The 72089-nt window shown below is 41.4% G+C and overlaps 1 protein-coding gene across 1 annotated transcript; it reads right to left on the reverse strand.

Annotated features, from left to right (window-relative positions):
* Nucleotides 1-18631: 18631 nt before the first annotated feature.
* On the reverse strand, nucleotides 18632-48001 carry DNAJC15 (DnaJ heat shock protein family (Hsp40) member C15). Its single transcript, XM_070943191.1, has 6 exons — nucleotides 47828-48001; nucleotides 37616-37667; nucleotides 35319-35392; nucleotides 27502-27578; nucleotides 24070-24140; nucleotides 18632-20297 (listed from the first exon to the last, which is right to left on the reverse strand). Exons 1-6 carry the CDS (start codon nucleotides 47936-47938, stop codon nucleotides 20227-20229), a joined length of 456 nt encoding a protein of 151 aa, XP_070799292.1. The 5' UTR covers nucleotides 47939-48001; the 3' UTR covers nucleotides 18632-20226.
* Nucleotides 48002-72089: the final 24088 nt, after the last annotated feature.

Raw genomic sequence — 72089 nt, forward strand, 5'->3', positions numbered from 1 at the left:
GATTTTATAGAATGAGGTATTTGATTATTGCTGGAAGCCTTATTACAGTTGAATAGGTTTTGCAAAAAGAAAAAGAAGAAGAAGAAGAGTTATCTCTGATTTCAACCTGGTTTTAAATGAGATCCGTTCAATTATTCTCTTATAAGCTTCCACCATCTTATCAATTTCAATTATTAACAATGGTTGAACAAATACTGCATATTTATTTCATTGAAAACGAGGAGATTTTAATCAGTGCTATTTAAAACTCCTGTACCAAACACCACAGATATATTTGAAAAATTTCAAAGAAAAACTGAGGGATTTCTCAGTGACTTGGAATTCTATTTAAATATATTCCAGAAAATTATCAGGAATGTATAGAGAGAATCTCTTCTATTCCAACTGCTAGGTGGCTCTCTCCTTGATAAATTTCCATCTGTTACTGGGGAAAATAAATTTAAACGCCATTTCTCAGTGACAGACCCTTAAACTTTGGAAGAATGCTATTATATCAGTCCTTCCCTTTTTTAGACTAGACATACCTCATTCCCTCAATCATTCATCATTCATAATGGTTAAGAAGCTGGACTAAGACTGGAAGATTCAGATTCTAGTTAAATGAAAACTGAAGTCTTTTTCAAGTTATGCTCAAATCCTGATGGTTATATGGATACATTTAGGTAGTTTTTGGGGCACCAATACAAAAACAGCTAGTTTTGGCTTTTCTCTGCTTAAAAAAAAATGCATCTTGCCCACAAAACTAGTATTTTGTAGATAAATCATACCTACTATTAACAAAGTTTGATCCATCTTTAGCTCATGAGTTCGGATAAAGTTGACCAGGTCCTTTGAAAGGTTGTGTCAACTCTTAAATAGCTTAATGGGATTATATCCATATAAGCAAAAAAGAGATTATAATATAAGGTTTTACACCTAGGCAGGAAAAAAACAAAGGTACAAAGTCCAGATTAGGTGAAACCTGGCTCAAAAACAGCCACTGTGAGAGGGACCTTGGAGTCCTAATGGACAATCCCTTAAACGGGAGCCAGCCATGTGCAGCTGCAGCCATAAAAGCTAGTACAATCCTGGCTTGTCTAAACAGAGGCATGGAATCAAGATCATATGAAGTAGATCCGCTTTATAAACCCTTAGTAAGGCCACACCTGGAATACTGCATCCAGTTTTGGTCACCACATTACAGAAAAGACGTTGAGACTTTGGATAAAGTGCAAAGAAGAGCAACTAAGATGATTAAAGGCTTAGAGACTAAAACATATGAAGAACGGTTGCAGGAATTGGGTAGGTATAGCTAGTCTAGAGAAAAGAAGGACTAGGGTGGATATGACAGCAGTATTCCAGTATTTGAGGGGCTGCCACAAGGAAGCTGATGCTATTTTCCAAAGGCATCAGAAGGCAAGACAAGAAACAATGGATGGAAACTCATCAAGGAGGGAAGCAACTTGGAATAAAGGAGAAACTTCCTAACAGTGAGAACAATTAACCAGTGGAACAGCTTGCCACCAGAAGTTGTGGGTGCTCCAGACCATCACTGGAGGTTTTCAAGAAGAGACTTTACAGCCACTTGTTGAAATGGTAGAGGGTCTCCTGTTTAAGCAGGGGGCTGGACTAGAAGACCTCCAAGGTCCCTTCCAGCTCTATTCTGATGAAATATTAAATAGACTGATAGAAGCAAGACATGCCAAATATCAGCTTCGGCCTGAGATAAAATTTAACCTAGGGAACCTCATGGCTTTCATTCTTAGGCTTAATTGGTTTGCCCTATCTACTCACTTTCATAATTGTATCTTGGAGAGCTCACAATACAAGTCAATTAACAATAAAAATATAAGAGCATCATAAAAATGGAATTAGAACAATAAAATAATTCCGCAGCGGACTAGATAGCCCAGCAACAGGTTTTTAACAGTCTTACCTGGCTATTTCCTTCCGTTAAAATACTTGAAAGAACTAATGTCACTTAGTGGCGCCCCCAAGAGATCATGAAGTAGCATTGCAGAAATTTCCGTGCCAATGGTGTAAGGGGTGCCACAGATTATAAACATCCTTCTTGGTCATCGTTTTTTTTTTTTTTTTTTTTAATTTGATTTATATGCCGCCCTTCTCCGGAGACTCAGGGCGGCTTACAATGCGTTAAGCAATAGCCTTCATACTTTTGTATATTTATACAAAGTCAGCTTATTGCCCCCACAAACTGGGTCCTCAATTTGCCCACCTTAGAAAGGATGGAAGGCTGAGTCGACCTTGAGCCTGGTAAGAATTGAACTCGCAGTAATTGCAGGCAGCTGGATGTTAAATGCTGCCTTAGGAGGCATTAGCCTCCTATGCCACTCAGGCTCCTATCGTTGACTTCGTTTCTGAAGATGGATCCCACAAAGAATTGTAATGGCCAGACAGGTCTTTATGGGAAGAGGAGCAACCCTTACAAAACCCATGGAAAGTTTAATTCCAGCATTTGAACTCATCTTGGAACGAAATGTCATGTTGCCTATGGCATTTTATAAGATTTTGTCCAACCTGGTTAAAATCCATATTTTGAGTTTAAATTAAGCTGTGATGACCCGGGGTGTGGCACGAAGGCAACACAACCAGAGAACCAGTATGAGTCCCTTTATTGGTGCCAACTTTGCCCCCAATGTCCCATTTACTCTCCAGCCTGGAGAAAAGTTCTCCCACAAACCTGCAGCAGCTTCTGGCTGCAGTTACTCCAGTCCAAATGCTATAAGCAGACTGACTGCAATCAATCACTCCAGCAGGGCAAGATAAGGAGTCCCAGAAGCAAAGAATAATTCCAGCAAGACAAGATAAGCACATAGAAGCACGGCACAAATTCAAACAGCCAGGAAGAATGGCCTAAATCTTCTCCTTTTTAAAATTTTTAAACTTAAATTTTAAACACTAATTTTAATTTGTTTAATTATGGGATATTTTAAAATTGAGCCAAATTGTTTAATCTGTTTTAATCTGTTTTAAATTTTGTATTTCTGTGTTTTATCTTTTGGCTGTTCACCGCCCTGAGTCCTTCGGGAGAAGGGCGGTATAGAAATCTAAAAAAAAAAAAAAAAAAAAGAATGCCAGGAATGCAGGCCACAACTTTCAACACTACATGAATTCACATTTGTTCCCATCAAATGACCCTCCCAACTGCCTCTCCTTTAAACTCCATCCCCAGGTGTGCCTTGTGAAAGGAATCAGGGCCCTTTCCTTCCTTGTAAGCCACGCAATCCACATTGCTCTCTTCTATGTTCTTCCCTGAGTGGCCTAGGATGAGGAGCGGGTGGGCCTTGGTCTTCATCTGAACCCTCTCTCCCTTGTTCTACCTCTCCCTGCTCTTCCCAGCCTGACTTTGCCCTTCCCCAGTTTCCTCCACAGCCAATGGAGGCACTCTCCCACTCTCTGTCACCTGTTCGTCTTCTATCTCAGATTCAGACTCCGACAGGGGCATGACAGAAGCATTTAAAAAAAAAAAAAAAAAAAACCTTTTTCTCTATTTTTGATTTATTGCAATCATACCAGCCAAAGCAGGGGAAAAAATAAATTCTGTGCTTTCTCTATCCTTTTGTCTCCTTTAAGGATCTTCTCCCAATTGGTAGAGCTGGCTGAGGAACTCTGGGAGTTGAAGTCCACAAGTCTTAAAGTTGCCAAGGTTGGAGACCCCTGACCTGGAGGAAAGAGGTGATATTCATCCGGTTCAGGCCAGTTCGCCCACTTGCCCTGGCTCTTAGCTGTCCTATTTAGGCATGTTTTTGAGGCCAGGTGCATGCACGGATGGTGCATGCTGTGTGAAGTGAGCATCTGTGCGCACGGCACACTGGTTGTAAAAGGAAGTGAAACCCACCCCTGCTGGAGGACTGAGAATCTCCATAGACACAGAGAAGGAAAGCTTGTGGAGGATTGTAAAAAGTATTTTGGGGGGAATAATTTGGGGACAAGGTACCAATTTAAAGACCGTGTTGTGATGGAGTTGGAGAGCGATGAAGCTGAGGAAGAACAGGGGCCAGTCCTGGAGGCTGGGGTAGGCCTGGATGAGGGCTCTGCATCGGAGGCAGAGATGGGGCCAGGGCCATCGGGAAGTGATGTGCAGACTCCGGAGCCTCCAGAGGGTGACAGCAGAGAGGCAGAGGAACAGGAGGAGCCTGTTCCTAGTGCACGTATGAGAAGAGCTGTCAGAAGGCAAGAGCAGCTAAAGCAGAGAGGACGACTCGGGAGTAAGGCCAAGAGATGATTGGGCCCTCCCATGAGGCTTAAAAGACCAGCAACGACTCTTGGCCTCTTTGCCGGAAAACAACCGTTGAGAGATTTGCTTCGTGTTTGGATGTATTTCTTTTTTGTCGGCGTCTTCTGTTCCTGAACTGTTGCCAAGAAAAGCCTTTGGCAGTTTGCCTAATTATCCCAAGGTCAGAGATAAACTGAAGAATGGTGTTTTGAGGACTTTGCTTTCATTTAATTTGGAATACGCTGAGAATGAGTTAATTCTCAGCTTTTTTAATAAAATCTGTTTGTTTTTTGGAACTGTTTTGCATTTAATATTAACTCTGTGGGCCTGGGTCACAACAGACCGTTTGGGACGTGCATAAAGCTGACGTAACTTTTTTTTTTTTTTTTTGACATGCAGATACACACTCAGTCACTCTGCGGATGTTCTGGTGGTCCATAGATTTTAAAAAACTTTGGTGGTCTGAGTGAGATCCCATTGACCTACAACCCAGTCTGATCTTCAAAAGCAAAACCTACTCCTTTATTTTCCTGCTGAAAAAGTGCACAAGTTAAACCATCCGCAAAGCTCGCCAGCCAGCCAGCTACGATAAATGAAGACGTCTCTATTTCCATGTTTTTCAGCCAAGATAAAATCATGCAATTGAGACATCGATAGGCGCAAGCAAAACTATCATCGAGATGATCGGGGGCACACGGTCCCCGTCTTCTGGATAGAGGGTGGCAGAAAACTTCCTCACCATGGCAACGGGAGGGGGGGCAATCCGTCAAAAGAAACATTAATGCCTCCATTAGCAATTTCATCTCCTTAAGAATAAAAAGGCAGTTAGGTGACTTTCGGCTTCATTATATGTTTTCATTTTTCGCAAGGCGCGTTTGCTGGGGGGTTTTCGCCCCCCTTCTTCACCACTGTTTCTCATGAAAAGTCGAAGCAAAATAATGATTCATTCTGTGCCTTTAGCATGAGAAGCGGGAAGGAGGAATTCTTGTTCTCCTACATTCAACCTTTAAAAGGCTGCTAAAACAGCTTGTGAGTCAGAAGAGGGAGAAAGGTAGAAGAAGGGTAAAAAATTCCCAAGGGCAAAAGAAATTTGCAGAATTTTGCCCTGGTTTTATTTTCATTTGTTTAGCATATGGCATCTATAAGTACAGTCCTTAGCTCTCGCCTCACAATCAGGAGGCTGTGAGTTCGGTCCTAGGTAGAGGCAGATATTTCTCTCTCTCTCTGGGCACACTGAGAATATATCTGCCGAACAAAACTCCGTACTGGTGACGGGAAGGGCATCCGGCCATTAAAACACTCTGCTAGCTCCATTCAGTTGCCCAGACTCCACCCTGCAAGGGATTATGGGGTCATTAAAAGATGATGATGATGATGATCTATAAGTATAGTCCTTAATTTATGACCATAATGCAGCCTAGAATTTCAGAGCAAAACTCAGGTCGATTGTTAAGCAGGTCACGATGTGTCTAACTCGGTTTTACAACTATTTTTTTTTTTTTTTTTTGGCAGCGGTTGTTAAGCAAGTCGTTAAGCAAACCCTTTGGCTGCAAACGGGCGTTTCTTGCTGAAAATCAGAAATAAACCTCAGTGGTCAGCAAAAAAAATCAAAACAAAAACAAAAGAAAGAAACCTCAGGATGCTGAAAACCGTCATAAATGTGAATCGGTTGCCAATTGCCAAAAACATGATTATGTGACCAGGGAGTTGGCCATTGGATCTGGGTTTTAAGTTCCTTTCTTTGGGTCTGTTGTAACTTCAAACAGTCACTAAGTGAGCATTCATAAATATGACGACTACCTGTGGGTACATGCATACATCTATTTATACGTTTATAAATATATACGTGTATTTATATAGAGAGGGGCAAGGGCTTCCATCTTGATATTTTGAGCTCCCAGTGGGGAGAACTTTATTCATCCCTTGGCTTGTTAGAAGGAGTCGAGGACAATTCAGCGTGGGCAATTTGGCGTGGAACAACTTGCCACAGGACAAGCATTACAGTAATACCGAAGAAATGGTGGAATAGACACACTAAAGAAAGTATGCAAAGGAAGTACGCAAAAATGAAACGTGAACGACAAAAATTAAAATATGTTTTAAAAATCATTTTAAATATTTAAACTGAATTGTTGAATTGTCCCTCTGCGAGTCAGCCGTGGAGAGTTGGCCATGACACATGACGAGTTGGTCGCACCAAATTGTTCCATTCCGGGTTAAGGAGATGCTAGATCAGGGATCAGCAACCTGCGGCTCTGGAGCCACATGTGGCCCTTTCACCCCTCTGCTGTGGCTCCCTGTCACTCAAAATATGCGTCACAACCGCCAATGTGTGATACCTGTCAGCATGTGATGTATTGAGCTTTTCAACCCCCGGTAGGCCAACCCTGGATAAATCCAAGAAAAGAAAAGTTTCAGAAGAAAACAGAATGTTTCATTCAACTATATATGCTAGTTTTGTGGCCGCTCAAGAAATAGTCAGGCACGGGAAGGGTTTTGTGGCTCCCGGTGTTTTCTTTTCTGTGGGAAACGGGTCCAAAGGGCTCTTTTGAGTGTTTAAGGTTGCAGACCCCTGTTCTAGATAATCCAGGTTTTATGGTAATGTTTTAAAAAGTCAACAGGTTTTGCTTCTGTTTTTCTGACCACTTTTGGTGGTGGAATTTATTCCGTTCAATCAGTCGGAAGAACGTTGTGAGTTCTCCCAGGTGGCAACTTATAATTTAACACAGGAATGAACAGGGGTTTGCTTTGTGCCAATCCTGAGTGGTTTACCGCCGCTGAAAATTATAGGCCGCAGTTTTGTACCATTATTAAACATTTTCTGAGGAATACCAATGACCAGATGCAGATGGATAAAGTTTGCTTAGGGCTGTTGGCTTTTGTGGTTAAATTCTTAGGCTAAAACCTGTCAGCCCTCAGTTAGGGAAGCTCACGGTCTGAATTTGAAGCCATCACTGTCTCTCAGCCCAACCTACCTCTCAGGACTGATGTGGGGGAATTTGAGAGAGGAGGACAGGCTAAATATGCTGTTTTTGTAGGCCCTGGAAGGAAAGGGTTTAAATCTGACGGACAGAATAAGTTAGGAATATTCACGCTGAAAATACAGGTGAAAGATTTTTTCATCTTAACAGCCAAGTGCATTTGCAATAATCATTAACTGACTACTTAACTATTATTTTATCTTTATTATGGCCTTATTAGTAAAAAGAAAGAAAAAAGAACGAAGGAAGGAAGGAAGGAAGGAAGGAAGGAAGGAAGGAAGGAGAGAAAGAAAGAAAGAAAGAAAGAAAGAAAGAAAGAAAGAAAGAAAGAAAGAAAGAAAGAAAGAAGGGAGGGAGGGAGGGAGGGAGGGAGGGAGGGAGGGAGGGAGGGAGGGAGGGAGGGAAGGAAGGAAGGAAGGAGAGAGGAGGGATGAAAAGAAGGAAGGAAGGAGGGAGGGAGGGGGAGAAAGAAAGAAAGAAAGAAAGAAAGAAAGAAAGAAAGAAAGAAAGAAAGAAAGAAAGAAAGAAAGGAGGGAGGGAAAGAAGGAAGGAGGGAGGGAGAGAGAGAGAGAAAGAAAGAATGGAGGGAGGAAAGGAAGAATGGGAGAGAGAGAGAGAGGAGGAAGGAGGGAGGGAGGGAAAGAAAGAAAAAGAAAGAAAGGAGGGAGGGAGGGAGGGAAAGAAGGAAAAAAGGAAAAAAGGAAAGAAAGAAGGGAGGGAGGGAGGGAGGGAAAGAAGGAAAGGAAGAAAGAAAGGAAGGAAGGAAGGAAGGAAGAAGGAAGGAGGAAGGAAGGAAGTAACAAATGGAAAGAGATAGAGAGAAGGAAGGAAGGAGGGTGAAAGAAAGGAAGGAAGGAAGGAGGAAGGAAGGAAGGAAGGAAGGAAGGAAGGAAGGAAGGAAGATGATAGATAGATAGATAGATAGATAGATAGATAGATAGATAGATAGACAGACTGACTAATGAATCCCTAGTAAGAGAATTATGGTCTGTTTTCCAAACCATTAGGAAACCTAGCTTGCCATACTGAAGAGTTACAGCTTTTATTCTGGATCCTTTTTGGCTGTTGTTTGTTTGTTTTAAAATTGATTTTCACTTTGTGCCCATATTTCAACCCTCCAACTCAAGGGGCTTTACTGCAAAATATCGCCAATCAATGAAAACGCCTGTGAAATCCTCTTCAATAAAAAAAAAAGGGGGGGGGGACCATTACATTTGTCACGGGTGAGAATCGAATAAAATAACTGACTTTTAACAGCCTGCAAAAGGACATCTCCGAGGGTAACAACACCCCAAAATGATACAGGTAGTCCTCAGATTACAACAGTTCGTTTAGTGACCGTTCGAAGTTACAACGGTCCTGAGAAAAGTGACTTAGGAACGAATTTCACACTTGACCGTTGCAGCATTCCCATGATCGCGTGATCAAAACCCAGTCGCTTGACAACTGGCTCGTATTTGTGATGGTCGCAGTGTCCTGGGGTCACGTCAGGGGTGAAATCCAGCAGGTTCTGACAGGTTCTGGAGAACTGGTAGCGGAAATTTCGAGTAGTTCGGAGAACCAGCAAATATCACCTCTGGCTGGTCCCAGAGTGGGGTGAGAATGGAGATTTTGCAATATCCTTCCCCCAGGAGTAGGGAGAGAATGGGGATTTTGCAATATCCTTCCCCTGGAGTGGGGTGGGAATGGGGATTTTGCAGTATCCTTCCCCCAGGAGTGGGGCGGGAATGGGGATTTGGCAATATCCTTCCCCCAGGAATGGGGAGGGAATGGGGATTTTGCAGTATCCTTCCCCCGCCATGCCTACCAAGCCACGCCCACCAAGCCACACCACGCCCAAGCCACGCCCACAGAACCGGTAGTAAAAAAACAATTGAATTTCACCACTGGGTTACGTAATTCCCTTTTACGACCTTCCGACTTGCCAAGTCAGTGGGGGAAGCCAGCTTCACTTAACAACCGGGTTACTAACTGAACAACTGCAGTGTGTGTTTCACTTAACGCCCATGGCAAGCAAGGTCATAAAACGGGGCAAAACCCCGCTTCACTGTCTTGCTTAGCCATGGAAATTTGGGGCTTGGTTGCGATCGTAAGTCGAGGACCTCCTGTATATCCGATCCTCTTATCTAAGATTATAAACAGGGAACAGGCCGTACTGTACCCAAAAACCTGCGACTTCCACGCAAAACACGCAATATTTAATCACAAGGGATCACAAACCAGGGAAATCTGTTGGCCCTGAATTGCAGGCGAGCCGGTTCTTCACGGCCAGACGAGCTCCTTAATTGCAAATATTATTTGCGTTACTTTCCTGGTTGTGAGCAAAATCATCTTAATCACAGTTCTGGGGTTGCCAGATTCTTCTTGTGCCAGTGGGAAGCAGCCCAACACAATCACGATGTGCTTGGCGTTAACTTGATTTTAAACAAGTCATCTAGAGCAGTCTTTTCTTGTCTGACAATCAGCAGGCTGTGAGTTCGATCCTAGGTAGAGGCAGATATTTCTCTCTCTGGGCACCAGTGGTGGGTTGCCCCCGGTTCAGACCAGTTCTATAGAACCGGTAGTAAAACTGGCAGGAGGCTCCACCTACCGACCAGGACATCATCAGGAAGCTTCTGCACATGTGCGTGTGCGGTCCCGTTTCAAACCAGTAGTAAAGATAAGTAGAACCCACCCCTGCTGGGCACAATGAGAATATATCTGCTGGACAAAACTCTGCATTGGTGACAGGAAGGGCATCCGGCCAGTAAACACCAGCTCCATTCAGTTTCCCAGACTCCACCCCGCAAGGGATTATGGGGCCATTAAAAGATGATGATGTAATGCAATCTTTCCCCCAATACTTATTATCAGTTCTGCTTCCAAAGCTGAAACTGATTTAATTTTTTTTATTCTTCAAAACTTTCTTTCAAATTTGTCTTAGAGTGGCAGAGTTTGAGTCAAGAGCCTGGTGGCGCAGCAAACTAATAGCCTGTTATTATCATTCAGCTGCCTGCAATTACTGCTAGTTCGAATCTCGCCAGGCTCAAGGTCGACTCAGCCTTCCATCCTTTCTAAGGTAGGTGAAATGAGGACCCAGTTTGTGGGGGCAATAAGCTGACTTTGTATAAATATACAAAAGTATGAAGGCTATTGCTTAATGCATTGTAAGCCGCCCTGAGTCTCTGGAGAAGGGCGGCATATAAATCAAATTTAAAAAAAAAAAAGAGTCAGGACAGAGTTTGTCCTTAAAAACAGCCTGTGAACAGATCACAGGTGGGTTCTACTTACCTTTACTACCTGTTTGCAACGGGGCTGCGCATGCGCAGAAGCGTTTTGATGACGTCAGGGTCAGTTTTACTACCGGTTCTATAGAACCGGTGCGAACTGGAGACAAACCACCACTTGAACAGATTGCTCATCCAAGAAGTTTCTTCAGCTCTGACTGGATGGCGGGGAATGGAAGTCCCAATCAGAGCTGAAGAAGCTTCTTGGACGAGAAGCAAAACGTCTTCAAAGAAAACCAAGAAAGTCCAGTTGCCTCTTGAAAAAAGCGCCTTCGGGACAACCATGACCTAGAGGACTGAGAATCTCCATAGAAACTTTAAACAAGCTATGCTGGCTGGGGAATTCTGGGAGTTAAAATCCATGCGTCTTTAAAGTCACCAGTCAGAGCCATCTCCCTGCCCCCAGCAGATATTTTGTGTCCATGAAGAGAGACTGGGCCAGCTTATCTACAAAACAAAAGACCTCCAACTTCAGGGTGATAGGAATAAGATATGACCCTCCAGGACATAATAGGATTAACCCACTAGCAGCAGAGCTCACTACATTGCACAATCTCCTAAGGAAATTGCATCACCCGGCAAACTTCAACCAAACTTGGCTCAGACAAACATGACCCCACATGGCACCATGGGAGTCTGACAACAGCCAAAAGAATACATACTCTTGCACAGGAACAGGAAGTTCAAATGCAAAGCCCAAGAGAAGGTATACATACTCTTAACTCTCACCTCCATGAGGTCAGCTGCACCAGAGAACCATGTGCTTGGTGGTTCCGCTTCATCATTAAACCTCTTCTTTTAAAAAAAAAAAAAAACACCATGTTTTATTTGCAGTTTTCTTTTCACACCATACATATTTTGTGGACAAGTGTATTGACTGGGCCAAATCTTTTTTAAACAACGCTAACAATAATAATACAAATAAGTATGTATAATCCTAATCTTCCAAATTCAACAATACTATTCTCTCTTCATAATTCTTTATTATTTTCCCCATTAATTCATGTAAACATAGATAACATTTCTTTGTGCCATGTATTTGTTATCCCCTACTAAATTACTAATATTTAATATTTTAAGAATTACTCATTATTCCACCATAACTTCAATATTCCAAATGTGTAGGACTACTAATAAAGTCAAATTAAATCAATATTTAATTAGACCCCAGGAGTGTATCTCAAAATCCCCGCAATTTCTAATCCTTAATATTTTATAGGCAACTATCAGCAGCCCAGTGGTGGATTCAAATTTTTTTACTACTGGTTCTGTGGGGTGGGCGTGGCAGGGGAAGGATACTGTAAAATATTCATTCCCTCCCCACTCCAGGGGAAGGTTACTGCAAAATCCCCATTTCCTCCCGATCAGCTGGGACTCGGAAGGCAGAGAATAGATGGGGGTGGGGCCGTCAGAGATGGTATTTACCAGTTCTCCGAACTACTCAAAATTTCCACTACCGGTTCTCCAGAACTGGTCAGAACCTGTTGAAACCCACCTCTGCTATGACCCCATAGCATCTCCCGACAGCGGTTACCAGCTGGATTTCGCAAGGCTCGGCAGGGCCAGCTATTTTCCAGCCGTTCTCAGCGCAACGTCAACCGGTTATTCCATTAAACCGTCTTTCCAATCAGCCTCCATGTTTCCAGTGTTTTTCCTCCCGGCTTGGAACTGAACCAGATGGATATTTTTCCCAATGCATCCCAAGGAGCTTCTTCAGTTCTGCATCATAGTGTTGTGGCCCGTCAGCGGCCTGTGCGGATTGTAGCTGACTCTGACAGCGAGGAGGCTGGTGTGGTGTTGTGCCAGCAGCCTGTGCAGCTGGCACTCGAGTCAGACAATGAGGAGGCTGGAGAAGAAGTGGTGCCAGAGGCAGGGACTCAGCCAGGGCCTTCAGAAACTCCTGTAAGTGAAGAGGAAGAAGAGGAGGAGCCTCTTCTCAATGCACGGGCATGCAGAGCAGCCAAAAGGCAGGAGTGGCTTCTCAGGAGGAGGTCTCCTTGAGAGTAAGGCTTGGGGCTAATTGGCCACTCCCTTAGCCTATTTAAGGAGGAACACCAACTGAAGCAATTTGTAGGGAACAACTTTAGTTCATTCTCCTTCACGTCTGGATTCTCTGCAAATTGCTTCTGGGCTTTCTGCCAACCATAGTAAGATTGTGATTACTTTATCTTTGGTTTCTTGTAGGCTGTTAAGAAAGTTTATTAACAGCCTTTGTTTTGAAAAAGACTGAGCTATTTTAGTAAATTAAGTTTTGTACAAATTTTGTGTGCGCTGTGTTCTTTGGGGTCTGTAGCTGAGGGAGAGCACCTACCCTTTCCTGCACAGATGGGAATGGACCTTACAAGCAAAGGACCATGTTTCTGGACGTTTTGTTTTGCAAACCCAATTCAGCCATAAGACAAGATGGGAGCTGTGGAAACATCTGTAGCCCACTACACCTTACCAAGAAGCGCATGGGATCTGAACCAACACGATACAGAAGACGCAAAGCTTCACTGCACATCCTCAGCAAATGCAGGTCACAATTGAGCATGAAAACAACTTCCAGCTGTCCTGTTTTGCAGCTGATGTGCAGCCTGTAATTCCCAGGGCCTTTTTCACGTGTCGATGTACTCTCCTGTTCCTAAGTTGGGGGGGAACAAAATTGGGGTTTGGTCTCCCAGCCGAGATGTTTTGGAGAAAATCTCACTTTTTATATTTAAAGATGGCATCAGAAGAATATTTTGTTGTTGTTGTTTTCCACTGGGGTCTTGCTTACCATATGTAGGGGCTGTTTAGGCTTCCCAAGGCACGATGCGATGGGGATTTATATCCTTGTGCTTATTTATACAGAGCGAGAAGCAGATGTGGAGATGTGTGCAGTTGTTTCCAGGGAAATAACGTTTCACTGCCATGGAAAGATCACAGCGGGCAAATTTAAAGCATTGCTGTTGTTCCTGCTGCTTTATGTCTCAAATTGGACTCACGTTGGACGTCTTAACGGCAATAACAGAATGACAGACATGGAAGGGACCTTGAAGGTCTTCTAGTCCAGCCCCCTGCTCAAGCAGGAGACTCTCTACTATTTCAGTGGGTGTCCAGTCTCTTCTTTAAAACCTCCAGTGATGGTGCAACCACAACTTCTGAAGGCAACTTCTGTTCTACTGTTTAATTGTCCTCACTGTTAGGAAGTTTCTCCTTAGTTCTAGGTTGATTAGTTTCTATCTCCTTATTTCTAGATTAAATCTCCTCTTGATCAGGTTCCATCTGTTGTTCCTTGTCTTGCCTTCTGGTGCTTTGGAGAATAGATTGGCCCCCTCTTCTTTGGGGCAGCCCCTCAAATATTAGAAGACTGATATCATGTCACTCTTAGTCCTCCTCTTCTCTTCGCTAGACTAGACATACCCAATTCCCGCAACCGTTCTTCATATGTTTTATCCTTCAGCAGTGGTGGGATTCAAATAATTTAACAACCAGCTCTCTGCCCTAATGACCAGCTGGGTAGGCGTGGCTCGGTGATCATGTGACCGTGTGGGCGTGGCCAACTCAAAATCACTCATGTCGATGCGTGCTTCGCCTTAGCTGTTACAATGTAATAAGGGTTAACCAGAGAGGCAGTTTCTGTAAGCAAGACAATAAAGATTAGGCTAGAAATAACACCAGAATGTTTCCTTCCTGCCTTCCTTACAGGATTAGCCCTGTAAAGTGGGAAAAAAACAAAATAAGATTTCTTCCAACAACCGGTTCTCCTAACTGCTTAGAAAGTTAACAACCGGTTCTCCCGAAAAGGTGCAAACTGACTGAATCCCACCACTGTCCTTCAGTCCCCTAATTATCTTTGTTGCTCTTCTCGGCACTCTTTCCAGAGCCTCCACATCTTTTTTTTTTATATCATGGTGACCAAAACTGGATTCAGTTTTCCAACTGTTTGTGAAGAAGTGGACAGATTTCTACCAGAGCCTGTTTACAGGGATTCACTCATCTTCCTCTCTTTCCTTTTACCCAAATCTAGAATTCTCAACTTTACTAACTTGTCCACCAGATAAATTAAGCCACAGAGAAGGCAAAATTGTTAAGATGTGTGCAAATGGCCCTGGAGTGTGAACTCTGGATATCCATTGGAAATCTGTAACTAAACAAACTATCCCTAAAAATAAAAGCAGGAGGGGAGGAAAAAGGGGGGGAGAGAAAAAAGAGACACATTTCCTATTGTCCTGCCGTAGTGTCTATTTTTGCTAATTCAAGAGTCATCCAAGGTTGGAACTTTGCAAAAGATTTTAAGCAGTGTTCATACATATATACAGATTACATACATGGTGTCTCTTAAATTACTTATTCCTTTTAGTAGTTGCACCATCCCTTATTCCTTCTTTTATTTTATCTTCCATCCACTTATACCACCCTTCCTACACCGTATAGTATTCCGAATTTTCATCATCATTTATCTCATATGTTAGTTTACTCATCTCAGCACATTCAAATACTTTTCTGATTATATGCTCTTCCGGTGGTAGTCCCTTTTCTTTCCAATATTGTGCATATATTATTCTGGCAGCTGTAATAATATGTATAATTAGGTACCTCTTTTTTTTTTTCATATGTCCTTTTTAGTATTGCCAGGAGAAATGTTTCAGGCGCCAAATCAATGTTTTCCTCAATTATTTCTTGTGTCCATTTTCGAATTTTTTTCCCAATATTTCATCGCTTCAGGGCATGTCCACCACATATGGAAGAAGATACCCTGATGGTGGCCGCATTTCCAACAATTTGGATTTGTATTTGGGTAAATTTTTGCTAACCTTGTAGGGGCTAAATGCCACCTGTATAACATTTTGTATTGATTTTCTTTGTACGCTACTGCTCTCGTCAATTTGTAGTTCTTGTTTCAAATTATTTCCCAATCATTCAAATTTATACTATGCCCGATGATTTTTGCCCACACAATCATTTGATCTTTAACCACCTCCTCTGCCCTATCGTATTCTATTCTTGGTTTGTTTTTTTCATTTGAAAACATTTCGCTTCTCATCCAAGAAGTTTCTTTAGTTAGGTGTGAAGGGTACTTGGTCACACATCTGCTGTTTTCCCTTTCAGTATAAAACCACAGTGAAAATTGTGGTGTTTTTGAATCTTCACAGTCGGGATAGTGGTGGCTCTTAAGCTACCCAAAAATTTCTGGCAACCGGTGAATCACTTGATATTTAAAAATAGGCAACCTGAATCTGGACGTGAGAAAACTTGAAAAGTGCCTGCTCCGTTGGCTTATTAAGCTGCATTTGGCAGAGCTTAGGCAGTTGTGTCATCTCTTTTCCAGGTGACCTGGGAAATCAAGATTAGTTACTTTCTGCTTAGGAAATTAACTAGGATAACAGATTTCACAACACTTCTGGGAAAATTGTTCCTTGTTTTCACTCCTGGGAGCAACCCATAAATCTTGGCTGCTCAAAATCATGTATAAAATGTGAATGTCAAATGCAGGTTGGAAATATTGCCATCTTAGAATAGAATAACAGACTTGTAAGGGATCTTGTAGGTCATCTAATCCAACTCCCCCACTCTGCCCAAGCAAGAGACCTTACACCATTTCTGACAGATGGCAGTCCAGTCTCTTCTTGCCTTGGAAATAAATAAAAATTCGTATCAGAGAAAGAAAGAAAAAAGGAAGGAAGGAAGGGAGGGAGGGAGGGAGGGAGGGAGGGAGGGAAGGAGGGAGGGAGGGAGGGAGGAAGGAAAGAAGAAGGAAGGAAGGAAGGAAGGAAGGAAGGAAGGAAGGAAGGAAGGAAGGAAGGAAGGAAGGAAGGAAGGAAGGAAGGGAACCTTATGTTGTCCAAAGACAGAAATTAAATTTAACCCAATTTAGGATGCTTGGGTATTCATAAAGTGGCTTATTGGCTCGTTCTGGATTTTGGGATATGGTTGGTCAGTCTGGTAGATCCTCGATTGATTGGCATTGCCGGTAGGTAAGATGGGATGCATCCCAATTTGTACCCAGGAAACTAAGGAAATCAATAGAAACATGTTCACTAATTAAGTCATCTTTTTCTGTAAGAAATGTCTGTAGAACAAATTCATCGCGAATTCTGCCTGAAGGACAAACACAGTATTCCATCATTTAACTGAAGGGATGTGAACCGCGGTCTATAACCTTAAGACTCAAATTTTTCACACCTCACTTACTGGATCAATTTGTCCCCCAAAGCAATTTACACCAACCAGCAGTTTACTGATCAACCAGCAGAATTCTGTTGTGTATCTCACTCCCAGACAAACAGTTGAATGGTTTTTCTTCACTTTGCAAAATTATTGAGAAATAACTATAGCTGGGCCGTTCTCTCGTGGGAAATGGGTTTCGGTAATCGCCTCTTTTCAGTCTCTATCCACAAAGCTCTCTTTCAACTGCTGGGGTTCCCTTCAAAGGCCAGCCAGAGATGATTGCTATGCTAGGTCAAGGGGTCTCCAAAATTGGCAACTTTTTAAGTTGTGTGGACTTCAGCACCCAGAATTCTTCAGCCGGCTGGGGAATTCTGGGAGTTGAAGTCCACACAACTTAAAAAGTTGCCAGGTTTGGAGACCTGTGTTTTAGATTTTTAAAGGATTAATTTGCAAGGCTGGAGGTAAAGCACATCTGGCTGCTTATTTATTCCATTTCCATTCCACACTGCTCGAGGGCAATATTCAGACTGGGTAAGAAGGAAATTTCGGACGTTTTGAGTGGGGTAATTCTGGATTTGAAGGATTTTTGATGTGGTGGGAGGACTCCGTGGCCACGATGATCCTGAAATAAGAAGAGCTCAGAGGACCATCTTCATTGTGAAGGTCAGAAGTTATTATCAGGCATAAAAGAATCTATCCCAGTCTCTCTCCCCGGTTTCCCTAAAAATAAGACCCAACCAGAAAATAAGCCCTAGCATTTTTCAGGATGCTCATAATATAAGCCCTACCCCCAAAAATAAGCCCATTAAGATCATCAGCACACGGAGGCATTTAATAACTCTATTTCCCCCCAAAATAAGACCTAACCGGAAAATAAGCCATAATGCGTCTTTTGGAACAAAAATTAATATAAGACCCGGTCTTATTTGGGGGGAAATACGGTATGTATGTATGTATGTATGTATGTATGTATGTATGTATGTATCTGTCTGTTTATCTATCTATCTATTTGTCTATCTAACTTCATCATCTCTCTCTCTCTCTCTCCCTCTTGCAGTAATTAAAGAAAGAAAAAACCCATTTCCAGGCATCTTTTGATTTTATTTGCCAAGTGAAGACACTTTGAGGACTCAGCTGTATTTTACCAGACACCAAAGCTTGTGACCAGGAGTTCTTTTGCAGTTCATCAACTGCAGGCCCAGATATGGCAACACCACCATAATCACAACTCCAATAGCACACCGTAAGCACCCCCTGTCAAAATGCTGTGTTTCCGGAGTAGTCCAACTATCAGAAATATGGGGAACTGCCACCCCCGTTGCTAGCAACACGACGGCTTCCCAGATGTAAGTTCAGGGTGTCACCTTGACGGCGTGAACTCAAAGCAACGCACGTTTGCCTTGTCAGGTAATTGAGGCCTCTCGAACATTACCACTCTAAGCCAGCTCTATAATTTTAATATTTTGCCTTCTGCAAAGAAAGGAATTTTGACTCCGCTTGACGGCCGTTAAAAGGAATTGCAAATTTTGTTCGGTTTCAACCGACTCGCTTTTATTTCAGTAGAAAATTTGCATTTAATTTTCCTTTTTTTTTTTTTTTGTCCTTGACTGTTAGCAAACAACCTTGGTCATCAATTGTAGTGGAAAGGCTGAATATAGTTTTAATAAATCAGGTGTCTTTCTGTCGTAAAATGACATGAACGCTCTAAATCAGTGATGGCTAACCTTTTTGCCGTTGTGTGCCAAAAGCGGGGGGAGCGTGCGTGTGTAAACCCATAATTCAATTTTCCCCACCCCCGCGCATGCACGCACAACCTCCCCCCCCGCGCTTCCCCTGCTTTTGGCACATGATGGCACAGTGGGCCCTCCCCAGGCTCCAGAGGCTTTCTAGGAGCCTGGGGAGGGTGAAAACAGCCTTCCCACCGCCCCGGAGGCCCTCTGGAGGCCCGAAACAGCCTATTTCCTGACTTCCAGTGGGCCTGGAAGGCCCGAAAAGCAGTTGGCTGGCGCGCGTATGCCCGCTGGAGCTGAGCAACGCTCGCATTCCCAAAGATACGGCTCTGCATGCCACCTGTGGCACATGTGCCATCAGTTCGCCATCACGGCTCTAAATTAATGCCACCATTCCTTGCTTTGCTTTGGCCGTTTCTTATTTTCAAAACCTCGTACAAAAATGCGCCTTCGCTTTTAGGGTTGGGACTCCTTCTCACAACTCGTGTTGGGAGAGGTTAAAACTAATTAAATCAACCTTTGGAGAATAACTGGACAGCCTTTAAAGCTTATCCTAATTTAAACAGGGACCTAATTCATAAACTAAGCAGGGCTGAAAAACACAAGGTTTTACGGCAACCTTGAGGCGGAAGAATGAAATATGCCTTGCACAAATAGGCATAATAAATTCAGTTGGAAACAAAGAGGCAAATATATATATATATATTCACGTGTAACAGAAGGTCATTTAGATCACAAAGTGGAATGTCGGAAGGGCAACAATTTTTATATACATTTGTTTCCATTTTTACCTCAGCTTTTGACATACCGTTTCCCTCAACAGGAGCAAGGATTCAACGGGGGAATTTGCAGCTCGCGTCGTCTCGCACAATCGAGCGAAAATAAATATTTTCATGGCTTACTAGAGCAATTTTGCTTTGGGGGAAAGGAAGGCAGATCACACGGAGATAACGGAACGGTTTTTTTCCCCCGTTACACCTGCCTCATTAGTGAAAGTCAATCAAACCTTTTCATTGAACATGTCAAATTTGTACCCTTCGCTGAAGGGAGGACACCTTTTTATCCAAGTTGAGACCTCGGGACCGAGACCAAAAATGTGCCACCAGAAAAAAGTCACTGGAGAGCGAAAACATCTAACGAATAGAAATATCTTTAAAATATTTAAAATTTAATAATAAGACAGGTAGCTTAGGTAAAAGAGGAGTTGCTCACTTCTCTGAGATGGGGTAAATTCACATGTCTAAAGCATCCATTTCTTAATTTTCAAGGTGGACTAGGAGTTCAAATTTGGACACTATAATCATTATAATCTACAGAGTGGTGCGGTGGCCTAGAGGTGGAGTTCTCGCCTCACAATCCGGAGGTTGTGAGTTCGATCCTAGGTAGAGGCAGATATTTCTCTCTCTGGGCACACTGAGAATATATCTGCTGAACAAAACTCCACATTGACGACAGGAAGGGCATCCGGCCAGTAAAAACTCAGCTCCATTCAGTTGCCCATACTCTACCTCGCACAGGATTATGGGTTATTAAAAGATGATGAATCATTATAATCTACAACGCTTCTGGTTTTTCAAAGGAAACAAAAGCCTTTTTTTTTTTGGCTGCCAAAAAACTGAAAACCTGGATTTGACATATTAAAAGAGGATATCAATCCTAACTTTTTCTGCATTGCGGTTTTACACTTCCAGGATAATATTCCCCCTGAGGCCCTCATTTATGATGAGTTTTGAAGCGTGGAGCCTGGATTTGAGTATGAACTCCCTGAAACGCCGTCTTCAAATCTGCTGAAACTTTATTAAACAAGCCCAAAGTTTGGTTTCTGTGCTGTGGTTCCCCTACAAATGGGAAAGGAAGAAGTTTTTGTGTGGCCTCTAAAAAGTTTCTGAGGTGAAAATCTCTTAATTTTTCCTGCTTGATTCCAGCAGATCCTTGGCTTCGTTGATTTTGGTTGCCAGATATGGAGATCCACCTTAGAAGGACAAAAACGAGAGAAATCAGAGAAGAAATCAGACGCTGGAACCTAACCTAATAATACTATGGTTATTAGTTGTGGCAAAGAGATTTTATATACAGGTAGTCCTCGACTTATGGCCACAATTGAGCCCAGAATTTCATGTTGCTAAGTGAGACACTTGTCAAGGGAGTTTGGTCCCGTTTTACGACTTCTTTGCCACATTTCTTAAGCGAATCACTGCCATTGTTAATTTAGTCACATGGTCATTAAGCGATTGCAGTGTCCTGGGGTCACGTGATCCCCTTTTATGACCTTCTGACAAGCAATGCCAATGGGGAAGGCAAGATTCACTGAACGACCGGGTCACACACACACACACACACACACACACACACAGATGGTGCGGTGGCCTAGAGGTGGAGCTCTTGCCTCACAATCAGGAGGCTGTGAGTTCGATCCTAGATAGAGGCAGATATTTCTCTCTCTGGGCACAATGAGAATATATCTGCCGAACAAAACTCCACACTGGTGACAGGAAGGGCATCTGGCCAGTAAAACACTCTGCTAGCTCCATTCAGTTGCCCAGACTCCATCCCACATGGGATTATGGGGTCATTAATAGATGATGATACACACATACACAGAGAGAGAGAGAGAGACAGACAGACAGACAGACAGACAGACAGACATATACAGATATACATACCTACCTAAATACACACACACACACACATATTCAGAATTTGTCCTGCCACACCAGTTTATCGCCGTTCAGGTAAGAGCAGACCAACGTCCAACCACAGGCAAGGTGAGACCTCTTGACCTTCCTTATTTATTTTCTGACAGCACCGAAAACCCCACCTGGGGGGCGGGGGGAGGGGAGATTCTGTTTGAATATCCTTTTGTCTGAGGAAAAAAAGGATGTGCACGGAGGGCTTGCGTCTTGCATGAACCAGCCAGGAACGTCAGACAAAAACTCCCTAAGTCTCCAACGCCGTAGCTTCCTTCCAGTCCATCTAACCATTTGATTACAATTCAGTAGTCTGGAATCTGGAGTTTTTCTTTTTTCCTGTTTTTTAACTTCTTCCCCAAGTGACAACCATCTCCCTCTTTCTGCCGAAAACGTTTGAAAACTCCGCTGTTTGTGAGTTTGCCCTGCAGTAACACCCACCCACCCCCGTCAGCGAGAAAGTGTCACCCGCCACCGAATGTCACAAACCGCCTTTCCTAAGCATCTGTTCAGGGGAAACAACGCAGGGAGAAAGAAGGGAGCACCACTAATCAATGTTAGACCTGGTTTAGATGAAATGTGCAGTTATATCTATCTATCTATCTATCTATCTATCTATCTATCTATCTATCTATCTATCTATCTATCTATCTCTAAAGTTGATGATGAAGGGAGGAGAACTTGTGGCTCAGAGGTTAATACAACTGCCTAACATGCAGGCAGCCCAAGTTCAAATCTGAGTAAGGGTATGGCTATCTGATGAGAGCTAAATAGCTTGAAATAGATCTATACTAGTCTCCCTTTATTTCTTTATCAGCGAAATATAAATTTGGTATACACACATATACACACACATACATACATACATACATACACACATATGTATGTATGTATTTGTGTGTATATATATATATATGTGTATGTACTCATACATTTGTATGTGTGTATTTATGTGTGTGTAATATATATATATGTGTGTGTGTGTGTGTGTGTAGTTTTCTTGCAGGTGTTTAATTACTCAACTGCTAACACCGATGATGTTATCTAGTCAGGTAAGGAAATGTCTACAAGAAAACCCAAAGGTGCTTTTTCAAGACGCAACTGGACTTTCTTGTTTTTCCTTGAAGGCGTTTCCCTTCTCCTCCAAGAAGCTTCTTCGGTTCTGCCAGAATGGTGGAGAACGGAAGGATTTATATTCATCTGGTCGTTAGGATTCCCTCTGAGAGTCATTGAGGCCACTTGGACAGATGAACAGATAAAACTTCCAAGTGGCCTCAATGACTCTCAGAGGGAGCACTAACGACCAGATGAATATAAATCCTTCCGTTCTCCACCCTTCAGGCAAACAGAAGAAGCTTCTCGGATGAGAAGCGAAACCTCTTCAAGGAAGAACAAAGAAAATACAGCTGCCTCTTGAAAAAGCACCTTTTTCAACCATGACCTGGATGACAGGGAATCACCATAGACGTCTAGAAGAAAATAACCAAGCTCAGAGAGCACCAAGGATCCCATAGATATAATTCCTCAGTTGTAAAGAAATAAAAAGACAAGGCTCCAGAGCAGGGGTGGGTTCTAAATTTTTTTACTACCGGTTCTGTGGGCGTGGCTTATTTTGTGGGTGTGGCTTGGAGGTCATGTGACTAGGTGGGCGTGGCTAGCTGGTCAGAGTCATTTCTGGAAGGTCCTCGCACTTACGACCCGACTCATTTGTTTGCTTTTAACACTGATCAGCTGTAGGGCGGCCCTTTGAAGCCCCGCGGCAAGAGTTTAAAGAGTTTTTTTCCCTCTAGTCATCAGCTGGGACTCAGGAGGCAGCAATAGGTTGGGGGTGGGACCAAATAAAAGGTAAGAATAACGTGGGGGGGGAGGGCGGGGGGGAGAACCAGTTCGGTGATGTCATATTGTCACCGCTACCGGCTCGGCTGAACCGGACCAAACCAGGAGGAACCCATTACTGCTCCAGAGATATTAAATCTAATCAGCAAAATCCACTCTCTGCATCCTACATTGTACTGCACTTAACTGGAAGACAGCCTCTTTAAAACAACTAGACATAAGTCCCTCACTCAGCCCAGGAGATCTCACAGTATCTAAGCGTGCCACATTAAGCCAGAGTGGCATTATTTAGATCATCGTTTAATGAAACTCATCATTGTTTACATCCAAATTGATTTTCGTCTGTGCCTGCACCAAGCCCAACTCATACAAAACTCCCAATAATGTCATTTATTAAATCAGCACCATCGGCAAAATGCACCTTTCACCCTAATGAGGTCAGAATTAATTTTATATTCCTGAAATGAAAAGGAACAGACAATAAATCTGTCAGCCCGATATGGAAAAAAAACAACCCTTCACTCCCCCCTTTTTTCGGGCTTTTTAAATACTGAGTAACTCTCACCCATCTGTTGTTTCGAAGTGCAGAGTACATCAATGAACATATGGTCTTCCTTTTCAACCAGCTGTAGTGTAGTTAAAGTTATAATAAGAGCTTTTGGGGGAGGGGAGATCTGTTTGCATTAAAAACTTGGCTCATTAAAGCATCTGTGACAAGCTATAGAGTCCTTCGCAGCACTAAAAACTAATACAAATGTGTCATTTTATAACACATTTCTCAAAAAAAATAAAATAAATAAAATAAATCTCCCCCTTATTTATGGCTGTAAAGATTCTGCTAAAATAAACTACATTATTTTTCCAAACCTAAGTTTGATGTATCCAATTCTGGAACTTCGGTACCTGACAGCTACCCTGTTTCCCCGAAAATAAGACACAACCGGAAAATAAGCCCTAATGCATCTTTTGGAGCAAAAATTAATATAAGACTCGGTCTTATTTTCGGGGAAACACGGTAGTTAGGGCTACAATTTTGTAAATGACCCCAAAGACAGCCATTTTTAATTTAGAAGGCTAAATCTGTTTTATTCAAGCATTTTAGCAAATGTTTTAAGGTTTGCTTTGAAATGGGGTGCATTTCAAGAGAGAGAGGGTGGGGGGAGGGAGGGGGGGGTTGGATGTCACCGAGCCAACAAATATTGATTGAAACATAAAACATACCTTTATCTGGGTGGTTCAGAATCATGATTTTCCGGTGAGCATTTCTAATCTTGGCCTTGCCAGCAGATGGACTGTAAAATATATATTTAGGGCGCTTAGCATAAATCAGGAGTCTTGCCAGCGGAAAACTAGCAAATTTGCATTGCTTCAGAAAACATACAATTCTAGAGGTCTTTGCCATCTGGTGGTGAAAGAGAGTACTACACCTTTCAAGAATTTTTTTTTTAAAAAAAACTTGGGTGAATAGAATAGAATAGAATAGAATAGAATAGAATAGAATAGAATAGAATAGAATAGAATAGAATAGAATAGAATAGAATAGAATAGAATAGAATAGAGAATGGAATGGAATATTTGGGATATTTTAATAGTCAACTGCACAATAGGGAAATTTCTATGTGCTCCATTTTTTTCTTGAATGATTTCTGTGTTACATTTAAATCTGTGTACATTTTAAATACTATCAGAGTTAATATTCTAAATTAATATATAAAACATGTATTAACCATTTGCTCATGCTTCCTTTCTGTTTTCTACAACCTCTTTGGCCGAAAAAATGCTTTTAATTTTTTTTTTAAAAAAAGCCTCTGATGTTCACGCAGCTCAGCTGGGATCATCAGAGGCTTTTAAAAGCATTTTAGAAAAAATGCTTTTAAAAGCCTCTGATGATGCCAGCTGACTTGCCTGATCATCAGAGGCTTTTAAAAGAAAAAAAGCCTCTGCCAATCAGGCAACTCAGCTGGGATCGTCAGAGCCTTTTAAAAGCATTTTTTTACAACCTCTTCGCCGAATTTCAGATTTCACCACTGGTTTAAACGCCATCGTTTTATTTTGTAACATACCTTGAATAACGGATCCAAAAGACAGTGTATAAAAAGATGCAAATTTAACTGTGCAGGTGGTTCTCGACTTTACAACTACAATTGAGCTCAATCCTTCCCCTTGCTAAGCGAGACAGTTGTGGAATTAGCTTTGCCCCATTTTACGACCTTCCTTGCCACAGTCATTAAAGCTAATCACTGCCGTTATTAAGGTTAGTAACACAGTTGTTGAGTTACTCTGGCTTCTCCATTGACTTGGCTTGTTAGAAGGTTGCAAAGCTCCCCCCCCCCCCCCGGGACACTATGACCATCATAAATAGAGTCAGTTGCCAAGCATCTGAATTTTGATCACCTGACCCCAGCGATGAGGCAATGGTTATAAGTGTGAAAAATGACCGTAAGTTCAATTCTTTCATTGCCGCTATAACTTTAAACAGCCGCTAAATGAAATGAATGTCAAGGACCGCCTGTGATCCCTTTTCCATCTCAATTCCTCTTGTACCTGCTTCAATGCTACTATTTTAGTTTGTGGCATATCTTGAATAACAGGTTCAAAAGACACTGTATAAAAAGACACAAACTTAACTGGCTTTCCAAAGTGCAGGAGGACAGCTATAAAACGGCATTTATTTTTCGAAGGCCCCAGAGCTGTCGAGCAGCGGTTAAATTCCGCACTGGTATCTCTTTCAGATAAATCTTCTTTTCAAGGCAAAAGGTTTACCTCTTGGTATTTAACTCCAGACAAGTTGGCAAGAGTGTATAAAGGTATTTCACATGAAAGGTTGGAAATGCAAATGTAAAGAAGGAAGGGACCTTTTATCATTTATGGTGGACGTGTGATAAAGCAAAGAAATATTGGGAGTATAAGGATGCATATCCTAATGCAGAAAATTCCTAAAGTGAACATAAAGAGAAAACCAGAGACTTTTCTTTTGGGCTTCATGGAAAAAATATAATATATGTGGGTATGTACATATTTATTTATTGATTTATTGATTTAGCCATGTTTATGCAGTGTAAGAGCCTTGGTGGTGCAGCAGACTAATGCGCTGTTAAGTAACACCAGCTGCCTGCAATTACTGCGAGTTCGAATCTCACCAGGCTCAAGGTTGAGTCAGCCTTCCATCCTTCCGAGGTAGGTAAGCCGCCCTGAGTCTCCAGAGAAGGGCGGCATATAAATCGAACCAATAAATAAATAAATAAATAAATAAAATTGGAGATGGTGACCCTTTAAGAGCTGTATGCACTGAAATTTCATGTTTAATGTATGCCAATTAGTGTACATTCAAAGTGACAATAAAGTTATTCTATTCTTATTCCTGTATAGTCAAGGCTCTGGTTTTCCCAGTTGCAATGGATGGCTGTGAACGTTGGACCATAAGGAAGGCTGAGGGCCAAAGAATGGAGGCCTTGGAACTCTGGTGCTGGAGAAGACTCCTGCGAGTCCCTTGGACTGCAAGGCGATCAAGCCGGTCTCCTAGAGGAGATCAACCCTGACTGCTCTTTAGAAGGCCAGATCCTGAAGATGAAACTCAAAATACTTTGGCCACCTAATGAGAAGGAAGGAAGGACTCCCTGGAGAAGAGCCTCATGCTGGGAACGATGGAAGGCAAAAGAAGAAGGGGATGGCAGAGAATGAGGTGTCTGGATGGAGTCACTGAAGCAGTCGGCGTGAGCTTCAATGGACTCGGGAGGATGGTAGAGGACAAGAAGGCCTGGAGAAACGTGGTCCATGGGATCGTGGTGGGTCAGACATGACTTCGCAACTAACAACAACAAAATTCCTATTCCTATTCCTATTCCTATTCCATTCCATTCCATTCCATTTTATATTCTATATTCTATATTCTACATTCTACATTCTAAATATTCTGTTCTGTTCTGTTCTGTTGTTCTGTTCTGTTCTATTCTATTCTATTCTATTCTATTCTATTCTATTCTATTCTATTTTCTATTCTATTCTATTCTATTCTACTCTACTCTACTCTACTCTACTCTACTCTACTCTACTCTACTCTACTCTACTCTTCATTCCAATATTCTACTCAACTCAACTCTACTCTACTCTAGTCTATCCTAAAAGACTTTGAAAAAAATTGGAACTTTGATGTTATATATGTTGACAGTAGAAGATTACTTTATGCACAAAAATGGAAGGACATTTTGATCCCCAAAATGGACGAAGGGCTGCAGAAGATGATGGAGTTGGCAGAGATGAACTAAATTGGCTGCTTTGATCCAAGAAAAAAAATAAATAAATACTTTTATTCCTACTTGGAAACCGCTTCTGGACTTTGTGCTTGAGGTGGGGAAAAAAAAGTGAAATGTTGATTTTGGGTTTGACCGATTAGATAGATTTACGGTTCTAAAAACTAAAAAATTGTTTTAAACTATTATGTCAAATTAAAAAGTTGAGCTTTGATGTTATTATCTTATTCTCCTGCACCAAAGGGAGTCAGAAGTCAATGCCTTTTCTTACTTTCTCCCCCTTCTTTTCCACACTTTTTCCTTCCCTATTTTTCCTACTATTTGCTATTTGTATTTTTTGTATGTTACAAGATAAACTAATAAAAATCGTTCATTTAAAAAAAAAAAAAGACAAAAGGCTTACCTTATGCCTAAAATAAGACTAGCTTCCCGAACATTCATTTTCGATTCGAATCCGCCTTTGTAATACGAAGAAACGGTCTGTGAATAAAATAAAAGGGGAATTTTAGAGGGAACACAAGAGCATCAAAACCATCGCAAGGACAGAATTCTGCTCCGAAGCAACGAAATGGCGGTTCCAGAATAATAATCAGAAACCACCACGTTCTGCAGAAAGAAGCAGGAAGCCTAGATTTATATTTGGAAAAAGCAGCAGAGTTAAAAATTAAATAACTTTACCTGGAGCGGCGTGTCCTCCAATCTCCAAGTTGGCCATCTGGGGCTGCTAATTAGGTTGGTTTTTTTAAATAAAAAAAAGCCCCAAAACAACATAGACTAAAGTTTGCATCCTGCCGTCAGCCTTCGGCAAAGAGAGGCAAAAACAGGATGTGGGAATAACCACAAAAGAATATTTTATTTGACCCATGGCAGCAGGTATTGGAAAAGAGGGAGCAGCCTATTTAAAGTATCTAAAGTCCTTGGTTTACGATTGTAACTGAGACCAGAAATCTCATCATTAAGTGTGCGTGTGTGTGTGTGTGTGTATTTATTTAACTTATATCCCATCATATCTTTACTGGTTGTCTAGCAGAGACAATAAAATATTCTATTATGTTCTATTCTATTCCATTCCATTCATTTTCTATTCCATTCTTCATTCCTCTTATTCTATCCTATCCTATCTTATCCTATCCCATTCCATATTTTCTGTTGTTCTGTTCCGTTCCGTTCCGTTCCATTCCATTCCATTCCATTCCATATTTTCTGTTCTGTTCTATTCTATTTCATTCCATTCCATATTTTCTGTTCTGTTCTCTATCCTATTATTTTTTAAATTATTTTTTATTATTATTCATTTTATTATTCATATTTCTATGCCGCCCACTCTCTCTCTGGGCGGCTTACACCAAAAACAGTCTACTAAATAGCATATTGCCCCCCAACAATCTGGGTCCTCATTTTACCCACCTCGGAAGGATGGAAGGCTGAGTCAACCTTGAGCCGGTGAGATTTGATCTGCTGAACTAGCAGTCAGCTGAAGTAGCTGCAGTACTGCACTCTAACCACTGTGCCACCTTGGCTCTATCCTTTCCTCTCCTCTCCTCTCCTCTCCTCTCCTCTCCTCTCCTCTCCTCTCCTCTCCTCTCCTCTCCTCTCCTCTCCTCTCCTCTCCTCTCCCATTCCATTCCATTCCATTCCATTCCATTCCATATTTTCTGTTCTGTTCTGTTTGTTCTGTTATTCTATTCTATTCTATTCTATTCTATTCTATTCTATTCTATTCTATTCTATTCTATTCTATTCTATTCTATTCTATTCTATTCTATTCTATTCTATTCTATTCCATCCCATCCCATCCCATCCCATCCCATCCCATCCCATCCCATCTGTTCTGTTCTGTTCTGTTCTGTTCTTCATTCCAATATTCCATTCCATTCCATTCTATTCTATAATCTGGGGAAACATCATTCAGGAATCAGAGAGTAAAAGAGAAATGTTCTTTTTCTTCCTTTTTTCCCACTTCTTGGCTGGGTGGGAAAAAGACTATAGAGTCTCTTATACGATAAAATCCCAATTTTTACCGAGCACTTAGGAGAAACAGGTGTCCATTAATAACCCATGAAATGTGATGTGTTTTTTTTTACATAATTAACTTAATTTACATTATGCGGTAATTGATGTAATTTAGTCGGTGGCGTCCCTTTGTTCATTTGTGAAATTACACAATTGCGGGAGTAGTGTAAATGGCCACAAATGAAGTTAACGACGATAATTAGGGAATTATGCAGAGGGTGAAGTCCGTGCTGAGATGTCGTCCTTCTCGCCCAAAACCCTCCGAGTTTCACTGTGCAGGGAGTCCTTGACTTACAACACTTCATTTAGTGACTGTTCAAAGTTACAACGGCCCTGAAAAGGGGGACTTACGACCATTTTTCGCACTTAATGACCTTTCCAGCATCCTTAGGGTCACGTGATCAAAATCCGGAGTCTTGGCAACTGACTCATATTTATGACGGGATCACGTGATCCCCTTTTGCAACCTTCTGACAAGCGAAGTCAACGAGGGAGCCAGATTCACTCAACGACCGTGTTACTCGTTTAGCGACTTCGGTGATTCGCTTAACAACTGCGGCAAGAGAGGTCGTAAAAGGGGATAAAACTCACTTAGCAAATGTCTTGCTTAATAACAGAAAATTTGGGCTCCGTTGCGGTCGTAACTCGAGGACTATCTGTTAAGTTGTAAATGACTCCTGTTTTTTTCATCTGGGGCTGCTTGGGTCTTTCGGTGAAGAAGCAAAGAATATAAATAGAAATAAATGGGCAATACACCTGGGTAGTCCTTGATTTACGACCACAATGGAGCCCAAATTTTATGTCGCGAAGTGAGACGTGTGAGTTTCGCCCCTTTTATTTTAGTACCTTTCTTGCCACCGTTAAGTGAACGGTTGTTAAGTTAGTCACATGGTCGTTAAGTGAATCTAGCTTCGCCACTGACTCGTCAGAAGGTCGCAAAAGGGGATCACCTGACCCTGGGACACTGCGACCGTCAGTTGCCAAGCACCTGGATTTTGATCACGTGACCAAGGGGATGCTGCAACGGTCGTGAGAAAAATGCTCATAAGTCAAACAGTCACTAAATGAATGATTGTATGGAAACAATCCTTCCATCCTCCACCATCCAGTCAGAGCTGAAGAAGCTTCTTGGATGAGAAGCGAAACCTCTTCAAAGAAAAACCAGAAAGTCCAGTTGCCTCTTGAAAAAACATCTTTGGGACAACATATGACCTGGATGACTGAGAATCTCCATAGACGTTGTCTATGCATATCTATATATTGGGGAAACAAAACAGCCACTTCATAAACGCGTGGCACAACATAGAGAACAAACCCATCAGGACTAGATTCAGCGGTCCATCTGGATTTGAAAGACAAAGGCCACTCTTTGGAAGACAGCAAAGTCCACATTTTGGACAGAGAGGATGGCCAGTTTGAAAGAGGGGTCAAAGAGGCCATCTAGGTCAAAACTGAACAACCCTCTTTCAACAGAGGGGGAGGGACATGACGCCACCCATCTCCAGTCTACAACACAGCTCCTTTCAGCAGTTCCAAGAAGGCTCCACACTCATTTGCACTATTCAGGTGACCTTGAGGACACAGATAAACTTCCAAGTGGCCTCAATGATCCTCTAAAATGATGCAAATGACCAGCTGTCTGCAAGGAGTATAAATCCTTCCATTCCCCACCATTCAATCAGAGCTGAAGAAGCTTCTTGGATGAGAAGCGAAACGTCTTCAAAGAAAAACCAGAAAGTCCAGTTGCCTCTTGAAAAAAACACTTTTGGGACAACCGTGACCTGGACGAATGAGAATCTCCATAGAGATTGTCTATGCCAGGGGTGGGCAACTGTGGCCCTTTTACAACCTGTGGACTTCAATTCCCAGAATTCCTGAGGCAGCCAAGCTGGCTCAGGAATTCTGGGAGTTGAAGTCCACAGGTCATAAAGGGGCCATATTTGCCCACTCCTGGTCTATGCAGATTTGTACATTGGGGAAACAAAACAACCACTTCAAAAACGTGTGGCGCAACATAGAAGAAACCCATCAGGATTAGTTTCAGCGGTCCATCTGCTGAAGGTTGCAAAATGTGATCACACAATCCTGGGACACTGCAACGGTCATAAGTACTAGTCAGTTGCCAAGCCTCTGAATTTGGATCACGTGAAGATGGGGGAATGCTGCAACCGCCATAAGTGTGACAATCGATCATAATCCATCAATTGTGGCCGCTATCGCAAATCGATCCTAAGTCTCTTTATTTTCAGTGCCGTAGTAACTTCGAGAGGTCACTAAACGAACTGTTCTAAATCGAGGACTACCTGCATTTTCAAGGGAGGAAAATATGTTATTTATGGATCTGCAACCGGATTTTTTTTTTTTTTTAGTTTAGCTGTAAATTAGTTTGATTTAGGAATAAACACCAGTTTCTTTAGAATCGATTCCAAATTTTAGCCATTTGGAGAGACAAGACCCATCGGCCATTTGCCACCTTAAAAAGAAAATAAAGAAATACAGTAGCATTAAACAAAAATAAGCGCTGTTGACGGCGTTTTCTTTCCTGCTGACACCCTGAATCCCCATCATTTTTGAGGATGTTATACCTGCCTCGGGCAAAAACCAAGAGAGATCTTTCTTTAATTTTTAAAAAGCTCACAGCTGGCGCATCGGCCTTCTTTCAAAGGAGGAAATCTAAGCTGCTTGGATAAGGGCTTCTCCAAATTAGTGTCCATCAAAGAAAATGCTAATTTGACAAATCCCAAGTGACTTTCTCCATTTTTTTTAAATTTTTTTTGCTCCGTGTCCAGAAAGAGCGGACTTTGTGGGTCAACCGTCCACTCATAAATTTAAGAACAAGAAGCGGTTTGGATAAAATTGATTTTGTGGCCAGGAATTAATAACCGCGAGAGCTGCAAGAGGGACATCTGTCCCAAGTACTTTGGGGGTTGAGGTCTAATAATGAGAAGCTGCAGAGCAAGCGAAATAATAAAACAAGATAAATAAATAAAGCTAAGGAGATTGCCACAAAGAAGAGGGGGGGGGGTCAACTTATTCTCCAAAGCACCTGAGGGCAGGAGAAGAAGCCACGGATGGAAACGGATCAAGGAGAGAAGCAACTTGGAATTAAGGAGGAATTTCCTGACAGCGAGGACGATTAACCAGTGGGACATATTACACTGGAGATTTTTAAGAAGAGTTTGGACAGCCATTTGTGCAGAATGGTGTAGAGCAGTGATGGCTAACCTTTTTGCCATCACGTGCCAGGAGCGGTGGGTGGTGGGAGGGTCGCGCGCGTGCCCATACCCATAATTCTATGCGCCCTGCCCCTGCGCATGTGCAAGTGACATTCCCCCCCACTCCTGGCACATGATGGCACGGTAGGCCCATTTTTCGCTCTCCCCAGCCTCCAGAGCCTTTCTAGGAGTCTGGGGAGGGCAAAGACTGCCTTCCCTACCCCCCGCAAGCCCTCCAGAGGCAGGAAGTTGGCAAACGGGCCATTTTCCGCCTCCGGACGGCCTCCGGAAGGGTGGGGAAGCCGTTTTTGCCCTCCCCAGACTCCTACAAAGGCTCTGGAGGCTGGGGAGAGAGAAAAACAGGCCATCCCCACCAACTCCCGAGGTCCTCCGGAGGCAGGAAACAGCCTCTTTCCCTACTTCTGGTGGGCCCAGAAGGCCCGAAAATCAGCTGGCGGAGCTGAGCTCAGGTGCTCACCGATATGGCTACGTGTGCCACCTGGGGCACGCGTGCCATAGGTTCGCCATCACAGGTGTAGGGGCTCCTGCTTGAGAAGGGGGTTGGACTGGAAGACCTCCAAGGCCCCTTCCAATTCTGTTGTTCTATTATAAGTGAAATGTTGTGACCCCACCTGACCCATCTTAAGACCCTCACTTGATGCAACCCACACCTGACCCATCTCAAGACCCATCACAAGACCTTCACCTGAGATGACCTCCCATCACAAGACCCATATTTAATGTGATCACACCTGACCCATCTCAAGGTCCATCTCAAGACCCTCATGTGATGTGACCTCCCCATCACAAGACCACACAAAGCCCTTATAAACAGAGGAACACTGTCACCCCTTAAACTCTGCTGAAGATGTTACCTAGGCTGGTAACGAAATGTTCAGAAACCGACCTACAAGCTCGGAGAAGGAACCTCCACCCTCATTTATCTTCCCAGTCAAAGTCACACTGTGAACTGCTTCTCAACTGCTTCTCAACTGTTCTGAGCCAGCTCCCCAAACACAACAAACCCTCTGAAGTGAACTCAAAGATTCCTTTATTAAGAGCGCCGGCAGCCCCGGCAAACAGTTTCTCTCGCACCACAGGCTAACAAGTCTGTCTGGCAGGGCGAAGAATAGTTGTCTTCCACACCTATTTACCTCTGCCCCCTGCCTTTCATCCCCAGAGCTAGGGAGGGGCTTCACTAGCAGCGGCTGTGGCTCTTCCTTCCCAAGGACCGGCCCATAGATTTCCACTGCTCTCCTCTCCTCTGCCTTCTGTGCATTTGCATGTCAGGCACTGGACCCAGCTGTTCCTCCTCTTCCTCATCAGCCACCTCCAGACCTGGGGGATGTTGACTCTCCCTCTGAGGGCTGACGGATGGCCCAGGCTCTGCCTCTCTCCCTCTCCCTCTCCCTCTCCCCTCCCCCTCCCCCCCCTCTCTCTCTCTGCCAGTTCAATTCCCTCTTCCCCCTCGGAGCTCCCAGGTTGCCTCGATGCTGGCCCTGACTCCCACACCTCCTCCTCCAGTGATTCAGCTGTTGGAGGGGCCGGCGGCCGACATGCCACAACATCAAACCGTCCCTCTGAGTACCTTCGCATTTACTAATATAATAAGAAACTAATTTTACTTTAACGTTTTTGAGAGCTACAGCTACCGCCTACAGAATCGAATGGGAGGTAAAAACAGGCAGTGTTCCATCAAACCCATGCTCGGGGTTGCTAAACTCTCGGCCAGACCCACTCATTCGAAACAGAAATAGGCAAGGGATAGATAATAGAAGGGTGTGTGGGGTTGTTGTTGTTTTTGTGTATATATATGAAAAATCCGTGTATATAAAAGCTGGGGAGTGGGAGTGGAGCGAATGGAAGAGGAGAGGAATAAAAGGAAAGGAGCAGGCCAGCCGAGCGGAGGGAGATTAGGCAGACACAAAGAGACGAACGGGAGAGTGGGGGCGGATTTAGGTCAGAGACAAATAGGATTTTAATAATAGATGGAGCTGGGGAGCTTCTGTCTCGCACCAGAGCCAACAGGAGAGGCCGGCCTCGCTTTTCGCCCCCTCCCCAGCTCCTCCAGCATGAGTAACTTGCACAGCAAGCAGATCCTAATATATATACCATGTTTTCCCAAAAATAAGACTCTGTCTTATATTTTTTGAACTCCGAAATAAGCACTTGCGTGTATGTATGTATATGTATGTGTGTGTGTGTAGCTATAGCTATAGCTTGATTGATTGATTGATTGATTGATTGATTGATTGATTGGTTCGATTTATATGCCGTCCTTTTCCGAAGACTCAGGGCGGCTTACAATGCGTTAAGCAATAGCCTTCATACTTTTGTATATACCTGCTTAGTAGGGCTTTCGGCCCTATAGGTCACTAGATGAACTGTTATAACTCAAGGACTAATTGTATATATCATATATCTGTATATACCTGTAGGGGTGTGTGTGTGTATGTGTGTGTGTGTGTGTGTGTGTGTATTTATGAAGCTCTGCACGACAGTAGGGTAGGGTAGGGTAGAGCAGGGTGGGGTAGAATGGAATGGAATGGAATGGAATGACAGAGTTGGAAGGGACCTTGGAGGTCATTTAGTCCAACCCCCTGCTTAGGCAGGAAACCCTACACCACTTCACACAAATGGTTATCTAACATCTTCTTAAAAACCTCCGGTGTTGGAGCACCCACAGCTTCTGGTGGCAAGCTGTTCCACTGGTTAACTGTTCTCACTGTTGGGAAGTTTCTCCTCAATTCCAGGTTGCTTCTCTCCTTGATTGGTTTCCATCCGTTGCTTCTTGTCCTGCCCTCAGGTGCTTTGGAGAATAAATTGACCCCCTCTTCTTTGTGGCAGCCTCTCAAATATTGGAAGACTCCTATCATGTCACCCTTAGTCCTTCTCTTCATTAAACTGGACCTACCCAATTCCAACTCTATGAAGAAGTGTGTTTTTTCCCCACTTCTAACATTATGAAAGATGATCTAAGATTTCAACTTACAGTAGCTGAAATGTTCCTTGCTACCTGGGAGAAGATTTCTTCTAAAGGTTTCCGGAGTTGGAACGCGTAACGACCTATAAAATATTGAAACCAAAGGCAACTTAACATCTGTATATCTGCTATAGAGAAGTATATGCAGCAGTAGCACTTTCGGCCAGAAAACCGAGTATTTAATTTTATTTCCCCCGCATTTTATTAGCTGTTGCCCTTTTTTTGATTTAGACGGTTTCCCCGGCGGCTGGTTTTGGAGTCTGGCCCAGTCCAGCAGGAGGAAAAATTGGCAGGTGAAATCGGTCTTCATTTTTACAGCATTATAGGGGAAAAAAAATATCTCTTTTTCAGAAAATACTTGCTTGTTACAAAAATATTACGCTGGTATTAAACCAGGGGCGAAATGTAAAATTTGTTACTTACTTACTTACTTATTTATTTATTTACTACCGGTTCTGTGGGCGGGGCTTGGTGGGGGGGGTAATGTGACTGGGTGGGCGTGGCCTACTTTTTTAAAAAAAAACTTTTCGAAGCATTTTTTCTAATGCTTTGAAAAGCCTCTCTGCCGATCAGGCAACTCAGCTGGGATTGTCAGAGATTTTTCAAAGCATTTTTTTTTACCACCTCTTCGGCCAAGAGGTTGCAGAAAAAAATGCTTTGAAAAGCCTCTGACGATCCCAGCTGAGCCGCACGATTATCAGAGGCTTTTTTTTTTTTTAACTTTTAAAAGCATTTTTTCGTCGGAAGAGGTTGTAGATTTTTGCTACCGTTTCTCCGAACCACCCGCCGCCATCGCTACCAGATCGAGCGATCCGGTCCGAACCGGGAGCATTTCACCCCTATATTAAACTCTTTTTAATGTCTGGGTCTCTTTCTTCCAAATCCATCTCTTCCAGGAAGTTCACAGAAAGCAAACGTTGGGCGTTAACTTATTTCAAGAAAAAATAAGGGCAGGAATCTCAGGTTTTTACAACAGGTTCGTTTAGTGACCGTCCAAAGTTGCGACAGCGCAGAAAAAAAGCGACTTCCGGCTGTTTTTCACACTTGTGACCGTTGAGGCACCCAGCGTGGTCATGGGATCAAAACTCAGCCGCTTGGGAACATGACTCGTACTTATGACAATCGCAGTCTCCCGGGGTAATGTGATCCCCTTTTGCGACCTTTTGACGAGCCAAGTCAACAGGCAAGCCAGATTCGTTTAACGACCGTTTAACTTAACAACGGCAGAAGATTCACTTAAGGAATATGGTAAGAAAAGTCTTGCTGCAAGAATTTTGGGCTCAATTATGGTCGTACGTCGAGAGCTGCCTCTACATTATTGGTCAAAATTGTGGAAACCTTTTGGGAAAAGTGTATTTTCTAAAACTAGCTAATAACACCACTTTTTTTTGGAGTAGTACCATAAAATTATATATCAATGGAAAGATCATTTAATCAAGAATGTAATGCAATAACTTTTAGGAAGGATTTGCTATTAGAACAGGAGTTACAGTAGATAGAATAAAAGTGAAACACGTAGAAAAAAATGAGATATACAAAAATGATCACCATAGAACAAAAGAGATATACAAAAATGATCCCCATGTCAGTTAATACTTAGTTAGGGTAACCTTTAGCATGAATTAGGGCCTTACAATGTCTTCCCATGGAGTGAACCAAGTCTTTGAGTTCTGCAGCTGTTATCATGTGGAACCAAGATTGAAGGATGGCTTCTATTAACTGGGTTTTATTGCTGGGTCTCTTCTGACTAACAAGTTTCTTTAGTCGGAAAATCCATAGATTTTCCATTGGGTGAAGGTCTGGGCTATTCCCAGGCCATTCATTCCAGCAGTGGAATAGGATTGTCTTGAAACTCCCAAAAAAAAGTGGTATTATTAGCCGTCAAACCTCAAAAATACACTTTTCCCAATAGGTTCCCACAATTTTGGCCACTACTGTATTTAGGTCAAAGCCCAGATAAGATCATTGTGTCAATTTCGGAATGGTTTAATTTTGTTTTTTTAATTTACTGCCAAACAATACTGTAACAGGAGGCTGTGACTTGGGAGGATTTAAAATCCCTCTAGCAATCAAGAAATGATTCAAAATTAAAGTTGTCCCCGATTACATCTCCAATCAGCAGGCCACTCAATACAGCCACCAGAAACCAGAGTCAACTCAAAGGAAAGTTTACTTTTTTAATATACCGGTGGATTGGTAATCTCACTGGATATAAAGGTAGCATTCCTGATTTTTTTTCTTTTTTGCTTAATAACTTGCATTACGTTAACATACGGCATATTATTCTTAAGCGTATTTATACTAACCTCCAAAAGCAACCACTGCGATGCCCAGGCCAACTCCGATGACAGATTTAGCCTATTTAAAAAAAAAAAAAAAGGAAGAAATTTAGCGATTTGACATGAATATCCTGGAGAAAAAATGGAAACGTCACTGTTTGCACAATGATTCAGACACAATTTTTGAAATAAAAAAAAAAAACTTCAGATGCCGACAATAAAAATTCGACTGCGTTGGGAATTATGACGCCTTTGAGCTCAAGGTTAACCAAAACTCAACGAAAGCTTTTGGAAAAAGTCAAAAAGATGTATTGGTTTCAGATGGTGCTGTAAGATTAGGGCTTCTGAACATGTGCAAAAGGCCATGAGAAAGCCTCTGCTTGCAGCTGGTGAGAAGGACCTGTGGAAAATGTGTATGTGTGTATGTGTGTCTATATCTGTCTGTCTGTCTGTCTGTCTGTCTGTCATCTATCCATTCTATCCATCCATCCATCCATCCATCCATCCATCCACCCACCTCTATCTATCAATCAATCCATCCACATCTATCTATCTATCTATCCGTATCTATCTACCAATCCATCCGCATCTATCTATCTATCTATCCATCCATCTACCTATCATCTATCTATCTACCTATCTATCTATCTATCTATCCATCCATCCATCCATCCATCCATCCATCCACCCACATCTATCTATCTTTCCATCCATCCATCCATCCATCCATCCATCCATCCATCCATATCTATCTATCTATCCATCCATCTACCTATCATCTATCTATCCATCCATTCATCCATCCATCCATCCATCCATCCATCCGCATCTATCTATCTATCTATCTATCTATCTATCTATCTATCTATCCATCCATCCATCCACCCACATCTATCTATCTATCTATCTATCTACCTATCTATCCATCCATCCATCCATCCATCCATCCATCCATCCATCCATCCTCCCGCCTCTATCTATTTATCTATCTATCTATCCATCGATCTACCTATCATCTATCTAGCCATCCATCCATCCACCTCTATCTATCTATCTATCTATCTATCTATCTATCTATCTATCCATCCTAATCTTTCATGTCTGTTTATGTTTATCCTATTTCTCTCTCTCAGTCTTTAATTTATGTCTAATCTTTCTATCTATCTCTCTAATCTGTCTCTCTAATCTGTCTATCTATCTATCCATCCATCATCCATCTCAATCTATTTCTAATCTTTCTATCTATTTATATCTATGTATCTATCTGTCTGTCTGTCTATCTAATCTCTCTCTCTCATCTATCTTCTAATCTATCATGTTTGTTTATCCTCTATCTATCTATCTATCTATCTATCTATCTATCTATTCTCTCAATCTCTCTCTCATCTATCTTCTAATCTATCATATCTGTCTGTTTATCCATTATCTGCCTGCCTGCCTGCCTGCCTATCTATCTATCTATCTATCTATCTATCTATCTATCTATCTATCTATCTATCATCTATCTATCTATCTATCTATCTATCTATCTATCTATCTATCTTATCTATCTCTATCTATCATCTCTCTATCTCTCTATCTCTCTATCTTTCTATCTCTCTATCTATCTATCTATCCCTCCCTCCCTCCCTCCATCCAATTTATGCGTGGTCCCTCTCAACAAAGGCAACTCTGAACCAACCTGAGTGCCAACGTATGGATGCATACAAACCACAACAACAAATGAACTCAAACCGAGTCCTGAAGGCAGCGCCAGTTGATTCCACAGTGCTAAACGGAGGTGCTGCACATTATTCAGAGGCTGCTTTCGTTCTTACCGAACTGCCATTAATATTCCTAAGAGCCCAGCTGATGCGCCACTTCAAGTGATTACAGTTCACTGTCGGAATTCTTGTCATGTTTTGCCTTGTTCCAAGAGGCCCAACTCCTCATTCTCGAGAATAATTCTTTCCACTTGTACAGCATCTTTAATCTAAGCCTCTTGAAAGAAGTTTACAAACATTAATTCTCACAATACAAGACACACAGTAATTAGGCTGCTCATTCCGTTAATGGGGGAAGGTGATGTTTGTTGCTCTTGCTTGCCCATGTAAGACGCACTCCCAAAATGAGCGAGAGATCTGTGGTTTTCATACACAGAGCGAAAGGGATTATCTATCTGTATAGTCATCGGAAGAAACTGGCCTATTATGGCCAAGCAGATGTTCTTCAAGTCACTCAAACCAGAAAACGTGTTTTCTAAAAATTATATCAAAAACGGAGTGATGGGAACAAAGTAGGTGCATATTTTTCTCGAATCCCCCCCCCCAAAAAAATCACATTTTAAAAATCCAACTTACTTCGCTTGCACGAATCAAACGGCACAAAAGTTTGGCACGTTTTAATACGCACAAAACATACACATTTTAATACACCCTTCCGTTTCTCCTTACCCATAGTCCTGAAAGCTGCTTAAAAAACAATTGCAATTGTGAAATGTCAAGTTTCCCCAGAAAAGTTATGTTAGCTGTGAAAATATCTACAGACCCCTCGCATCCTGGACATCAACTGTTTCAACTCCTACCCTCAAAACGACACTATAGGGCAATGCACACCAGAACAACTAGACACAAGGACAGTTTTTTCCCGAATGCCATCGCTCTGCTAAACAAATAATTCCCTCAACACTGTCAAACTATTCACTAAGTCTGCATCACTATTAATCTTCTCATCGTTCCCATCACCCATCTCCTCCCACTTATTGTTTGTTTTGTTTGTTTTATTAAATTTATATACCGCCCTACTCCCGAAGGACTCAGGGCGGTGAACAGGCACAGAATAAAATACATAAATACAAAAGTTAGAAACTTTTGACTACACTTATGACTGTATGACTGTAACTTTGTTGCTTGTATCCTTATGATTTATATTGATAGTTTCCTGATTGCTTATTTGTACCCTATGATTGTCATTAAGTGTTGTACCTTATGATTCTTGACGAATGCATTTTTTCTTTTATGTACACTGAGAGCATATGCACCAAGACAAATTCCTTGTGTGTCCAATCACACTTGGCCAATAAAGAATTTATTCTATTCTATTCTATTCTATTCTATTCTATTCTATTCTATTCTATTCTATTCTATTCTATTCTATTCTATTCTATTCATCTATCTATCTATCTATCTATCTATCTATCTATCTATCATCTATCTATCTATCTATCTATGACTATAGATTAAGTGTTGTACCTTATGATTCTTGACGAATGCATTTTTTCTTTTATGTACACTGAGAGCATATGCACCAAGACAAATTCCTTGTGTGTCCAATCACACTTGGCCAATAAAGAATTCTATTCTATTCTATTCTATTCTATTCTATTCTATTCTATTCTATTCTATTCTATTCTATTCTATTCTATTCTATTCGTCTAGTCTAGTCTAGTCTATGTGATTCACTTCAGTCTGGCCTCCTATCTGGTTAAGGAATAAAAATATTATAATCTTATAATTATAAAAATATTATAATATTATAATATTATCCCAAATTCAGACCAGAACAGTGACTGGGAAAATTTAACAGCCCTTTTCTCCTTGATCAATATTTCAAACTTGGCAACTTGAAAATAGGTGACCCTCGTAGCTGAGGAATTCTGGGAGTTGAAGTCCACAGATCTTAAAATGGCCAAGTTTGAAAACCTAGATCGTCCAGCATCGTTGAATAGCATGGGATGTTTTGCTTAGGTATTAGAGCGCAAAGACCAAGAACATGACGTGGAAGGTAGAGACGTCCTTCCTGAAAGAAAAAAATTATTTAAAACTCCATTCTATCTTCGTAGTCTTTGACTTCCAGGATGGACTTCAACCCCCACAATTCCACAGCCAGAATAAAAGAAAGACAGAGTTGGAAGGGACCTTGGAGGTCTTCTAGTCCAACCCCATACTCAAGTCACACGCAATCATAGAACTGGAAGGGACGTTGGGGGTCTCCTTGCCCAAGTCAGAAGACCTCATGCCATCCTGGTCAAGTGATTGTCCAATTTATTTTTAAAAAAACTTCCAGTGATGGAGCACCCACAAATTCTGGAGGCAAGCTCATGATCTCCCAGTTTCTAGTATGATGCTTTAACCACTACACCAAACTAGTTCTCTACGGAGATTCTTTCTTTGTTTTTCTTGAAGACGTTTCGCTTCTCAACCAAGAAGCTTCTTCAGTTCTGGAGAACTGTTCTCTAGAACTGAAGAAGCTTCTGTTGTGGCCCGCCAGTGGCCACCAGGGCTGTCAGCAGATTCGGACAGTGAGGAGGTTGGGGAGGAACGTGGGCCAGTCCTGGAGTCTGGGGAAGGCTCAGACGAGGGCTCTGAGTCGGAGGCAGAGAGGGGGCCATGGCCATCTGGTAGTTCTTTGCTGCCTCCGGAGTCTCCGGAGTTTGACATCAGCGAGGCAGAAGAACAGCGGGAGCCTGTTCCCAGTGTGCGCATGCCAGGAAACAAGAACAATTAAGGGAACAGGGTCGACTTGGAAGTAAGGCTTGGAGATGATTGGCCCCTCCCATAAGACATAAAAGAGAAGCGAACGAGAGGTGAACTTTTACAGGAAGCAATTAGTTCATCTGGTCGGTAAAAGCTCTGGAAAAGCTCTGTTTGACTCTGTTCTCTGGCAGCGTTCCAAGGGAGATAAGGTGGGTGTTTGTAAACACTCCCCTGAAATACTGTTTGAGAAGCCTTCCAAACCGGGAATGACAATAATTCACAGCCATATGAATAAAGGAAGCTTGCCGGGACTAAGATTGTGCTGTCTACTTTCTAAAGAAGCCTAGGTCCGAACAGCTTCTTGGATGAGAAGCGAAACATCTTCAAAGTAAAATGAAGTCCAGATGCCTTTTGAAAAAGCCCTTTTGGGATAGCTCTCTAGGATAACTTTTTAGGAAGCACTGACAACTCTCCCTCTCAAATTGCAAATGTCCAGGAATTGCCTTTTGAAAGGCAATAGAAAAAGATGCACCCATTTGCTTTATACAATTAAGAAGCCCAGTGGTAGGGTTCAATTTTTTTTTACTACCGGTTCTATGGGCGTGGCTTGGTGGGTGTGGCATGATTTGGTGGGCATGGCTTGGTGGGCGTGGCAGGGGGAGGATACTGTAAAATCTCCATTCCCACCCCACTCCAGGGGAAGGATGCTGTAAAATCCCCATTCCCTTCCCACTCCAGGGGAAAGTTACTGCAAAATCCCCATTTCCTCCCGATTAGCTGGGACTCGGGAGGCAGAGAATAGACGGCTAATCGGCCAGTCAGAGGTGGTATTTACTGGTTCTTCAAACTACTCAAAATTTCCGCTACCGGTTCTCCAGAACTGGTTAGAACCTGCTGAAATCCACCTCTGAACAAGTCCCTTACTACTAAAAAAAAAAAAAAGTGGATTAACTTTGTATTGGTGCACAGCTAATCATTTTCAAACTTTGTATGCCTTCCTCTAATGCATTCATAAAATCTGCATTCCCCGTATTTTAATTGGGGACTGGCATTTTCATTAGACGATTCCTTACAAATTATTCTGGCACAACAGTAAATTAGCACAGAAAGCCTCTCTGAGATATCACCGTAACGAAGAAACTTCCCTATAGGGTGAAAACAAACAAGCATTTTATTCCATCATTTCAAATGAAGCTCTTTTCCTAATATTAAAAAAAAAGAAAAGAAAAAAAATTTAGGAAGGCCAATGGAAAAACTGCAATAGGATTTGTTTTGTTTGTTTGTTTAAAAGTGGTGAGTTAAGAATTCATTGATGTGTTTTCAGAAATATAAAAATAAAAATAATATTTAGCATTACCGACAGAAGACATACATTTAAGTGTGGTGGCAATTATTCTCAAAAGCTCTTGAGAAATTTACATGAAACGCGTACAGTTATTATGGCAGCAAATGCTGACAGCTCCGAGGTCCCTTTAAATTTTTCCAAAGCCTTTTTTTCCCCCCTCGAAACACTTGACTAATCTTGCAAAATTGGCTTGCCGGAGACATATATAATGCGCGTCCTGTATAAAATAACCACGCTATGCAAAATTGCCTGTAAGTCTCTATAAACAACCTCAATTAGAAGCTATGAGGGCAAAGGAAAGGACACGGGATTTCTAAGGTTTAAAGGGGAAAAGGAAACAGAAAAAAAAAGAAAAAGAAAAAACCCCATCAGACAGCATTAAACTCAGAACTGGGCACATAAATGAATCTTTTTCCATCTCCATGGCCTGTCTGCTGATGCTTCCCTGAGGAGCTGATAGCACAAACTAAAAAAATAGAAGATAAAATAAAACCAAGGACATGGAATGGCTCTCAGATTCTTCTGCAACTGCCCTGTTTGCAAATAATTCTCAGTCCGAACTCTGCTTCAGGTGGCATCAAGGATGCAACATGGAGTTTTCTTCTCCATGCTCACTTTCTGGGTTTCTAGTTTAATTTATTTGGCTAGGGTCCAAAATGTCTCGGGAGCAATTGATCTGAAAATTCAGGGCTTCGCTGAATTGTTACTGGATCCGTTAACAAATGCCGGAGCAATAAAAGAAAATGTTTTAGCCAATGGGGAAAAACGAATAACAAGCTTTTTTTTTTGCAAATTCTCATAAGAAACTTAACGTCAATATTAAACTAATTTCAGGAGGAATGAAAAGTAGTGTAGGAAGAAAAAAATCGGTCGGATTCCAAGCTGGGAGAAAGATGCTGGAAATAAAGAGCCTGGTGGCGCAGCAGACTGATAGCCTGAATTAACATCCAGCTGCCTGCAATTATTGCGAGTTCGAATCTCGCCAGGCTCAAGGTTGACTCAGCCTTCCATCCTTTCTAAGGTAGGTGAAATAAGGACCCAGTTTGTGGGGGCAATAAGCTGACTTTGTATAAAAATATACAAAAGTATGAAGGCTATTGCTTAACGCACTGTAAGCTGCCCTGAATCTCCGGAGAAGGGCAGCATATAAATCAAATTAAAATAAAAAATAAAAAAATAAAAAAAATGCAAGGAAAGGCGGCCTCATTTTATTTGGATGCCAGAAACCTCAGGGGCAGCAGCATGTTTCTGGGGTGGTTGACACAACAGGGTTGAGAGTAGGCGAGCTTTTATATGTTGTTTGGGGCTTTGTGGTTGAGATGCCTGTTCGTTGTGAAATGTACTTTGACCTGTGCTTGAGTGTGCCTTTTTAATATTCTAATTATCGTTGCCTGACACCCCCCCCCCCCCCCCCTTTGTGGCTAGGAGGTCATGCCCTGGCCTTGGAGTTGGGTGCGGGGATGTAGAGTTTAGGAGTCTTTGTTTTCCTACTTTTTAATTTAATTTAATTGTAAATGTGATTCACTTAACAACTGTGGCAAGGAAAGTTGTAAAATAGGACAAGCTCACTTCACAAGTGTTTCACTTAGCAACCTAAATTTTGGGCTCAGTTGTGGTCGTAACTCGAGGACCGCCTGTACCGATTCATTTAAAAACATTAAATTTGACAGGGGATGAGAGGGGTTTTTTTTCCTCAATGTTAGCCATTTCAAGAGGCGTGGACTTCAACTCCCAGAATTCCTCAGGCAACCTGGGGAAGTCTAGGAGTTGAAGTCTACACATCTTAAAAATTGCCAAGGCTGAAAACACTGGATGAAGAACAAAAAAAGATTGAGAAAGTTGGAGAGACAGGATGAAATCCTTGGAAAAGAGAGAGGCAACAGGTTTGAAGGAGAAAAGGCAGGGTGGAAAGCCTTTAGTTAGTAGATGTAGTAGAAGCAATAGGCATAGAAAAAGCAATTGTTGGAATAGGAAGCTATACAAAAACGTTGATGTAAACTAGATGTAACTACAACTTTCCTTTCCCAACCGCAGTGGTTCACTTAGCAACGGTGGCAAGAAACGTCGTAAAATGGGGCAAAACTCACTTAACAAGTTTTTCACTTGGCAACATAAATTCTGGGCTCCATTGTGGTCGTAAGCCGAGGACTACCTGTATTTAGGTCGCTCTACAGCTGTCACTACAACCCCATTTGGAAGGGGTATTAGAGCCGAGGTGGCGCAGTGGTTAGAGTGCAGTACTGCAGGCTACTTCTGCTGACTGCCGGCTGCCTGCAGTTCAGCAGTTCAAATCTCACCAGGCTCAAGGTTGACTCAGCCTTCCACCTTTACGAGGTGGGTAAAATGAGGACCCAGATTGCTGGGGGCGACAGGCTGACTCTGTAAACCGCTTAGAGAGGGCTGTAAAAGCACTATGAAGCGGTATATAAGTCTAAGTGCTATTGCTATTAGAACTGGTCTCCTACTTCCCACCCAATCTTCATAAGGTTTCCTACATTTTTGGTGGAAAACAATAAAATAATTATGCAAAGTTTAGAATAGGCTTGACGTATTTTGAAAGACGTGCCTCTTGAAAGTTCATATTTACAAAAAATGAAAATCTAATATATATGCACTTTAATCCCACTTCTCAGTCATCATCTTGGTGATGATTAGGATAGACCGGTTTTTCTCAATGCAGGGAATTCTGGGAGTTGAAGTCCACAGGTCTTAAAGCTGCCAAGGTTGAGAAATGCTGGGATAGACATATCCTGCTAATCCAGCAAACATCTTAAAAAGAGCTTACAGGCATCTGGAGGATTAACCCAATTTTGATCATTATTTTTTCTGTGGATTGGAATTTACCACACCAGGTCTTTTTTCTTTTTCTTTTTTTGCTATCCTTGCAATAAATTAAGAGGACAATATCTCTGGAAACTAAAAAAACAAAGTACAGACGTCTCTAGCAAACAATGCAAAATTTCCAGCAAAATCAGAAGCAACTTCTCCATGATTAAGAGAAAAAAAAATGGCAGGGCAAAGGAGGAGAAATGAAATTAATCAGGTTGTTTCTAGTAAGTTATTTCAGATGATGCTCGTTTTAACCGGATGTTCAAATGTTACATCACAGACAACATTCAATTCAATCTCTTGACACAAAATTCCTTAGGCATATATAAATTGAAGCTTTTTACCCCTTGCTTGAAATAGGACTGGAGAAGGGAGGGAGGGAGGGAGGGAGGGAAGAAGGGAGGGAGGGAGAAAGAAAGAAGAAAGAAAAAGATGGAGGGAGGGAGGGAGGGAAGATGAAAGAAAGAAGAAAGAATGGAAGGAAGGAGGGAGGGAGGGAGGAGAAAAAAGAAGAAAGAAAAAGATGGAGGGAGGGAGGGATGAAAGAAAGAAGAAAGAAGGGAAGGAGGGAGGGAGGGAGGGAGGGAGGGAGGGAGGAGGAAAAAGAAGAAAGAAAAAGATGGAGGGAGGGATGAAAGAAAGAAGAAAGAAGGGAAGGGAAGGGAAGGGAAGGGAAGGGAAGGGAAGGGAAGGGAGGAAGGAAGGAAGGAAGGAAGGAAGGAAGGAAGGAAGGAAGGAAGGAAGGAAGGAAGGAAGGAAGGAAGGAAGGAAGGAAGGGTCAAATCTAATCATCTCACAGCAGACGTTTAATCCCAGAGACTACACAGATATAGTTCAGCGCTTTTTACAAACAGTACAATTTTGCAATGTCTTCTCCTATAAAATGATATTTTTTTTCGACATCCCAATCAAGCCTCCACAACCAGTGAAGTATATCTGACCCTGTTTTGCTTTCTGGGGACCAGTCAAACTTGTCAATTGTTATAACTTCTTTAATAAAAGAAAGTTAGATAAAGACACTAGGAAAGGAAACCAATATACATACAATGGGTTCTTGTACGTGTAAAGTTTAATACAACACTTCAATGACCGTATTGCCTTATAATTGTTTATACTTGATCTATATACAAGCAGAGGTAACTCAAAAGTGACCTAGTTATATTCCACAAAGATGGTCACCACACACCTTTGGGAATGTTTTTTTCAATTTCTCAATCTGGGCATCACCTGGTGGTCTCCCATCCAACTTTCAACCAGATCTGATCCTGGCTTTGCTTCTCTTTATTATTTTTTTTAAAAAAAGCACAATACACTACATCTAAAATACTTAAATCATATTATTATCTCCTGGGGACCTTCATAAGAAGATAACTCTTATTTATTAATAGAAGGATTCTACTTTGGTTCAGCACCAAGATTTCATTGAGAAAGAAACGAAGCCCTCTGCGCATGCGCTAAAGCAAGCGCTCTGCCAGCCCGTTGCCCGGCGCCAACACGCAGCCTCCAAGCCGCTTCAGAGACACGACTGCGCATGCTCAAAAGAGACCGGCAACTGTCACGCTTTAAACGATAGGCCGGTTCTCTCTTCGTACGGCAACCCCCGACACTGACCAGCCCGTAGTTGATGTCCGGCCCTCGGCCGCTGCCGCCGCCGCCACCGCCGCTACGGGCTACGTACTCCGCGTAGCGAAGAGACTCCGTGGAACTCCCGGCCCTCTCCATCGTAGTTAGCCCGAAGGGAGGAAAGGAAAAAAAAAAAAACTCAGAGAGACCTACGGAAGATCAGAAAGGACAAAATTTATGACCCTGCGAAAGTCTCGCTACGATTTCGGGCGTTCTCTGCCTTGGAACGCGATTTTGCCCGATGATATGGCCCATGCGCAGTAGCAGCAAGCGAAGCTGGACGTGATTTAGAATGCCAGGAACTATTCCCTTTCCTTATGACGTCTGTTGCAGAAACTGATTTGTTTAGATTCTACTTCTATTTAGATTAATTTAAATTAAATGGGTAATTTAATTGGCTTTAAGACAACACATTCCAAACTTTAGAATGTGTTGTCTTAAAACCAATTAAATTACCCGTTTAAATTAATATAAATTACCAACACCAGTTAAAAATACCAATTACGTTAACAATATTTTATACGTATTCTTGTCTGTAATATGGGTTTGAGCCCTATTAAATGTAAATGAATGTTTTAAGACACATTTGTAATCATTCTAATCCATTTGCCCAGGATGGTTGATTCTAAGCACAGTTGGACAATCACCCAGATATTCATGAATACATCAAATGGATATTCGTATCCAATTTCATATATTCATAATCATGTTTATACTTATATCTGTTTGACTAAATAAATAAATAAATAAAATATAAAAAGATAGATAGATAGATAGATAGATAGATAGATAGATAGATAGATAGATAGATAAAGGTAAAGGTTCCCCTCGCACATACGTGCTAGTTGTTCCTGACTCTAGGGGGCAGTGCTCATCTCTGTTTCAAAGCCGAAGAGCCAGTGCTGTCCGAAGAAGTCTCATGGTCATGTGGCCGGCATGACTCAATGCCAGGATTGCCTACGCTCAATATTGGAAACAGCCATGCACACCTGCAGAGAAACTGGTCATACAAAAATCATGAACTGCGCAGAAATGGACAAATTAACGCTGAGTTTAAAAGATAAAGAGACATCGATATTTTACAGTGTGTGGGAACAGTGGTGTAACTGGATAGAACAGAGATAGATTGAAGGTAGATAGTTACTAAGTACAAGTAATTGATAAAATAAGAATGTAAATACGCACAATCTAATTTTTGTAAATAATGCACAAATTATTGTCACAAGAAAAACACCTCAATTAGCTGCTGTTGAGTGAAATAATTTTTTATGTTTTTAATGTAATAAAAGTTTAATAAAGTGTTTATAAAAAAATAATAATAAGAGAATGGACAGCCACTGGTCTGAAATGGATAGGGGGTTGGACTAGAAGACCTCCAAGGTCCCTTCCAACTCTGTTATTCTATTCTATTTTCCAAGATCCATGTTTGTTTGTTTGTTTGTTTGTTTGTTTGTTTGTTTGTTTGTTTGTTTTTGCTTTAATTTATATGCCGCCCTTCTCTGGAGACTCAGGGCGGCTTACAATGCGTTAAGCAATAGCCTTCATACTTTTGTATATTTTTATACAAAGTCAGCTTATTGCCCCCACAATCTGAGTCCTCATTTCACCTACCTTAGAAAGGATGGAAGGCTGAGTCAACCTTGAGCCTGGGGAGATTCGAACTCGCAGTAATTGCAGGCAGCTGGTCTTAATAACAGGGTGCTTTAGTCCACTGTACTACAGGCTCTTTGTTTTTTAAAACTCTTTTGAAACTTCTACTCCAATGTTTCTCCATTTTGGCGACTTTTAAGATGTGTGGACTTCAACACCCAGAATTCCCTAGCCAGCCATGCTGTTCTAAACAGAATGTTGGCATTGGGAAATTCAACCGTTAGAAAAAAGGTGGCAGTTTGAAGGAAGATGCCACCTGGTTCTGGCACCAGCAGCCCCTTGGATTTTGAATACTGGTATTTATAGGGGCAAACGGATGTCCGTTCCAAAGCCTCCAGATTTGCTACTGCCGTTGATTCAAGAGGTGAAGCAAACTAAAAACTCAAAGAAAATTCAGAGGACTTGGTGAGTTTTCCTTTCCGATAACTCAGGGCAACCTATCAAAAGAATTTGAAACCAATTTATGTGTCCTGCAGATTTTGATAAAAAATAAACAAATTTGCCACCCTCTGAGCAAAACTGATATGATACAAAATATTCTCTCTTTTTTTGTAAGTTAGGACATTGTAACCCTTATGGCTATATCAGAACATACAGAATAACAGAGCGAGAAGGGACCTTGGAGGTCTTCTAGTCTAACCCCCTACTCAAGCAGGAAACCCTCTACCATTTCAGAGAAATAGTTGTCCAATCTCTTCTTTAAAATCTCCTCTTTTTTTCCTGAATGCCATCACTCTGCTAAGCAAATAATTCCCTCAATATTGTCAAACTATTTACTAAGTCTGCACTACTATTAATCTTCTCATCGTTCCCACCACCCATCTCCTCCCACTTATGACTGCATGACTAATTTTGTTTACAGTCTTGTATCATTTGTACCCTATGACTATCATTAAGTGTTGTACCTAATGATTCTTGATGAACGTATCTTTTCTTTTATGTACACTGAGAGCGTATGCACCAAAGACAAATTCCTTGTGTGTCCAATCACACTTGGCCAATAAAGAATTCTATTCTGTTCTATTCTATTCTATTCTATTCTATTCTATTCTATTCTTGTTGCAATATTTTCAGGATCAGACTCAATAAAGATAATAGAAGTTATAGGTTTAAATATAATTCTCTTTAATCATAATAGGCATTCTATATTCGCTGAATATTCAAGATAGAAGCAAGGAAAATGGGGAGGATGGCTCCTTTTATATACAAGGGGCGGAGCCAGGAATGGGAGTGGTAAAATATGAATACATTAAAGCTCAAGTAATAAGTTAACCCCTGATGTTCCATATATACATTATTTACACATTAGAGAATAAGGCATTTACATCTGACAAATCCCCCTCTAAATGCCGGTTCGTTATACAACACCAGTTACATTCAGATTCAGGACAATATAATACATATAATTTAGAAGTTAAATATTTGTGTTGTTTAGAAGGTAAGGGTTTTGTTAATATGTCAGCTAATTGTTCAGAAGTATCACAATGTATTGCTTTGATGAATCCGTCTTGAGATAGTTGTCTCACGTGCTTAAATTTTATATCAATATGCCTGGACCTTTGTCCAATTGCATCGGATCTAGAAATTTCAATGGCCGCTTTATTATCTTCATGCATAATAAATGGTAAAGTAGGTTTCTTCCAAACATCTGTGATCAAATCATTGAACCATACAAGGTTATTTGCAGCTTTAGACAAGCAAACATATTCTGCTTCTGTGGTAGAGGTGGCTACCAGTTCTTGTTTACCAGTATACCAGTAAACTGGACAATCGTTCAGTAGAAAAACATAACCAGAGGTACTCTTTCTGCATGATGTATCACCAGCCCAATCTGCATCAGCATAACAAGTAATTTTTGGTTCTTTGTCATTATTGGGTTCCAATATTAAACAAAAATCTAATGTACTTTTCAGATATCTTAAAATTCTTTTGACAGCTTCCCAATGATACAAGGTTGGTTTGCTAACATATCTTGACAATAAATTGAGAGGTAATGCAATATCTGGCCTAGTCCAATTAGATATATAAAGGAGTGAACCTATAACTGATCTGTAAAATGTGTTGTCTTTAAACTCAGGGGAAGATTCATCATTGTTTCTAAGAAAATCAGTTTGCATAGGTGTGTCACATGTTTTGGCATTATTTAAGTTACATTTGTTTAGGAGTTCAATGATTTTATCTTTTTGAGTAAGTTTGAATCCCCTTTTTGTTTTGTTAATTTGTACACCAAGGTATTTATTCACTCTACCTAGTGATTTCAATGAGAAGTGTTCGTTTAACTTATTTACAAAGATTTCCCTGCTCTCTTTATGCTTTCCAATATATAAAATATCATCCACATAAATTAATACAAATTCAATATGATCATTACTCTTTTTTACAAAGAAACAGTTATCAGCAGTGGTGGCGTTGAAATCCATGGTCTTTAGTACTTTTACCAAGCAATCGTACCATCTTTTGCCAGATTGCTTCAATCCGTACAGACTCTTATTTAGTAACCAAATTTCGTTCTTATTAGTGTATTGACTGTGTGGTGCTCTTACATATATTTCCTTATCTAATTTTGCATGTAAGTATGCAGTCTGTATGTCATATTGAAACACGTCTAGATTGAGTGCAGATGCTACTACAAGAGCTGTTTTGACACTCTCTGTTCTCACTGTGGGTGAATATGTGTCAGTATAGTCTTCTGGATATTTTTGTGCATAACCTTGTGCAACTAGTCTGGCCTTGTATAAGGTATTACCTCCTTCTAAATTCTTAATTTTATAAATCCACCTGGTACCTATAATTGTTTTATCCTTAGGTGCGATCGCAGGTGTGAATACATTTAATCCTTGTAAACTTTTCATTTCTTTTTCCATAGCTAGTTCCCATTTTTCTCTTTCTTCACGGGGAAGTTTCAATACTTCCTCATATGTATTAGGTGTTATTTGTTCTCCATCCATATGCATAATATAATCTTTGTATTTATTTGGTATTTGGTTTCTATTATTTCTAATATTTCTTTCAGGTTTGCTATGGTTGTCATGCAAATATCTGGCTTCCTTTTTTGTTAATGTGTCTGTCTTTATTTTATGCTGACTATTTGTCCAAGTTTTGGTTTTGTTCTTACTTTTGTTAATATTTTGATTTTCTGTTGTTCCTTCCTCGCAAGATATATTATCTTTGCTTTTATTAGGAAAAATTTCATTAAGGTGCAACTTAGACCAATTGGCCTGCTCATGAAACACAGCTGTTCTGGATACTATAAATTTGTTATTATTATCGATGAATCTGTACCCTTTGGTTCCAGTTTCGTATCCCATGAATCTTAATCTCCTGGATACGTTTTCTCCCTTTCTCCTCAATTGTTTAGGTATGTGCACGTCTGCAGTAACTCCAAATATGTGCATGTGTGCTAATTTAGGTTTTCTATTGTACATCACCTCATATGGTGTCTTATTCACAATACTGGACCATGTTCTATTTTGAGTGTAATTTGAATAATGTAAGGCTTCTGACCAAAATTGTTTGCCTAAACCAGCATCCTCTAATGTGCATCTAATCATGGTTTGTAGTGTGGAGTTCTTTCTCTCTGCAATCCCATTTTGAAAGGCAGAAAATGGATTGGACGTGAAATGTAGCATCCCTCTATCCTTTAACCATTGGGAGAATTCTTTAGACATGAATTCACATCCCCTATCTGTCATAATTTGTTTTATTCTGATATTATGTTGTGTTTCTATGCGTTTGTAGAATTCCTTAAATTTCTGAAAGGTTTCATCCTTGTGCTTTAATGTGTAAACAAAACCATAGCGACTGTAATCATCCACTATTGTTAGGAAGTAACGTTTTCTATAGGTAATTGATGGAGTTAATGGACCAACTAAGTCCATATGTACCAAATCAAAAATATTGTTAGTTGATCTGTTAGATTTTTTTGGTCTAGGACTGGTTTTTAGTTTGGTGGATTTACATACTGAGCATTCTAAATAATTTTCACAATTTTTTATTTTTACACCTTCTGCGTGTTCAGTCATTTTTTGTACTACAGGAAAGCTAGCATGTCCTAACTTCCTATGTAAGATATGAGCACACTCATCATGAATTGGTTTACCTATTTTTGGTTTCTTCTCATTGTGTGTATTTTTGTTATCATGAGTTAATTTACATTCATCATTGTCACTGTTACTGACATTTTCATCATCTGCTTCAATACAATCTTCCATATTTGAATCAATGTTATGTAACCATCTTTCTTTGGTTATCAGATAGGGTAGACCCCCTTTTATCATCACAGTGCCTACATTTGTTTTGTTCTTTTCTATAGTTGCTTTCCCCTTTGAGAAAACTATATTGATGTCAGATTCTCTGCTTAGTTTTATAGCACTTAGTATGTTGTGAGGTATTTCTGGGATTAATAATACCCCCTCTATTTTCCCTAAACCAGGCAAGGTCACATTTCCTCTGCCTAATACTTGAACCTTTTCTTGATTAGCTACCTTTATCACAAACTTATCTTCTGTAAATGAAGATAATATACTTTTGTTATTAGTGGTGTGATTTGTTGCACCAGAATCAATAAGCCAATTATTGTTCTCATCTTGTTGTGTTTTGGTGCTGTCTTGTTTATTTAGCCCATTTAGTGACCCAGATTTTCTCTCTTTTGAATTTTCTCTACCCCCTCTACTTTCTCTGTAGTTTGGTGGACTTCTATATTTGTGTCTATCTGTGGAAGATTGTCTGTAATTGTATTTGCTCCTATATTCTGGCCTATGTCTCTCCCTTGGGACTTTGGGACAGTCTCTTCTACTGTGTTCCCTGGATCCACAATTGTGGCATCTAAAGGCTTCATTATATTTATCTTGAAAGACTACTTTCCTAAAAGATTTGTGTTCTGTTTGGTTACTGGAACGATTTTTTCTTGAATTGTCTTCTGCTATCAATTTGTTAGATAGACTTTCTATTGATAAATATCCCAAATTAATGGTATCTAAGTGTGACATAAAGCTATCCCATGATGGATCAAGTGAATTGATAATAACACTTTTCATAGTTTGATCTGAAATCACTTCCCCCCTCAATTGCAGCTCAGCTCTTATTTTGTTTAGATTTATCAAATGTTCACTTATAGAAACCCCTGGTTTCACTCTAGAAGAAAAGAAATCCTTAGACATTCTTGTGGTTGTGGCTACGCTATCGCTGTGAAATAGATTAAACATGCATTGAATTATTTCTGATACAGTTAGGTTTGGTTTGATGCTATGATACATTGCAGGAGACACGCTAGAAATTATTATGAAAAATGCTCTATGATGTAAACAGTCTATTTTTAAAGTCCAAGGTCTTCTTGGAGGACTAGTTATAAAGAATAGTAAATTTTCTTTCATAAAAATAACCTGAAGCTGTTGGTACCACTCTTGTAAATTAATGCCATCAACTCTAAGTTTTGGGAAGTCACTGGGTAAGTTCCCCACATTATTTTGTCCATTACTTACAACCTGAGGCAGTCCGTGGTCTCTCAAGTGCAGGAAATTACAGAACGGCATTGGGATGCTTGTAACGAGTCTGCGCGGTTCTCTGGCCAGTTCAAGTCTTTCGGGGCCGTCTACGTAGTTTTGCACATGCGCGTTGCTCATTTCTTCTTTGGCGCCGTTGTGGAAGGTTCTCTCCATTTCAGCTCTCTCGATCCGCTCCTCTTCAGATGAGTCGGTCTCTGGCTCGGTTTTTGGGGCTTTGGTGATGGCGGCGGTTCTTCTCTTTCTCTTGTGTGTGCTGGCACTCGATTCTGTCTGCGGTGTAGGACGGAATCGGCATGGCTCTCTGGGCTCGGGTGTCGTCGTTTTCGAAGTCAGGATGGGAGCGTGCAGGTCTTGAGTTGTCGGTTTGATTTCTTGCTTCTTCGTCGATGTCTTGGAGATTTTCAATCTTGGCCCAAAAGCAGCAAAAAGCGTTTTCATTGCTGACTTTACTTGAGACTTTGTTAAATCGTCTTCACTTTCTGATTTTGGTTCATCTGAAGAGTTTGAGACTTCTTTTTCACTTTCTTCGTCTGATAGCGTTTTTCGCGCCAGAAATTTTGAACTGAGCGTTTTGATTGGCTCTGCTTCACTCTCTTTTGAAGTTCGTTGAAACCAAGATGGCTGCCGTTCAAAATTTCGCGCGGGGTCACATCTTTTCTTTTTTACAACTATTTTCTCAGTAGTCATTTCACTCACAGTTTTTTGATCTTTGGGTTTTTCTTTAATGACGTTTTTCTCTCTCGCTGCTCCGCTGTTCCTCAGCATCTCCTGGAGGTCCGCGATGAGGCTTTCATCATTCTTTTGGCTTTTTAGTATTTTTAATATTTCTGACCTGAGTTCGTTATTTTCTATCTCGATTTCTTCCTGGTCGTTATTTTCACTCATCAGTTCTTCTTCTTCAGTGGTGTATTCTTCGGATTCTCTCGAAATCGCATTAGTGGATTCGTTGATCATCTCTTGATCAGTTTCTATTTCTTTGCTGTAGGCCCTGGTGTTGGGCCTATCTTTCTTGGACATTTTTAATTACTTATTGAGTCAATTAACCATCCTCTGCTACCAGCTTGTTGCAATATTTTCAGGATCAGACTCAATAAAGATAATAGAAGTTATAGGTTTAAATATAATTCTCTTTAATCATAATAGGCATTCTATATTCGCTGAATATTCAAGATAGAAGCAAGGAAAATGGGGAGGATGGCTCCTTTTATATACAAGGGGCGGAGCCAGGAATGGGAGTGGTAAAATATGAATACATTAAAGCTCAAGTAATAAGTTAACCCCTGATGTTCCATATATACATTATTTACACATTAGAGAATAAGGCATTTACATCTGACAATTCTATTCTATTCTATTCTATTCTATTCTATTCTATTCTATCTATCTATCTATCTATCTATCTATCTATCTATCTATGACTATAGATTAAGTGTTGTACCTTATGATTCTTGACAAACGTATCTTTTCTTTCATATACACTGAGAGCATATGCACCAAGACAAATTCCTTGTGTGCCCAATCACACTTAGCCAACAAAGAATTCTATTCTATTCTATTCTATTCTATTCTATTCTATTCTATTCTATTCTATTCTATTCTATTCTATTCTATTCTATTCTATCCTATCCTATCCTATCCTATCCTATCCTATCCTATTCTATTCTATTCTATTCTCTGTAGAAATATTACTTAATATTTCCTCTCTCTATGATCCTTCCTATTCATTATGTTGGGAGGGTTCATGTATTCACACCAACAAGCACAGGAAGGAAAAATATTTTAAAGGGAAGCTGACCAAAAGTTAGAAGACATGAAATAAAATGAAGAGAGCATTGGCTGCCAAATGGGAAAATAATCAGCTATTTTGTTGAGTGCTTTGCCAATGCAGCTTGCTGTTGAGAGAGTATGAATTTCCCTCAACAAAATTAAAATATTTCTGGGTATTTGTTTGATATATTCGCCAGCAAGCCAGCCTCATCAGCTTGTTGATGCAAATTAAAAAGGAAACACAGTTCCTGAACTCTCTGTGTGTGTTTAATAATAATAATGCCAGCGTTCCAGAAAACCCCTGTCAGCTTCAATGCTGCCAAATAAACTATACAAACAGGTCCTTAACTTACAACGATTTCTTTAGTGACCATTTGAAGTTAAAGCAGCACTGTAAAAAGTGGCTTATGACCATTTTTCACACTTAGAAACATTGCAGCATCCCCTCAGTCACGTGATCAAAATTCAAATGCTTGGCAACTGGCATGTACTTAGGACAGTTGCAGTCTCCCAAGGTCATGCGATTCCCTTTTGCAAACTTTTGCCCAGCAAAGTCCATGCGGAAGCCAGATTCACTTTACAACTTACCAGCTGCAGTGATTTGCTTAACAACTCTGGCAAGAAAGGTCATAAAATGGGGGCAAAATTCACTTAACAGCTGTCTTGCTTAGCAACACAAATGTGGGGGTTCAATTGTGGCCATAAGTCGAGCGCTACTGGTTATGTTACAGGAGAGAGAAATGTCATATTTTCGGCCAGATGATTATAACTGTTGATTATTTCAGCACTGTGAAATCTGAGCAGAGATGGGGTACCTGGTCCAACTTTTTACTTTGGTTGTGTCTCCTTGCATATTACATTAAAGTTCTGGAAACTAAAACGTATCAAGAACGGTTGCAGGATTTGGGGATGGCTAGTCTAGAGAAAAGAAGGGGTGATATGTGCCCTCAAAACCTTGTTGTTCCGCCAGGCCGGGCTATCAATATAAAGATTTTAATTGGTTTTAAATGTGGGATTTTAGATTTGGGGGTTTTAAAATTGAGCTAATTATTTAATAATTTTAATTATTTTTAAATTTTGTTTGTCTTTGTGCTTTTAATCAGGCTGTACACCGCCCTGAGTCCTTCGGGAGAAGGGCGGTATAGAAATAAATTATTATTATTATTATTATTATTATTATTATTATTATTATTATTATTAATTGGTTAATCTTTAGTGAGATTCACAGCCTTTGAGGCTGGTTAATAGCTCAGCAGCTTGAGTCCTAACCAAGGACCTAGGAACTGTTAAGGTATCGTTGGAGGATGTAAGCTGTTCCGAGTAAGGTGGTTTTTTGTAGAGTCAAAATGTTCAAGTCCGGCAAATTTAGAATTTCTAAATAGCGGGGTAGCCCTTTGGGTATTGCTCCAAGGGCTCCAATTATTATTATTATTATTATTATTATTATTATTATTATTATTATTATTATTATTATTATTTATTGGTTAATCTTTAGTGAGATTCACAGCCTTTGAGGCTGGTTAATAGCTCAGCAGCTCGAGTCCTAACCAAGGACCTAGGAACTGTTAAGTTCTCGTCGGAGGATGTAAGCTGTTCCGAGTAAGGTGGTTTTTTGCAGAGTCAAAATGTTCAAGTCCGGCAAATTTAGAATTTCTAAATAGCGGGGTAGCCCTTTGGGTATTGCTCCGAGGGCTCCAATTACAATCGGGACAACACACAATATTATATTATATTATTATAACACAACAATAATAATAATAATAATAATGATGATGATGATGATGATGATGATGATGATGATGATGATTCACAGCCTTTGAGGCTGGTTAATAGCTCAGCAGCTCGAGTCCTAACCAAGGACCTAGGAACTGTTAAGCTATCGTCGGAGGATGTAAGTTGTTTATTATTATTATTATTATTATTATTATTATTATTATTATTATTACGATTATGATTATTATGATTATTATGATTATTATGATTATTATGATTATGATTATTATATTATATTTGAGGGGCTGCCACAAAGAAGAAGGTGTCAAATTATTCTCCAAAGCACCAGAAGGAAAGACAAGAAACAATGGATGGAAACTAATCAAGGAGAGAAGCAACCTGGAATTAAGGAGAAACTTCCTGACAGTCAGGACAATTAACCAGCGGAACTCCTTGCCTCCAGAAGTTATAGGCGCTCCATCAATGGAGGTTTTGAGCATGGGACTGGATTAGAAGACCACCAAGGTCCCCCGTATTCTGCTTGAGTGATATAAGCCAGCACCCTCACCATTGCACCATCCTGCCTTTTGCTTTTGAGAGAGTGGGGCCGTGCTAAAGCTACCCAAGGTGGCTTCTGGATCTAAGGGAGGACCAGGGCTCGGAGATCCTAGTTTAAAACCTTCCCTGCTGCAATATGCTGGCTTCCAACCGAGACCTAACCAGTGTGAAATTAGCAGTCCCTGCTTGCCAATCTCTGCTCCCCCCCTTCCTCGCCTCGGTCTCCCATTTATTATCCTGATTGCTCTCCGAGGGGAAGGAGAACTGAACCAGTTTTCCATGCCTTGAGACTCCCTCAGACCGGGCCAAAAAAATAATAGGGGAAAAACATTTAATGACGCAGGATGACTTGAGTCTCACTCACTCCCTTCCAGCCAGCCCCCCCAAAATAAATACGGCATAAACTGAGTTTGGCAAAAGGAAATCCAAGGAAGAAAATATGAAATAATAATAAATAAATAAAATCCGGACTAAACTGTCACATTCCTTTTTATCTGGGCATTTTAAGGAAAATTGTAACACACTCCTGGGGAAAAGTTTTCTCTTCCTGAGCGGGTCCTTGGTGGTCTCTGAACTTGGTGGTTTTCTTTTAGGTGTTTCCTAAGCCAACTAGGGAACATCATCAGTGTTAGGAGGGAATTGGGTTTACAGGGAGGAGCAGTAGTGAAATCCAATTTTTTTTTATTACTGGTTCTATGGGCATGGCTTGGTGGGCGTGGTGTGACTTGATGGGTGTGGCTTGGTGGGCATGGCAGGGGAAGGACGCTGCAAAATCTCCATTCCCACCCCACCCTGCTCCAGGGGAAGGATATTGCAAAATCTCCATTCCCACTCCAGTCCTGGGGGAAGGATATTGCAAAATCCCCATTCCCAGCCCACTCTGGGGCCAGCCAGAGTTGGTATTTGCCGGTTCTCCGAACTGCTCAAAATTTCCATTATCAGTTCTCCAGAACCTGTCAGAACCTGCTGGATTTCACCCCTGGGGAGGAGGGAAAGGGGAGGAAGAAGGCTGTGGGGTCCTTGGTGCTCTGTGAACTTGGCGGTTTTCTTCCAGATGTTTTGTTACCCCAAATTAGGTCATATTATCCATTCTAGCAGTGATGCTGTTACGTAGTTTGAGTCATGAACCGTCTGCTAACATAGATAACAAAGCTCAAAGACAATCAACTTTGAGCAACTAGGATGATTAAAGGCTTGGAGACTAAAACGTATGAAGAATGTTTGCTGGATTTGGGTTTGGCTACTCTAGAGAAAAGAAGGAGTAAGGGGGACATGATAGCAGTCTTCCAGTATTTGAGGGGCTGCATCCAATTTTGGTCACCACATTACAAAAAAGATGTTGAAACTTTGGGGAAAGTGATGGGGAAGAACAACTAGGATGATTAAAGGGCTGGAGGCAAAAACATACGAAGAACGGTTGCAGGATTTAGGTTTGGCTAGTCTAAAGAAAAGAAGAATTAGGGGTGACATGATAGCAGTTTTCCATTTAAGGGGCTGCCAAAAAGAGGAGGGGGGTTCAACTTATTTTTCCAAACCCCAGAAGGCAGGACAAGAAACAAGGGATGGAAACTAATCAAGGAGAGAAGCAACCTGGAATTAAGGAGAAACGTCCTAACAGTGAGGACAATCAACCAGTGGAACAGCTCGCTACCATAAGTTGTGGGTGATCCATCACTGGAAGTATTTAAGAAGAGAATGGACGGACAGAGTTGAATAAATGTTAAATTAGGATTTATGGGGAAGGCTGCTTTGAAATGTTATATTAATATACACAAAGAATGTTAAATGTTAAAGTAGGATCTATTATACAGTCTTAAAGTGGAAGGTTGCTTTGAAATGTTGTAATAATACATAGATATAAGTTTTGGGGAGGACAAAAAGGGCAAATTATTGCTAAATTGGGAGTTATAATAATATTATGCTAAACTAGAAGTTATCATACAATGTTATAGCAGACTGCTTTTTTTTTTTAAATGTATGGTAAAAGGGGAAAGTAACAATATTAATAATATTTTTAGTAAGTAAGGGTCAGTATATAGAGGAGGGAGTAAGGCGATGGTAAAATATTATGTAATCTGTTATGAATTAGCTTTTTGGTGTGAAGAAGTCACGGGGGGGATGGGTGGTGAGGGGGGGTTAGGGAGGAGGGGGGGAAGGAAAAAAGGGGGAAAAATTTGTATTTGAAAACTTTTTCAATAAAAAAAAAAAGAAGAGAATGGACGGTTACTCAATCTAGGGTCTCCTGCTTGAGCAGGGGGTTGGATTAGAAGACCTCCAAGGTCCCTTCCAGCTCTATTCTGATTGAAAAAGCACCAAGGACCCCTCATTTCAAGTCAACTCTGAACTAGAAACGTACTCCTTCCTTGAGTCCTCTTCCTCTTTAAGAGCAAACCCTACAGGAAGTTCAAAGGAGAACCAATCCTAGAAAAGGAGTTGGTGCAAACACCAATGCAGGTGTGTTGGGAGAAGGAAGGCAGAGGTGTCCCTCTGAGCAACAGGCAAGGCTCAGCAGAAAGCAGGCGTGTCCTTCCGTCCAAGAACCATGGATTGTGGAGATATGGGCTGCTGCAGGAGAGCAGGGCTGGGGTGCTCACCCCAAGAAGTCTACAGGAGAGCAGGACTGGGGTGCTCACCCCAAGAAGGCTGCAGGAGAGCAGGACTGGGGTGCTCACCCCAAGAAGGCTACAGAGAGCCAGATGTGGAGAGTCCACAAGAGCAGTAAGTGACACCTTGTGGGGAGCTGTCTCAAAGGGGTCTCTTCAAAAGACACCTGGGCTGAGGAACAACAAGAAGATGTTTGCTTCTCATCCAAGAAGCTTCATCTCTTGAAAAAACACCTTTGAGACAACTATGATGACCCGGGAGACTGAGAACCTCCATAGACACTTTTGGGGAGCTGTTGACTCTAAAAGGGGTCTGTGAAAGGACCAGCAGCCTGCAAAATGGCCAGCGCTCGACCTGTTGGTGCCCCTGTCCTCTGAAGACCAGCAGTTGTTGGCTATAAAAATGAGTAGAGAGAGAGCGTGCAAGAGCCGAGTGTGATGGTGTTGGAGTGAGAGGGATGATGGCTTGTGTTAGTTTGGGAACCTAAAACAGCCTGCAGAAAAACCTGTTGTAAGCATTTGCTGTGTAGTGTTGGCGTCTAGTAGTATGAATACCATTATGGGGTCCTCTATGCTCTCTGAGTTTGGTTGCTTTCTCTTTTTTTTTTTTTTTCAATTTTTATTTATAAGTACAAACTGAACAGAACAATGAAACGTACAAAACATAAAAACATAAACACCCATTTCAATACATGTCCAGTTTGTCGCAACTGTAATATACATTTCTCTTCGTATTTTGACTCTTCCTTATTTGGTCCTTCCCTTTTGTCTATCTACTATTGATCTTTGTTAACCTATGTCTGTTCTTTGTTTCCATCATACTATATTTGGTCAATTTGTTTACTTCCTATGGCTTCATCTCTTTCCTATCTTTCAACCAACTATACCACTTTTCCCATACTAAGTAAAAGTCATGTTCTTCCCTATTTTGTAATTCCTTTGTGAGTCTATCTAATTCCGCACATTCCATAGTTTTATTGATTACTTTATCTGGTGTTGGTATATCACTACTCTTCCACTGTTGCGCGTATAGTATTCGTGCTGCTGTTGTCATATGTATAATTAAATATGTTGTTTCTTTTTCGTAGTGTCCATTCACTATGCCTAGTAAGAAGCTTTCTGGTCTTAGTTCTATCTTTTGGTGTGTTATTTCCTCTATTTGTATTTTGATCCTTTGCCAATATTGTTTCGCCATTGGGCAGGTCCACCACATATGGTAATAGGTGCCTTTGTGGTGGTTGCATTTCCAACCTGTTGATGGCGTGCCGGGGAATATTCTTGCCAAATTGCCAATGTTTTCTAGGTAATATAATCAGTGCTAGAAGGGAGGGGGTATGGAATGAGGAGGAGGAAGAGGAAGAGGAGGAGGACTGTTGAGTCCTTGGTGTTCTCTGAGCTTGTCTGTTTTCTTCCAGACGTTTCATGAACCAACTAGGTAACATCATCAGTGCTAGAAGGGAGTTGGATTTGCTCTGTTTATCTTTGTATTCCAGCGCTGAGACACAAAAATAGAGAGCAATCAGGCATCTCTTAGACTTCCTAGTCTGCCTTCAAATTGTATGTTAGAATGTGAGGCACTTTTAGATGCTATATACGATATTGGAGTAAGAAGCTACTGTAACTAGGTAAGGATCGTCAATGTTAGTGACTAGGACTGATGATGTTACCTAGTTGGGTCATGAAACATCTGCAAGAAAACCACCAAGCTCAGAGAGCACCAAGGACCCCACAGTCCTCCTCTTCCTGAATGTGTGACTCTTTTGTTTTGTCTCTAGTTCGGGCGCCTACTTTGTCATCCCTCCGAATCCAGCAAAGAGGAAAGAGTTGCAAAGAAGTAAGTTGGTTGGGTTGGGTAGTTTGTTAACCAAGCCTCACACAGTAGTAGGTTTTTGTCTGACCATGCGAAGAGGTTTGACGTATATTTAATATTCCTCGGTTGCTAGAAAGTAAAAGCAGTAAAGTTTCCCCTATCCAGTCATGTCTGACTCTAGACGGAAGTGCTGATCTTTGTTTCTTGGCCAAGGGAGCTGGCATTGTCTGAAGATAATTTCCATGGTCATGTGGCCATCATGGCTATATGCCAAAGGCGCACAAATCACTGTTACCTTCCCATCAAAGTGGTACCTATTTATCTACTCACATTTGCATGCTTTCGAACTGCTAGGTGGACAGGAGCTGTGAGGCAAGAACGGGAGCTCACCCATTGCATGGCGCTTGGGTCTCAAACCTTAGCTGTCAGCTTTCCAGCTTTCCAGCCAGCATCTTTAATTGCTGAGCCAACACGCCCCTCCCCATTGCTAGAAGATCTCCAATGAAAAAAATAGATCGAAAGGTCGGCGGTTCGAATCCCTAGTGCTGCATAACGGGGTGAGCTCCCGTTACTTGTCCCAGCTTCTGCCAACCTAGCAGTTCGAAAGCACATAAAAAATGCAAGTAGAAAAATAGGGGCCACCTTTGGTGGGAAGGAAACAGCGTTCCATGCGCCTTTGGCGCTTAGTCATGCCAGCCACATGACCACGGAGACGTCTTGGACAGCGCTGGCTCTTCGGCTTCGAAACGGAGATGAGCATCGGCCCCTAGAGTCGGGAACGACTAACACATATATGTGCGAGGGGAACCTTTATCTTTACCTAAGTCTTGTATGTATATATTTCAGGATTTCTACTGAGTTCTGTTTTGCTTCTGTTGTGTTTCAGTTGCTAATAAAGAGCTAGAAAATTGGACAAAATGGAAGGCCCGGCAAAAAACAGGCCCAATCAGCTTGAAACCTCAGAAATTAGGTAAGTCGGGAGGAAATGAACGAGAGATGAAAGTTTCCACATGGAGGTGCGTTGTGTTGATTTTTTTATTATTATTATTGAATCCTGAAAAATTCAAACTGTATTTTGCAGATCGGTTGTTGGAAATGGAAGAGAAACAGTGTTATTTTAAGAAAGTTTACTAGTCTTTTTTTTTTTTCCTGCCTTCTCTTTTAACTCTGGTTAATGAGGTTTGCATTTTGATACATCTGTGGAATAAAATGTTTGAAGAGTTTGCAAAACGATCTGTGGAATCCGATGAAAGTGGAACGTTAAAAATGTCTCTCTCTTTTTTTTTAAGAAGGATGTCCTGAAAAATAGCAGTATAATTTTTTTAGAAAAAAAATATATTTATGGAAATTCAGTACTAATTCAGGATCAATCAAGTCAAGTTGTTAAAATTAAGATTGCTTTGAAATGGTAGGAAAGTATGAAGTAAGTAAGCAGATGCTTTTACGGTAACCCCAGATCGTAACATTGGAATGCCCCAAAATTAGAATGCAATAACAATGAAACAGTAAATCTATAAAATCGAGTGATAGAAGAAATATTAGATATAAAACAGGTACAACAGAATAAAGACAAAACTACAGTTAAGAACTGAAGGATTTCTTTGTTTTTTGTTTTTTTTTAAACAAAACTTTATTAAACATATAAAAGTAAAATACTATACTATGTATATACAAGATACATATATATTAATACAAATGACAATACATAAAAAGAAAAAGTGACTTTGGTCATACATCCATTATCTTATTAACGGTGCATATTTGTTAATTATTATTATTATCATACAAAATTTTTCATTTACTCTCATTTCTGCGAGTTATCCAATCATACCACCTATTCCATGCTATATAACATTTTGAGTCTACCTTGTCCATTTCAAATGTTAGTTTGTCCATTTCCGCGCAATTATAGATTTTTTGGATTATCAATGGATCTGTTGGCAGTTGGTCAGTTTTCCAATATTGGGCGAGCGCCAATCTAGCTGCAGTGACTATGTGTAACATTAAATACTTTATTTCTTTCCTATAGTTTTCTTTAATCATCCCTAATAGGAAAATCTCTGGTTTAAGTTCTATTTTTTCCAATGTTATTTCTATTAGCCAAATTCTTATTTTTTCCCAATACTTCCTAATTTTTGGGCAAAGCCACCAGACGTGGAAGAAAGTACCCTGTGCCTGTTTGCACTTCCAACAAGTTTAGATGTTTAAATTTAAGTTTAAATGAGAGCAAAGCAAACCTAGAAACATGGTTGCCTTGCTGGAAAGGCACATCTGGAAGAAAAGAATTCAATTTTTTAAGGATTGAGTTCATCAGCCATTAAAAACCTGACCCTGGTTTCATTGTAAATGGGCTGTGGGCAGTGATGGGATTCAGCCGGTTCGGGTCGGGTCAGGAGAACCGGTTGTTAAATGCTGGCTGGCCCCTCCCTTCCCCGCATCTTCCAGGAGTCCCCACGCGTCCCGTTTTTGCTCCCAGGAGGCTGCAGGGAGGCCTACTAGGCCCAAAAGGGGGCACAGTGGGGTTCTGCCCCCCCACAGCCCATTTTTGCTCCCAGGGGGGTGCAGGGGGCCAAGCACTGCCTGTCACAGCCCCTGGCCATGCCCACCATGGCCACGCCCACCCAGCCAGTCATTAGGGCAGAGAACCGGTTGTTAAATTATTTGAATCCCACCACTGGCTGTGGGGAACCAAATTCTCTTCTTGACAAACACTGCAAGGATGAACATGTTTTTCAACCGGGAACTTACACAATTTCCCTTTGATGTGCGTGGAGAGGCATGGTCTGCAGGAGGAAAAAACATCTGTCGCATCCGTCTTTCTAAAATCTGCAATTTGGAGAATCGCCAACAGATCTTTTGAATTGCAATGATCACGATATTCTGTTGATTGGAAGATAAATTGAAGCTCCCTGTTTCAAATCACGGATTAAATTTTATGCCTTCCCTATTAGGCCGCTGAAAGGGAGAACTTCCATTCTCATTTCTCATTCCCTCCCCCCCACCCCCGTCTAGTTTTATACTCAAAATGGGTGAGAAAAGGATTTTTAAAAATAGAAATATCATAAACGCTTAGCACTTTTCCTGTAGGGAATAGGGTGTGTACAGAAGGTGAGTTTCTCATAATTTAACAACCGGTTCGCCCCACCACCGAAAATGTGAGTGTGCTTGCATGCATGCAGCCTTCTGGATATGCACTTTGATCATGTGCACGCTTGCACGCATGCACACGGCTTTAAAAATGCAGCTAAATAGGATGGCATAGCGCCAGAACAGGGGGACAGGGTGGGCGGGGTGGAGGTCACTACTACCGGTTAGCCGGAACCAGTATGAACCAGCTGAATCCTACTCCTGGGTGTCTACATTCTGAGTTCTGCAACATTGCAATGCACGTGGAACTTGCAATTTTTTAAAGCCCGGTGCAGATCTGTGCCTTAGATTTGACCCTCATTATTTTGTGTGTGTGTCAGAGGTGGGTTTCAGCAGGTTCTGACCAGTTCTGGAGAACCGGTTGCGGAAATTTTGAGTAGTTCGGAGAACCAGTAGTAAAAATTCTGACTGGCCCCGCCCCCATCTATTCTCTGCCTCCCAAGTCCCAGCTGATCAGGAGGAAATGGGGATTTTGCAGTATCCTTCCCCCCAGGAGTGGGGTGGGAATGGGGATTTTGTTGTAACCTTCCCCTGGAATGGGGAAGGAATGGAGATTTTACAGTATCCTTCCCCTGCCATGTCCACCAAGCCACGCCCACCAAGTCATGCTACGCCCACCAAGCCACACCCACAGAACTGGTGGTAAAAATTCTGACTGGCCCCGCCCCCATCTATTCTCTGCCTCCCGAGTCCCAGCTGATCGGGAGGAAATGGGGATTTTGCAGTAACCTTCCCCAGGATTGGGGAGGGAATGGAGATTTTGCAATATCTTTTCCGCAGGAGTGGGGAAGGAATGGGGATTTTGCAGTAACCTTCCCCTAGAGCGGGGAGAGAGTGGAGACTTTACAGTATCCTTCCCCTGCCATGCCCACCATGCCACGTTCACCAATCCATGCCACGCCCATCAAGCCACACCCACAGAACCGGTAGTAAAAATTTTTGGGTGTGTGTGTTTATTTTGATAAGCTTGGGTATCAATTTAATGTGTCTGTGAATATTGGCTGTTTTAAATCTTTATTTAGGGTGAGTTCCACATTGCTGCTGTTTTAATATCTCACGTCGTATTTACAGGAGGAAGAGCCACCGAGGCTGAAGTCAGGGAAAAACAGCAATTTGAGTACATCCAATCAAAATACCAGCAAAAGGTCAGTTGAAATGTAGCTGTCGCCTCTCATTCGTTGCACGGAACAAGAAGAGAAATATGTTGTCTAACTTAACCTTTCCATACGCAGGGAGGGAAAAAAATATTCCAGATTGGAGCAAAGAGCAAACATCAAATTGCACTTCGCTTTGTAAAGTTTATGAGTTTACCCCAGGCTCAGAAACTATAAGGTTGTGTTTTTTTTTTTTTTAAAGGAACGGGAAACGAAAACATCTGGATTTCCTTCCCGCTCCCCAACCTAATAATATTATATATCCATGGATTTTGTTCTTTTGCCTACCACAATCAAAGAGTTTTCCTCTAGCTAATCTGTTTGGATTAAAACACATTTTTTTGCAAAGCTGCTTTTTTTAAAAAAAAAAGATTCCGACCATTTAAACAAACAAATACTGTATATTGTTTTAGCCTTGGTAGGATAATTCTAATCTTTTCCCCTCTTCTCCGCTGTAAGGTTCAAAAGTCAAGAAGGACATACAACACATGTAGAAAAACATCTGGAAGTTGGATGGCATGTCTGCGGCCATCAACTTTTTTTGCTATGTTCTGTGGACACCCCTGTTCTCCTCCATGTTAATTTGTACAAATCTGTTGTGTTCCGTGAGCAGCCTGCGGAGCTGGCAGCAGGGTGAGGAGGCTGGGGAGGAACATGGGCCAGTCCTGGAGTCTGGGGGAGGCTCGAACGAGGGCTCTGAGTCGGAGGCAGAGAAAGGGCCATCTGGGAGGTACGCGCTGCCTCCAGAGTCTCCAGAGTCGGACCTCAGCGAAGCAGAGGAACAGGGGGAGCCTGTTCCCAGTCCATGCATGCGCAGAGCTGCCAGAAGGCAAGAACAATTAAAACAAAAGGGACGACTCAGGAGTAGGGCTTGGAGATGATTGGCCCCTCCCATAAGACTTAAAAGAGAAGCAAAGGCACATGGGCCTTTGCAGGAAGCAACGTTGTTAATTCAGTTCAGTTTAAAGCCTGAAGCTCTGTTTGATTCTGGAGTCCGTGTGGCTTTGCCAATTAGGTCTTTGGCAGCGTGTCAAGGGAGATAAAGGTGGGGGATTATCAGCCTTATTCCGAAGGATTCTTTACAACTATTTGGGACTCATCTGTGAATGAACAGAATTCACAGCTATTGCAATAAAAGAGGTTTTTGGGACTCAAACTGACTCAGGAAGCCTAGGTCAGTACAAAATGAAACATGTAGACCTATAGACAATTCCCAAAATTTGAGACAAATAAATCTTCTCTTTACTAAAACCAGAAACCTATATACGACACTCACAAACTGCTGTCCTTCTCATGACAAGAACACACTTGAGCTGAATTTTATTTTTGGATAGTCTTCCTTTCTTAACACGGTGGGGTCCTCGCTCTCTGAGCTTGGTTGTCCTCTTGTAGACATTTCATTACCCAACTAGGTAACATCATCAGTGCTAGTGGGGAGTGGGGTTTGTTTGGGCCCCTTGTCTTCTCCCAAAGCTTGTCACAATTGTGTTATAAGAGGCGTCAGTTTTTGCAGCATTCAAAATTGGCATTTATGGCGGGCGAATAAGAGCCGGCTTTTTGGATGAGAATGTGTGGTATCACTCTCTGATTTGATTCATGCACAGCGCACAACCTCGTCAAGAAATGTGGTTTGCTTTTGGCTCAGTCTACCCTCCCGTGAGGGTTACGCATGTGTGAATCATGCCACCATGGTTTGTTAAACCAACTGCGGTCAACGGCTGAAACAAAACCTGAGCGCGGTGTGTGAACTTTGGGTATGTAACGTTTGTGTCTTTTGGGTATTCTCTTCCCATGACTTCTGGGTACAGATGAGATCACCGTTGCAACAATTTGGAAATAAGCTGTGATTCACTGGACCGAAGTATGTACTTTTCGGCCCCCGACTGCTTTTTTTCCAAGATTTTTGAGAAATTGAGGAAAAACGCTTGCTCAATTGTATTTCGGCATATTTTGGCATCATGTCAATGGTACATAAACTGCACAACCTGTGTTGTTCTAGTACAGGTAATCCTTGACTCACAACAGCAATTTAACAAGCGGTTTTCCCGAACCGGTCTGAACCATCTGAATCCCACCACTGGTTCCAAGTTACAACAGCACTATAAAAAGGGACTTATGACTGTTTTTCACACTTATGACCGTTGTGACACCCCTCACTTGATTTACATTTGGATGCTTGACAGCTGACTCACATTTATGACGGTTGCAGTGTCCCGGGATTACAGCCATGTTGCTAATTTAACAACCAACAAATGTGGCAAGACAAGTCATAAAATGGGGCATTTACAAATGTCTTACTTAGCAACGTAGGTTCTGGGCTCAATTGTGGCCATAATTCAAGGACTACCTTTCTCTCTCTGTCTCTTGGAGGTAACAAAGCTGGGGGACTTAGATTCACAAAGATGATGTGGAACGGCTGACTTGAGCTAGGGAGTCCTCGACCTGCGACAATAATTGAGCCCAAAATTTATGCTGCTAAGTGAGAGATGGGTTAAGTGGTATTCTCTGAGCAAAAAAGGAGTTGTCGTTTATTAGAGAGCCTGCCCGCTTGCAGAGGAGGTGAATTGTCCCATTCTTCTGTGGCATCTTCCAAAAGTGAACTTTTGGGTGAACTTAAAAAAAACAATGTTTTTAAGGGTGCCCCTTCTTCTGGTTTCAGCTAAAGAAAGAAGACTACGAGAGAAACAGGAGAGAGGCTGAAGAAGCCGAGATTTTGAAAAAGAAAGCCGTCCAAAGAGTCAAGGTAAGATAGACCCCACGAGGTGGGCATCGTGGTGTACACATGAGCTGCCATTGTCGAACTTGGGCAATAGCACATCTTCTCAGTATAAATTATTTTGGAGCCACGCTAGTGGCCTGATTCACGTGGAATGTTTAACCGTGAAAGGCGAAAATTTTTCAAGAGGCAACTGGACTTGGTTGTTTTTTCTTTTGAAGATGTTTCGCTTCTCATCCAAGAAGCTTCCTCAGCTCTGACAGGATCAGAAGTGGTATTCAGCCGGTTCAGGCGAATCGGTAGCGGAAATCATGGGTGCACATATGCAGAGCGTCCATGATGACGTCCGGGCGGGTGGGCGGAGCTTCCTGCCACCACCACTGTTTTGGCTTGGCTTAAAAGAAGGGACCCCCCCTTCGCCTTTGAGGGCTAATTGGGATCTACAATCCAGAAATGATCTGGGATCAAGGCGAAGGAGTAGATAAAGTCCGTTCAAAGACTAAATTGTATTCTATTTAGGTTTAAAGGTGACTGATTGTATTTAGTTCAAATACTCTCTTTTTATTTTTAAAAAATTACCTGGCTCAAAGGCAAATACAGAAGATACATTTTTAAAAAAGAATTCAAGTAGTATTAAGTCGTCTGTCACCTTGTGAGATGGGTGATCAACAAATTTAATAAATTTAACAAAATAATTTTTTTTAAAAAAATTAAGATTCCCTAGATAGATAGTAACGTTGCTCTTCTGTCAAACTAAAAACTATGAGTTGGCAGTGATGTTTGGAAGGAGTAGAGTGAAGACATGAGGTGTAAATCATCTAACAAACTACAGTTATTGAAAGAACAAGTTATTCTATAGGAAAAGCAAGTCACCTTTAAAAAAAAATGTTATGTTCCTAGCTGCTTTCCCCCCAAAAAAACTATAGTTATGATTTGTCATTAATCTGGGGATGGAAAGATAAGTAATAAATGATAAAAGCAAATTTTCTTCTTACAGCGTTGTCCAAGGAAGAAATGAACATTTTAAATCTAGGGAAGGGAATGCAGTATTAAACTACAGGTTAGCTTTCTCGATCTCGTCTGTGACATACAATTTTTAAAAAAACTTTCATTCTGAAAAAGAGGCTCAAAAGAGGCTCTTAGGGCAGATTGCAGAGCTCCAAGGAAAAATACAATTGCATTTTGAGGGGGGAGCTCATTTTGTTATATTTAGCTTCTGGCCAGTGGTGAAATCCAAATTTTTTTTACTACCGGTTCTGTGGATGTCGCTTGGTGGGCGTGGCAGGGGAAGGATACTGCAAAATCCCCATTCCCACCCCACTCTGGAGCCAGCCAGAGGTGGTATTTGCCGGTTCTCCGAACTACTCAAAATTTCCGCTACCGGTTCTCCAGAACCTGTCAGAACCTGCTGGATTTCACCCCTGATTCTGGCTGACCTGATGCTTTTCTCTCCTAGGCTAATAAACTTGAAGAAAAAAGAAGGGAGCAAGAATGGCAAAGGCAGCAGATGCTCAGGGAAGACCACGCTGCGTAAGTTTTGGGCATCCAAGAAAGCAACGCTTTCGTCTCAAAGAGGAAGTCAACAGAAGAGACTATTTGTAGCTCAGGGTTGAAACGTCTATGGAGAT

Source organism: Pituophis catenifer, unplaced genomic scaffold (assembly GCF_029215685.1).
Source record: "Pituophis catenifer annectens isolate HBS135680 unplaced genomic scaffold, rPitCat1.0.hap2 SCAF_4, whole genome shotgun sequence".
Taxonomy (NCBI): domain Eukaryota; kingdom Metazoa; phylum Chordata; class Lepidosauria; order Squamata; family Colubridae; genus Pituophis; species Pituophis catenifer.

What these genes read in the sequence shown, in the direction of transcription:
- DNAJC15 (XM_070943191.1), bottom strand. Translation starts at nt 47,938, where the DNA reads ATGGAGAGGGCCGGGAGTTCCACGGAGTCTCTTCGCTACGCGGAGTAC. An exon ending in CGCAGTGGTTGCTTTTGGAG is followed by an intron (nt 35,393 to 37,615) that starts GTTAGTATAAAT and finishes AATATTTTATAG; the next exon opens with GTCGTTACGCGTTCCAACTC. An exon ending in CAAGGAACATTTCAGCTACT is followed by an intron (nt 27,579 to 35,318) that starts GTAAGTTGAAAT and finishes TTTTATTCACAG; the next exon opens with ACCGTTTCTTCGTATTACAA.